At 31.5% G+C, this 72,089-nt stretch overlaps 4 protein-coding genes and 1 long non-coding RNA gene across 5 annotated transcripts; 4 read left to right on the forward strand and 1 right to left on the reverse strand.

The window, feature by feature from the left end:
- The first annotated feature begins 34,418 nt into the window (after positions 1–34,418).
- Positions 34,419–37,160, forward strand: LOC129911946 (uncharacterized). Its single transcript, XR_008771719.1, has 4 exons — positions 34,419–34,515; positions 34,596–34,688; positions 34,785–34,898; positions 35,973–37,160. It is a non-coding gene; the product is annotated as an uncharacterized LOC129911946 (long non-coding RNA).
- Positions 37,161–37,384: 224 nt separating this feature from the next.
- On the forward strand, positions 37,385–43,804 carry LOC129909740 (uncharacterized). Its single transcript, XM_055986812.1, has 2 exons — positions 37,385–37,466; positions 40,478–43,804. The coding sequence occupies exon 2, from the start codon at positions 41,315–41,317 to the stop codon at positions 43,802–43,804; it is 2,490 nt and encodes an 829-aa protein (XP_055842787.1). The 5' UTR covers positions 37,385–37,466; positions 40,478–41,314.
- LOC129909741 (uncharacterized) lies at positions 42,642–44,708 on the forward strand. The gene is made up of 2 exons (XM_055986813.1): positions 42,642–44,237; positions 44,302–44,708. Exons 1-2 carry the CDS (start codon positions 43,853–43,855, stop codon positions 44,706–44,708), a joined length of 792 nt encoding a protein of 263 aa, XP_055842788.1. The 5' UTR covers positions 42,642–43,852.
- Positions 44,709–46,225: 1,517 nt separating this feature from the next.
- On the forward strand, positions 46,226–48,495 carry LOC129910381 (uncharacterized). Its single transcript, XM_055987742.1, has 3 exons — positions 46,226–46,239; positions 46,299–46,655; positions 47,038–48,495. The coding sequence occupies exons 2-3, from the start codon at positions 46,326–46,328 to the stop codon at positions 47,236–47,238; spliced, it is 531 nt and encodes a 176-aa protein (XP_055843717.1). The 5' UTR covers positions 46,226–46,239; positions 46,299–46,325; the 3' UTR covers positions 47,239–48,495.
- A 9,330-nt stretch (positions 48,496–57,825) lies between these two features.
- On the reverse strand, positions 57,826–58,782 carry LOC129909742 (uncharacterized). The gene has a single exon (XM_055986814.1). It carries the CDS (start codon positions 58,780–58,782, stop codon positions 57,826–57,828), a length of 957 nt encoding a protein of 318 aa, XP_055842789.1.
- Positions 58,783–72,089: the final 13,307 nt, after the last annotated feature.

A 72,089-nucleotide genomic window follows, 5' to 3' on the forward strand; every position in this document is an offset into this window, starting at 1 on the left:
TCTTATTTGAATACAAAGTCGAATTTTCAAAAAGTAGAAATGAGGAGTTGTTCTTTCTTGAACAGCTAATCGACAGGCTTAATTGCTATTTCAATATTTGGGAAGATTCGTCCGTATTTTGAACACGAAAATACAGCGTTTTTTTCAAAACGCAACAAATACAGGTTTTTGTTGAGTTTTGCAAAAACGTTTATTTTTCTTTTAAATAAATAAATAGATAAATTAGTATTAAAAATCTTATTTATTAATGAAATATATACATTGCAATGAACTTATATTAATATTAACTAAAATAAATATTGAATAAAAAAAAACATTATTTTTAATCGCCATAGTGTCTTTCCATATCCTCTGTGGACTCTTTAGCGTTTGCGGAAAGAACAGTTTCATAGAAGTCCTTGGCATCATCCGGAATAATAAAAATTTCATTAGCTTCTGTACGTCAGCCATCTTTTTTTCCGAAACTTTGTTTTCTGGGGCAACTTTTTTAAATTAGCAGTTTTTGGACACGCTGGAAAACTGGCTTTTCAGGGGTGCAATCGTTACAGGAGATCCGCTGAAGGTGTCACTGACAGATAATGCTACTTTATTTTCCGTTTTTTCGTAGTATATCGCTCTCGCTGAACTTATTTGAAAAGGCAACTTTGACCTTATAAGTTTTTATTGAATCCATTCTTACGGTTCCATGATTTTGAAGAACGTTGTAATATTCTTCAGGAGAAATGATGACTTCTTTCTTCCTATATTCCTTTTCCACTCGTCCAAACACACGATCTGGTGGCATGTAGCTGTGACCTTATTGAAAAATAGTGGGTTATATTTTTGAACATTTTGCTTTTTTCCAGAAAAGAGAATAGTGCAATCATCAAAATCGTGTTTTTACTTTGAGAAGCACAAGAGTCAGAAAAAAGACGTAGTTTTTTTGGCTTTGGCCCAGATTGAGTCTTCAGGCTTCCTTCAAGCTTTTTTAAGTATAGTCCACAACGATGGATGCTACTTCGTTTCCTCCTCTTGGGCCATCCGTCTCCAGCCAAGTATAAAACGTTACGTTTTCTTTATCTTGGCTTTCCATGTGGTTGACGATTCCCATGTTGTAAAGCCACACTTGTCTTGAATAAAAGACTTCTCCAACAGAAATCTTCGTTAAGGGTTGATTCTGTTGAAGGTCGAATACTATGTCCAGTGTTCCTTTGATTTGGTTGTTCATTATTTCATGAAACTTCTTCGCTTTAAGTTGATGAAGCTTTTTATTGTTCTTGTGTTCCTCCAGTTTTGTAGGGTCTTCTTTGCACGTTGATATCTAGACATCATACTCTTTGCATGCCGAACATGGGCAGATTAAATTCCGAGTAAAAAATCTTTTTATATTTGGATAGACTGCACTTTTGTTTTTCAGTTTTCTCTTGTTCCGATACAAAAATAATTGAACATTTTTTTGAGAGTCAGCTCTGGTGGAAGATAGCTACTTTTCAATTTTTTCTGGAATAATGACTTCCGCGGCAGTAGAAAGGTGAAATGTGAGTTCTAACAGCAGTTGTTATTTCAGAATCAACGGGTTTAGCCCTGTTTCCTCCTCGTCGCTCTCTTGGGATGCCCATTTCATGCTCATATAATAATAATTGCTTTCCAACCACAGGCAAACTTTGTGGAGTTTTGCAAAAACGAGCAATTTTGTTGAGTTTTGGAAAAACCTCCAATAATTTTGTTGAGTTTTGCAAAAACCTCCAGTAATTTTGTTGAGTTTTGAAAAAACGCTCGATTTTAAATATTTTTTTAAATTAAAACTGTTCACTTTTTTAACATTTTTATTTTGTCAACTTGTGCGCCTGGTCGTGCCAAAAATTTCGATACCAATAACTCATTTTCGCAAAAAATGCGTTTGTTGAGTTTTGAAAAAACGCTCCTCAATTTGAAATCCAACTTTTTCTATACCTACACATAACGTTATAGAACAACCACAACTTAAAACCTTTTCAAGTTTTAAAAAATTACATAACATAGGTAGTTATAAAATAACATTAAATTAAAATATATTTAGTAATTAACACTTTCGGAATTGATCATTGTTGTTTGACTAAGATAACCCCCTTTAATAACAGCAAATTCTCGATCGAATTTGAATCGTTTATTTCAGAAACAGCATAAGTCCACTTTTTCCAAAAATTTTTTTTTTGGAAATTTCTCATTTATGTTTAGTTATTCATCTTCTGAAAAAAAATTAAGTATGTCAGACCCCCCAAAATACGAAAACTGAAAGAAAAGGGTTCAAAATATATGGAAAATTTTCACCCGGTGACAACATTTTTGACTGTTAAATACATGACTTTTTACCAGTTTGAAATTATTTTCGCAGCAATCTTGACACGCACCCCCTTCTGTTATATATCTATAAAAAGGTAAAGAATTACTCTATCTACTGCTATTTAATTTATTAAAATCGAAAGTAAGGTTCAAAAACTATAGCTAAATAAAAACAAAAGTTTTACCACAAAAATTTCGTTTATTTCAGAAACGACAAAAGTCCATCGACTTTAAAGGCTTAAAAACCCGCAAAGACCTAAAAAAAGTTTATATTTTAAAGGTTTCTAAATGCATCCTAGGATAGATTATGACTCGGCATACTCTAAATTTGAAGTGTTGTGGAATTTTAAGTAAAAAACAGTTTTTTGTTGCTCCTGAAAAGTTTATGCTCATGGACTTATGTCGTTTCTGAAATAAACGATTCATTTGGCACAGCAGCCTGTGATGCTTTTTTATCAAAGGCTGAGGTAAGCTCGCCGGTTCCAGGGTTTTGCCGAAGAAAGCACAGTAAAACTCGGCTATAGAAAAAACCAAAAACTCAAATTCTTTATTTCACTATAGAATCGTTCTTTATTGTTCTCTTCTTTCTTTAAATAACAATTTTAAATACAACTTATATACTACTTAAAAATAATGCCCAATACTCTAAGAGAGCAGGGGATCTCGGACGGAGATAAAAGAAATAAATCCTATGGTGACCAAAATATGCTATTATGACCAAACTCAGAGTGAGATGGTGGTTTCGGGAGTTATGACCAAACTCCAAATGAGATGGTGGCTTCGGATAGAGACGGAAATTATACCTAATGGTCGGATGTAATGCCCTTAACTCAAGGTGAGAAGGGGGACTCGGAAAGAGACGCTAAATCTACCTACCTAACGTCAAAACGGAAATTTGCCAACATTCCAAAAATTTACAACAATACGGTATATCTATTATGGCTTAAATAGGTGTATTGAGGGAGAAATCGTCTACTCGAAGTAGATTCGGAAGATCTCTGTTTTGTTTGGAATTTTTAGCTTCTACTTAGTAATATTTTTACACAAAGCAAGTGTGAACTATATAAAATTAAACGGTAAAATTAATGTTAAATTAATAATAACAATAGTTTTGAGTATAAAACAAAATGTATGTTGTCGTGTTTGTGTTGTTGCTATTGATGGCATAATCCGGGACGTTTAGTTGTTTCGGTATCGGTTTTATAGTCCGGGATGGGCGGTTGCCAAATAGTTTTAATTAATTTGATTTCTTTTTGTTGCTGTTGATGGCATAGTCCGGGATGTTTTATTACTTTGGTTTCGGGTTTATAGTCTGGGATGGTTGGTTTCCATACAGCTTTAATTAAATTGGTTTGCGGTGGAAAGGAAAGTGTGACGCTTCGTTACAAGCCTTTAAACAAAAACGATCCGAGCCTCTTAATACTTTTATACAAAGTGTATTCGGCCTGAAACAAAAGTTTTCTATAAAATGCTAAGGCATTTAAACCAAAATAGAGTCATGACCCTCACTATCTTAATATTTCATCAAATTTCAGTCAATCTTTCCTTAATATTGTTCAAAGAAGTATGCAAATAAAAGCGAATAATTCATCTTAACTATATGCACGGATATTCTTGGTTACATTATAACTTACATCCGTAAACCTTCATATACTAAAACAGTCGAATAACAACTTTTTATTCTAATCCAAGAACATAACTTCTGACCTAATGACCGGATAGCAAAAGAAAGCCTTCGTGAATTAATAATAAAATTCGCCTTTCTTGTTCTTCAAACTATTCTTATTTTTTTGTTCTTCTTCTAACTTATTCCAAACCACTAGATTGCGGTCACCATCAGGAGACTATATTTATGCTACTTTTTTTTCGTCTTTTTCTTTTCTTTTCCAAAAAACTAACTTTGTTTAAATGATCAAGATATAAAAATGTCATATTCAGTAGCATTATGAACCAAGGCAGGCACAAAAAAAAAATATGCCTTTGCTTCTACTTCATAATCTGACCCAGTCCCGGATCCTGGAGCAAGTGTATATAGTTATATTGGACAAGTGTATGTGTGTGTTAACCACACACAAGCTCATTGAAATTCATAAACGAAATTGCTCATCCTCCTTGAAACTTGGAATAAATTGTCATATAAACTCCAGCTCTTTATGGCGTCTTGAAAGGCACACAAATTTTCTTCTCGACTAGCGACGAATGGAAATCGAAAATTTATGAACCTCTTTCAAAACCGCCATCGCCATTCCTTTTTTACCGCCACCAGCTAGCAGCCCACCACAACTTGAACTATGTGATGCGGCGGACAGTCCTGGGGTTAGTTTCCATAATATAATTGCAATTTGGACGTTTAAGTTCATTGCTGAAGCTGAATAACTTCTTTTTCATTTTATTTTTCTTCGGCTTTGACTTTAGGTTCCTGTGTCTCTTCTTCTTGTTCTTGGTTGTGGTCGTCTTTTGACTATTTTCGCTGTTACTTTTGAAGTGGAATCTGGTCCATCGTCATAAAAAGTTGATATGGTTGCCAAGTAATGAAAGATGTTTCTTCAATTAGAACTAAAATATTAGTGATTAACAAATTTTTGTTTTTCTATTTTTATGATTCACACTCACTTTGATCAAGAAAGTAATCAGTCTTTCGAAGCTGAGTAATAATCACTTTCAGCTGGGACCAATTTAACTTCGATCAAAAAGAATGACGAGCTTTCTCGATTTTCAAAACTTTTATAGGAACTTTTATAGGATGTCTGAAAAAGATCCAAATATCTTAGAAACTACTAAAACCACCATGGTACTTTTTAGAAAAAGGCTCCAGAAACACTAAAATCAATATTGGATTTAATTTCGTTTTTAGAAAGTGGCAATCATATCCTCGAAGGAAGTAATTGAAGAGGCTACTTAAACTTTCGCTTTGCCTGTGGTAATTTTTTTCTTTATTTTTTTTTTGTCTTTTCTGAACGTTTACTTTCAAAAATGAGAGAAACACTATTCCAAGAACAAGAAGAAGAAGAAGAGTATTCCTTAATTGATGGTGATGCCTTCAAACGTCCACTAACCGATTTATGGATGAATGCAGGTCTTGAGTGCCAAGAAGAAGAATAACAAGAAACGAAAATCTATTACATTTACAAAACTCTTTGACCACTGAAGTATTATATTTCTCTCAAACTTCTGTGTTCAACCACAAATTGAGATTTAAAGAAGTAGGAAGAACAAAACATTCCCTCAATCCTTGCAGTTCTTCTTGAGAGAAATGATAGTGGCCCATGGGAAATATTTATGAAGCACAAAAAACAATCTTTAAACTTGAAGAGATTTTCTATTTTATTTCTACATCAGTGATGTTTTGATGAACAATTCCATCAAGTCATCATTTTGTAAGCAAAAGCAGGGTTAAGTGGGTTCATTTGTAAATAAACTATAAACATGGAAGGAAAAAAAGTGATGTAGTTTAGTTAAAATTAAGTAAAGTTTTCGATAACCGATTAGTTTGATTGGTAAATATTAAGAAGTTATTGAAGATTTTACCCCGAACATCTTGAAGGAAAGGGAAACTTTTCTCAACAAGTTAACCCCTAAAATGTGTCTATCGACTTCGTAGAAAAGTTCAACGTTCAACTAAAGAAGAGTCAAAAAAAAAGTTATTGTGGGCCAAGAAGATTTTAAAAAGTCAAACGATTTTATGTCACATGAATTTATTATTAACGACAATCGATGATGTATTTGAAGTTAAAAAGTTTGTTGTTTTAGGGAAGGCCTTTTGTGTTCTTAGCGAAATTGGAAGGAAGAAACAAATTGTTCTGTTGTTTATGTATTCAGTAGCTTTAGCTCTATTTTCTTAACATAATGTGACAGGCAGTCAATTAATTCTAATGTGTTAGGCCTTGTCAAAATGCAGACTTCCTTTCCTTACCTTTATATAGAACGAAGAACTTTTATAGCACTGTTTTAGAAAAATTGAGGCTGCTTTTAAAAAATTAAACAAATATATCAATTATTGAAGTAGGTATTGAATTTCCAGCTATACAGTCAAGGCGTCGAAAAAATTTAACGCTCAATTGTCAAAATATTTCATCGAAATGCGTTGATGGGCGTTACTTTTCATCGGAAGATTGTGTGATAAATCAATCGTAATTGATACCTCTGTAGAAAATTCTCTGTTTTGAACAAATCGAACTAGAGTTGAATTGAATTTTTCCAAGTCTTGGTCTCTTAAAACAGTTGTACCCCAAAATACTCATCACAAGGATAAGCAGTGCATAATGTATAAAATTTCAACTCACCACTAGTGATCTGGGTTGCAAAAGTCGATACGATTGTACTTTTTTCAATACACTTGGCTTTGCTAAAGTACACAAATACACTTTTACTAAATTCGACACAGTTGTTTCCGTTCACTTGAACAATGTTCCTTATAGATATTCTGCATACATGTATTAGATTCTTCTAAGATTTAGTTAAAACTACAATATTTATCAACCATACTCTTGAATTGTACAGAACATTCAAGGGTAAATTTAATGCTTTTATTAATTTTCTTCCAAGAAATTTGCAATTAATGACATTAGATTAGATTAGATTAGTGAATCTCCAAAGGAGTTTGTTTGAATATTTCTTTAAGTCGAAATCGACTTTGTGGTCGCGAATCTCCTACCTAATTTTAATCCAGGGAAGAAAAATCATTAAAAAATTAATTTTTTGAATAACTTTTCAATCAAAGTTGAAAGAATCAAAAATCTCAAGCAAAATTTATTTTTCCATCGAAGAAAAATTGATATTAATGACTATTAAATTTAAATTCCCCTGGAAATTTATGTTCCAGAGAAGTTTTTATTCACGATAGACCCCATTTTTCAAATCAATATTTATAATTTCTTACAGTGTATAAATTCACATAAAATATATAAGTAAATGTGAGATTTGTTAACAATATGATAGATTTTAGGCTTTTTCATGTTTTCTTTTTTCATTTTTTGGAAAATCTATCTTTGTTATAAGCTTTAACCGATAAATTAAATTTTTAAGTTTAATACAGCTGCAATTAAACTGCAAATTTACTGTGTTATTGACCAAGCGCCTATTGAATTTTAATAAGACATCAGTATTTTGCAGTTGTAAACGGTCTATACTCCTTTTCGCTGTTTCACGCAGGAACAAAATCAAAAATGCCTTAAAAAAAACTTTTTTTTTGTTAATCATAAAGTTATTCGTTCATTAAAAATTAATTTTGAATTATTCTTTTTATAAAAGTTGAAAGAATCAAAAAGTACAATTCGATACACTTTTTATTTCACTTTCGATACAATGCTGAAAAAACGATTTTTCATCCCTGCTAGTGATGGGAACGAACTATCAAATAAAAACTATCGAACTATCGATAGTTTTATAATATTCATTCATTCGATAGTTCAAAATCATTCATTTACTAACTGTCGAAATCATTCGAAATAAAGTTATTGAAAAAAGTCCAAGTAAAAACTGGAAAAAATAATCGAATGATAAGAATAGTACCTAATAAATAAATGAATATTTGATAGTTTTTATTTGATTGTTTTTATTGGATAGTTATTTCAATAGTTAATTCATTAGTTTTAATTTGATAGTTTTTATTTGAATGAATGATTTATTCGATAGTTCATATAATTCAGTTATACTAACTATCGATAGATCAAATCATTCGTTAGTTCCCATCACTACTCACCACTGCAAAATTGAAAAATTATTATTATTAAATATTTACAATTTACTTTGCGGTCTTAAATATTTGCTTCAATCTTTAAAATTGTAAATATACCTTATCCTTTTTATCAAAAAAAAACAAAAACAAAACCGACTTCTATATTGACCGAAACTTGGATTTATGTTTTTCTCACGGATTCTATAGTCTAAAATGAACGAAATTGAAATGGGACCACACTGCAGGCACCAGCTTTCGAATACAAGAATTATATAAATTGGTTCACCCAGTGCAAAGTTATAAGCATAAAAAAAATCATGTGTGCAATTCACACGTGGTTGAAGGGAAACCTTAAAAATCATTTTAAAAAAAAATCGAAAAAATATAACTTTTTTTTTATTCCATCACTTTTTTTTATATGACAACCTTCTATAAATTTTATACCATCTGAAAGCTTATTGTTTCAGCTCAAAATATTTATTTCGACCATGTCTATACAACATCTACAAAATGAGCTAGAATTTTTTTAAACCAATTAGTTTTCATAAAAAAAGCAAAACAATCAATCTCTTTTCTCTTCTTTTTAAAAGACAACCTATAATAAATTTTATATTATTATTATTTCACCTTTTATATGACGCTTCAATCATATTTCTACCGTGCCTACAAAAACAGTAAGAATTTTTTAAAGCCAACCATGTCGATATTTCAAACTGAGATTACGGTACTTCCTCTGCTGCTGGCTGGTCATTAGGGTGGGTCGAAATATGGCATTTTCAAAAAGGCTCAGCGATTAAAAGGTGCTAAATGGTTCAATTAGCTTATAAGTAAAATTTCATTTCATTATTTTAACCCTAAGTGCCTCCGGATTGTGGGTTCATTTTTGAAAAAGCTGATTTTTGCCTAAAACCACACATGCTTTGCTTAATTTACTATAATCTCATTTCTTATAAAAGCTTATTCAGGAGCATGTGCCAAAAAGCTTAAGCGTGTAGGTTGGGTTCGGACAAGAAAAAAATCGTATTGGAGGGGGCTAATATTCGCGTTTAGTCAGTAGGGGAAATTTTCTAAAAAAAATGATTTAATAAGGAAAAAATATTATTAAAAATCAACGGTTATACCTACAACAACATGTTAAACCTTTTTGTTAAGCCCAAAATCTCTTTTTTATTTTTCTTTCAAATAAAGCTGTTTTATAAAACAGTTTTTGAAAAATCAATTAATTTTCAAAATTAAAATTTTGAAATTTTTTTTTTTAATTTGCGAACTAATTTTTTTTTTAATTTTATGTGTTTAAGTACTATTTAAGTTTTCAAAATTCTATGTTCTTATTTGTTTGTAAGCAAAAACAGAAAACCGGATGCAAAAATGTTTCGTCGTTTTTGAGAAATTAAAAAAAAAACCAAAACTACATTTTTCTAAGATTTGTTAATTAATTTATGAAACATTATATCTTTCTTTTATTATTTTTAAGGGGATACCACGCCTCCAAGGTAGAAAATCGTAAGTTTAAATATGTTTCCCTTGCATTAACTACAATTCTACCAAATTTCAAGATTCTAGGGTATTCAGAAGTATACTTTTTAATAATTGATATTAATTCTACCAAAATGGGCGGTTACCACGCCCCCTGAATGTAAAATCTCAATTTTTCGATTTATTTCTTTGTATGTACTTCAAGATCCATGACCATAACAAGTTTCTATGAAAACTAGAAGTTCGCCATAATTTTTATCATATGTTAGTTAGTGTGTTAGTGAGTAAATCAGATACTCTGTTTGCTAGTTTTGAAGACCTTTTACTCAGAAACTACTAATCCTACGTAGCTGAAAGTTTTTGAGGAGCTTGATTTGGACTATGTTAACAAATAAAACGAGTGTGAAATGTTTGACATTATTGAAACAAAAGTTAGAATGATTCGAAAAAGACCTGAGTTTTTTCCTAAGGTTTTAGGACCAAAGTTCATAGAGAACTTGGCTGGGCAACCAAAGGCAGAAGATAAAGTCTGATTATAACCAAACTTTATATTATTGTTTTATTCACAGTTTGGCACCTTTTCATCACTGTGCCCGTAAAAAAATCAGCAAAAAAAATTTCTCCATACATTTGTGACCCAGCCTACTGGTCATCGGCAACAAATCTTCACAGGTGTTTTGAGGGTATTTTTCAAGTTTTTCAATTAAAGATTATATAACTTGTAGAGCACTTACCGTTATGTGTGATATATTAAATGAAAGTTAATATTATCAGCATGCGTATTAAAGTTAAATAAATTTGTTATGTGTTCTAGATCAAAAGATATAACGTGTTTAGAAAAAGAACATCTTTTCACTGTTATCTCAGAATTTTGAATATGAAATTAATTGAAATTTTGCACAATCATAATTTATTTATTACCTATCTACTGTATAAATTTCATTCATCTATCTATTAAAACAAAAAAGTTATGATCAATTGATTTTTCGTGTCGCTTTTTCGTTTCATCTTGTTTCAAATCACTACGATACTAAAGAAATTTTCACTTCAAAAAAATAAAAAAAAAACTATTACCTACTCGCTTAAAGGATGTCATTGCTTTTGTCAAAAGCTAGTTTTTTAAGGGCTTAAATCACCAAAAGCTGAAAAATTTATCAAAACAACTGAAATTTAATAAGAAATGTAAAGAATAGATTTCTGGATTTAATAAAGGTTGCAGCAATATTTATATGTTTTTAGCATTTAAATTCTTTTTTTTTTTGGGAAAAGTTAGAAAATTCTCAAAATGATCTATAAACGACATTGAGTTAAACCCGTATTGATTTTTTGTTTAAAATAAATCTCATTAATTAAACATTGAAACAATTTCATCAGAACAGGTTTTGATTCTTCTTGACATTATAATATCAAAATAATGACATTTAAAATTGTTTTCTTGTCTAATAACACACTTGACTTATGACCTTTCAACACAATCTGCTGCATATTATGAATTATTGATTTATTTGAATCTATACCTTTTCCAAAGTAAAAAAAAAAAAAAAATACAAACTCAAGCACGCACTTCTTGTTCAGACATCTTGTCGAATTCTCCAAATTGGAAGGATGAAAGTTCAATTAATTTCCATTAAAACTCGCTAAAATGGGATTTAATTCTTTTTTTTTTTTTTTATTTTCTTTCTCATTTCTGACATTTTAGAGATGCTTAACTTTTTCGGGTGCTTTTCAAAAGAAGAAGGTCGTTTGTCTGGAGCAAGTGTTTAGTTTTTTCCTTTATTTTTTTTTATTAGGGTATTTTAGACAAATGGTAGTTACTGATGGTTGATTGCTCTTTCTTTTGGTATTTTGCCCTAAAAAAACAAAAATTTATAAATTCAACCCCCAAGGGTTTTTTTTTCTGCAGTTTCATTTTTTTTTTCGTCTCGAACAACAAGAAAATGGTCGACAATATTAAGTACAAAAAATAAAAATGTAACAAGAACAATGTGCGTCTTTTTCGTCTGGGATAAAAATTGGAATTGATGATGGTCGTTGGGTATCGCGTGTTCTGCTACACCAGTCGAATGAACTGCAAGGGCGGTTCTTGTCCCAAAAAAAAACCTCCGGAGAAATGCTGCACAAGGCGAGTTAGTTTCTTTTCAGCTTCTTCCAGCTATTTTGTATGTGTGTTTCTAAAACAATGAATAAATTCCAAATAGGGTTCTTTTTTAGTTTTCACTGGGTGCGGGTATTTTGTTGGGGAGGTACATTGTGGGCGGCTGTCTGCAAAGACGAAGGTTAACTTTCAATATTTCATCTCATTCCTATGCAGACCAAGATGGGACAAAACCAGTAGATTGTTATAATTTACTATTCATGAGATAAGTGTATGAAGACGGTACAATACTGGGGTCTAGATGGTTTTGAAAAAGAAAAAAAAAAAAATTCTTTGAAGGGTATTTTACTCTGCGTTGCAACATCGGGTAAAGTGATAAATGATCATATTATGCAAGGAGATTTTTTTGTCCGCTTAAAGCAGTCATAAAAATTATTTTTATTCAACTTTTGATTTTGAAAATTTCATGTACTGTACTGTACACTGTAAACCATATGAGTTTTCAGGGTTTTTATGTAAAGGGTGTTTCAAAACTTGTGTTTGGCTGTAGAAATTTCTTCGCCCAAATCGAAAACTACAAGTTTAAAGTCTCGAACTTTACCTTAATTCAAACTTGGTTAGAATTTCATGAAGTTTGATGGTGGTTCGATGGTAATTCGATTGTGGTTCGATGGTGGTTTGATGGTGGTTTGATGGTGGTTCGATGGTGGTTTGATGGTGGTTTGATGGTGGTTTGATGGTGGTTCGATGGTGATTTGATGGTGGTTTGATGGTGTTTTGATGGTGGTTCGATGGTGATTTGATGGTGGTTCGATGGTGTTTTGATGGTGTTTTGATGGTGGTTCGATGGTGTTTTGATGGTGGTTCGATGGTGATTTGATGGTGGTTCGATGGTGGTTTGATGGTGTTTTGATGATAGATCGACGGTGGTTTGATGGTTGTTTGATGGTCGTTCAATGGTGGTTTGATGGTGGTTCGATGGTGTTTTGATGGTGGTTCGATGGTATTTTGATGGTGTTTTGATGGTGGTTCGATGGTGGTTTGATGGTAGTTCGATGGTGGTTTGAGAGTGGTTTATAGATGGTTCGGTGCTGGTTTGGTAGGTAAAAAAATAATATTCTCTTAAAATTATATTTATTGTGTTTAGAAAAAAGTCTTGTTTATTGCAAATTATTCCTAATAATCCTTTTTTAAGCCATTGTATAGTCCTAAAAGCTAATTTTGTTAAATTTCGAAACTGATTTATTTGACCTTGATAAAATCTCCCAAAATAAATCATTCAATTCGTATTGTGTTGAATTTTAAGCTCGCATATTTTTCACACTTGATAACCAGCTACCAGCATTTAAGTACAAAAACATCATATCCATTTGCCAACAACATCCGTCATCTCATGACTTTATAACTAGGGTCTCTGAGATGGAAAAAATATGTTGAACCAATAAAACTGTGTCACCCATAATTTATGAACGTTCTCCAAAAAAATAAAATTAAAGAAGCGACAAGAAGAAGTAAAAAAAAAAAATAAATTTCCAAAATCTGATAATAGGTTTTGCCGCGAACACCATTCACCGTATCACGCATATCAAACAGTCCCCACACTTTCAAAAAAAAAAAAAACATGCAATCAAAAACAGCACCGCGACAATTTAGATAGGTACTCGAACGACATCATAAAAGCCACCATATTACTCCTTGTACCGCATTGTAATTGACGGTAAGTACGTTCGCCAAGGCCTCCTTACGTCCCTGTCCCCTTATTCCTTCGACTCGCTGATGCGATGGAGCATTTGAGAGAAGAGATGCTTTCAGAAAATTTATCCAAAATGGGGGGGTGAAGTATCACCCCAAACCATTACCACCATCAAGCACTACATTCCTCATTATTTCGAGGGCGCTGCCAAAAATGTATATACTCGTATGTTGCTTTGCCCCCCCCCCCCCCACCATCGACCGCCACAACATCCTGCTAGATTGCTTACCAATATTGAACTCTCTAGCATATCAGGACCTCCTTTGCATATTTACATTTCACTCGAACAGCAACGCGATGGAGGATTTTGCAATAAACGAGGGCGGATGATGGCTGATGATGATGACGACAACGACGAAGGATGCCAAAGACTACTACACTACACTGCTGCCACTGCCGCCTATGACGGTGTGATGGTTTTTGGTGATGGTGGTTAACGTTCGTTTTGGGCACGGATATAGGGTTGGGGGGGCTTCGCTGACGATGACGCCTCAGCTTCAAGTGAAATTGTGCTCCTTTGTGATTCTAATGCAAAGCTACTATACCCAGCATACAGCCGAGGCATTATTGTTAAAGAATAAGATTCGAGAACGGAATAAAATAGAAGGCAACCAAAGCGAAATAATATTGGAAAAAAAGAAAGAAAAAAAAAAAAGAATATTTCACTATGAGAGAAGAAATTCAATTTTAAGCACCTCACTGGTTCTGCTGTATACACACCCATTACTTATTCCATTAAGGATCGCGAAGTATAAGTAGGTACTGAAGGACAAGAGGTGACGACGAACGACGACGCGACATCTTACATACGTTTTTAGTCAGTTTATTTTTATTTTAATGTGTGTACCTACACTTTTAGAAATAAAATTTAGCAATTAAACGAGGAAATTTTTCAAGGGAGGTAAGGTTCGAAACCGTGCCCCCGAAACACAATATGAAATAAGTGAATTATTTTGTTGGCATTTTTCTATATTTTATAATTCACATCGCATATTAACAAATTGAATAATAGAGAAATGAGAAATCTATGGGCAAACCCGGAAAATCAATCGGATGAATTTAGCAAATCAATAAGTGAATCGATCAATTCAACGAACCCGAAAAAATCAATGGATCGTAAATACACGAGCGGAGCTAGAATTTAAACGATTGACTTCGGAAAATCAACAGCCAAACTTGGCAAATCAACGAGTCGCCCCCGAGAAATCAACAAGCGAACTAAGCAAGTCCGCAGTCGAACTCGGAAAATGAAACTCGCAAATCAAGAACATACAAAACTACTGCAACTGAGTGCGAGAAGATTCTCCACACAGACAGAATACTCAGATACTTCAAAATCAATATCACCATCAATAGCTCCCTAGAACGTTGAAGTTACAGTAATTGGAGTACTCTCAACTCATTTAAATCGGAACTATTTTGCCTTCGACGTACAAGGCAATAGGCCGTAAAACCATCACACTGCGACACTCCCGAACTTTCTTTCGGTCCTGAGCAAAGCCAATATACGAAACTGCTGATTAACAAGCAGTTTCTCCGACCAGTCATTGCCGACAGTTTTCCGGTATGGTACACTTTTTTTAAGGCTGCCATAAAAACGCTTAAGATCTTTAAGAGAAAAGTCCTAAGTGTAGAACACTGGACTTTTCTTCGACTAACTTTGGCAGTTATACTACAATAACGAGCAACTCTTTTGTATTTGGTATTATAACGACATGCAATGTTGAAGACTTTGCTAATAAAATTTAGCTCAAAAGTGAGCTTTCAAAATGCGAAAAAAATGAGAAATTCAATTTTTTTTTGCAGATTGATCTGATTTTGTATAAAACTAATGGAGCTACATCTTTAAGCTTCTGCAAAAAAATTTTGAATTTCGCATTTTTTGAATTTTGAAATCTTACTTTTGAGCTAACTTTTATAAAAATGAAAAACATTTTTGCTCAAAAAACTAGCATTTACTTTTCTGCAAATTCTGCGATTAGTTTTTTTTTTTATTTCACTAAATATGTCCGCTAAAGTAAAAAACGTTAAAATTTTGCTTCTAGTTTTTCTGAGATCATCACAGCATGCTTTCTTTTTTTACCTTTCCGGTTACCACAGGACAACTGAAGGATCATTTCCAAGCCAAAAAATTAAACAAATATCTCAGAACATCTAGGCATCTAGAGGACAGGAACAGTTTGACCTATCAATTATTTTATCCATAAAAGCAGAACAGTTTGAAAAACTAAGATCCTGTTCAGCTTGATTTGATCATCAAATTTGCCTTAATGCAAGGATAGTTCTATAACTTGATAAGAAGTCTTAATACAAAGATACTTATTAAAGTAAGTGTTCTTAGAGATGGAGGGGCCCCCAAAAAGCAAACTACGCCACTGCTTCGGGGTAAGGCATCATGAAGATGTTTAAAAATTATGCTCCTAGTTTCAATACTTAGGCAACTCTGGCTATTATAATATGACCTTGGTTATTGATTGGCCAGCATTTCATTTGGACGTAAAAGTGGAATAAAGGAAGTTTAAAAACTATTTCGATAAGATTACCAAAAAATGGAAGTTGGAAGAGCTTAAGAATCAGTTTTTAATAAACCCTTTTCGATGTCAAGATAAATCCAATATTAACCCTCTGTATAGGCACACCTCTTTTTTGCGAATTTGGTTTATACTTTTTCATGGCGCTTGAACTTTTTTCGGTCTCACTATTTTATGGAGAATCATATATGAAATTGATGTAGAATTTTCCGAGGAATTCGAATACTGTATTCACTATTCCAAAAAAATGTATTTTCACGCTTATAAAGATACTTTTCTGTGCCCACTTTTCATTTTTGTCCTGCCAAATTCGCACCCGTGTGCCGACAAAGGGGTTAACGTGGCCTTTCCCAGAATTCAAACTTCATAGGTATCAGAATGTCATTGACCGTCAGCTATCGGTCCGATAGTATCGGAGTTGAAGTTTTTCAAATTTTTTGTAGGGACGTCGTCGATGTGATTGTTCTTCTATTTAAATTAGCCAATTTTCGCAGTTTCCATTTATAGTGAATAGCAGCTGATGAGCAGTAATGCCAGAAAAATCATCACCAACTGGTGTAAAAATTTGAGATTTGCACACATGTAGTGGTTACTTCGTTAACACGCGTTGTGTTAATAATACGATAATAGAGAATGCCAAAAAAGTGGGTCCCGGAAGTCCGTCTGTCTGTCTGTCTTTCTGTCTGTATAAGGAATTAGAGCCTAAACGGATGGACCGATTGACTCCAAACTTGCTATGTAGCAGTTTTTGGGGACTCTCCAGAGGGGTTTTTGGAATTAATTTTTTTTGGACCAAAAATAACGGTACCTGTCATACAAAAATTTCGGAAAAGTTTAATTTCACGAAAACGGCTCCATAGATTTTGTAAAAAAAATTCAAATGTTAGTTTTTAAACAAGGTCTATTTTTGAAGAAAAAAAGTTTTTTTTTTGAAAATCATTATTAACGGTACCTGCCATATAGGACCGCTTTTTTCAAATCTGTTAAGCTATTTATTGTATTTCAACGAAATTTTTTATACAAAAGCATTTATATACTTTAAATATAAGCCAAAAATAAAATTTTTAAAAAAAATAGTTTTTGGATTTTTAAAAAAATTTGAAAACAAGACATTGAATTTTTTTGAAATTTTGTTTTTAATGTTTATTAGTGATTTCTACAAAATGGCATACCAATTTTATTTTAAAACTTTTTTTCAAAAAATTATTTACAAAAAAATTGTTTTTTAAAAAACGGCTTTAACGATTTTGAAAATTTTTTTTTCTAAAAATGCACCTTAATATATCAAATAAAACTGCGTACTTGTTTTGTGGGGCGATTTGATTTCAGATATTGTTTTATTTTTTTGAAAAATGAATTTTATTTTTTTTTTACCTATTTGTTTTTTTTTATATACCTACATTTCCCAAATTTCTATATAAAAAGTCTTAAAAACTTTAGCAACATGAACTCTAAGAGCAAGTTCGTGTGACCCAGTCGTGCATTTTATTTATTTTCGATCACATCACATGAACAATATTTTCGAGCCAACATCAGCGATATCGCATGATTTTCAATTTCGATTGCGAAGGAAGTAGCTCCTGGCATAGGTCATATTTTTTGCCTTAAAAAAGTAACAACCGGTATTTTTTCTAAGTGTAACCTCAATCAAGATATTTAGGTCTTTTCATTTTAAAATTGATTCCAGCTGAGTGATGCGACGACTATGACGTTGACGATGATGATGATAAGGATAAAATACACACACATTTTCACGAAAAAAATGAATCGTTTGCTCCTTAAATTCGCTATTGTCCTCAATGTAATTGAATCCTTGCGGTATTGTGCGAAACTGCTGCTGTGCAATTGACAGGTTCATATAAAGAACCTCACTTTATAAGGTTGAATGGTAAATTCGCAGTGTCGTCAAGCAGCAGTAATAACAACAGCGGCGGCGCCTTTAGTAATATCAGTTAAATGACCCGCATGAGGTTTAAGGGAGGCCAATTAATTACAATCACTATTTTCTTCATTCAATTCTCTTAAGCGCATGAAAGAGGGGTCAGTAAAGTAATTCAGTACACACATAATGCAATCAATGTAGACAAAAGGATCAATAAAATTAAATGCAAGAAAGTGTCGCATCCTTATAGAATTGAATAATTACATATATTGTATGTGGCAACGCGAAGAAAAGGGGGAAGGGGCTTAAGCAGCATGTTTGAAAGCATGAAACACAAAACATTTGGTCAATTAAATGACAAAACGTGGTCATGGAGAAAATTGAATTTGTCCAAGGAGTTTGTGTACATGTTTTTCTTTTATCTTAAGGATTTTTCGTGAAAATATATAGCAGATTGCATTCAATTACGAAATTGTGTGGTGTGGTGTCACCCCTCAGGGGATGTATTTAATGCATCATGCGGGTGGTTTTATGACCCTAACACACGTCTTTGTTTCAGAATAGTTACTTAAGTATTGGATGGTCATTCTTTTGTTGTTTGCAGATGCTTGGTTACTTGATTGGTCTTTTCAAGTTCAAAGGTCTGGAAAAAATTACCCATGCAAGGACTAATTCCAAGACAAAAGAGTTTTCTTAGGGATTTGGTTGAAAATGTCAATATAATTTATAACAAGATTGGAATTTTAAGGCCTTTGGGTTCCAAATTTTCAATTTTCTTCAAAAGGTCAAAAATAATAAAACTTTAGGTAAGTCCGAAATTTCTCCAACTTTTTGTATGAAATTTCCAACAATTAAATTATTTGACCTCCTTTTTCTTAGAAGTACCGCAAATTCGTGACTTGCAATCGTGCCTAAGTGTTGATTTGCACTAAATTGAACCTAATGAAGTCTCAATTTTATACTCTAAAAAAAAAACATAACTTGCTTTAACACAAACTTTAGAAGACTTTTAAAATATCCTTTGGGGAAAATTAAGCCATTTCGTATATAAAGTTATGGATCGCGCTAAAACTGTAATCATCGTCACGCGATTAATACCAAATATTATATCATTACACGTCGCGGAAGTTATGTTACTCAAAGTGATTTCTTCCAGCAAAGCTTCCGGTCTCACCTTCCTGTATAGAATGCGCTTATATAGCGGCGTCATAACTGTTCCATGGTCTCTTCTTGGATGTCGAATAAATGTGTGCAAAAAGTTAAAAGCATAGTTTTAGAAGTGAGTCTCATGCTCAGTGCGCTTATATGTACGTTACAGGTAATGACTTTATTAACAAATCACTCACTCAAGTGGCCAATCAAAGTTTGTTGAGAAAGAACAAAAAAGAAAAAAACTAAAATCACAACACTTTCTTGATATGGCAGGTATGAGGAAGTTGCTCAGACAGTAGACGTCAAAGTGAATTGCACGTTAGGTTACAAAACAAGTAGTTACTTCGTTGTGTTGTATACACCTATATTTTGCTCCATTTACCCACATTGTAAGAGTACCTATACAGTGACTTCGGTTTCATATGAGTTTTTTTATTTTTCCTGCGAATATAAACAACAATTATTAGGTATTTATCCGCATGCCTTGAAGTTGAAGCCTTTTAAGGCAAAACAAAAATATTAGTGAAACATAAATCTGGTTTAGGTGGAAGTAAAAGGCTTTGAATTATGTATGTAGGATGCTTAGAGCATAGCAGACAAGGGCTTAAACACGCAATTTTTATGCTAAAATATTCGTAAAAGTGGGAAAATATTGTTTTTTGGAACAACCAGGTAAAAAGTAAAAGTAAAACCCATACATTAGTTGGTCTTGGTCGTCGGTTTAATAAAACATAACCTGCTTAAAATTTTAAATGTATGTTACTTTTTTTCATTGTTTGTTCACTTTATACGATATAGACTCAATGAAATTGATGAGAAGCTTGATTTTTCAAATTTGTTAAAGTTCTTTCGAAGATTAGAGTTTAACCCTCTGTAGGCACACCTCTTTTTTGTGACGTGATAGGCACACGGGTACGAATTTGGTTTATACTTTTTCATGTCGCTAGAACTTTTTTCGGTCTCAATATTTTATATAGAATCGTATATGAAATTGATGTAGAATTTTGCGAGGAATTCGAATATTGTATTCACAATTCCGAAAAAAAATATTTTCACCCTTATAAAGAAACTTTTTTGTGACCACTTTTTTGAAAAATTGTATTTTTTTTTATTTTTTTCCTGCCAAATTCGCACCCGTGTGCCGACAGAGGGTTAATCATGTGATTGACAAAATCTATACATATATACAGGGTGTCCCACAGTCACTGCCCCAAATAAAAACCATGGATTCCTGAGATCATTTTAAGTCGAAAAACTTAAGGGGTAATTTTCTCGTTTTCTTCCCGTTTTCGAGTTATGACGGTTTTTATGATTTTTGCACTCCATTTCCTTAACTGGCTTTATCTTTGCCAAAATACGTCTGATTTGAAAGATTTTTTTTAACAACCAATCAAGAATTTGTTACAGTTTAAGTTTGGATTTGTTCTAAAACTTTTTTTTTCTGCATACAACCGTTTCTCCGTTTCAATATTTTCAAATTAGCAAGATGTTTTCTTGTAGGGACTTAAACGTTCTATAAAAAGTTCCCTGGCAGCAAATTAATTGCTTTAACCGTTAAGAAGATATTCGTATCAAAACCAATGCCCACTGATTTCAATAGTTTTCTTATGACAAGTATGCATTGCGATTTGAATACGAATATCTTCTAAACGGTTAAAGCAATTAATTTGCTGCCAAGGAACTTTTTATAGAACGTTTAAGTCCCTACAAGAAAACATCTTGCTAATTTGAAAATATTGAATTTTCAGTGAATTAGAAAATTTTGAAATTGAAAATTGATTTTTTAATTTTTTCTCCATTTAAATCGTGAATAACTTCTTTAGAACTCAATTTAGGGAAAATTACTACAAGACCTTTTTTGTAGAGAATTAAATTTCCTATAAGAATCTATCGTGGTTTTATTTTTCTATTCAGTTATTTGCTTATCACAAAATTCCAAAGTGAAACAGTCAAATTGAAAAAACACTTCGATTTAAAAAGCTTAATTACTCGAATACGGCTCGTCTGACGAAAATTTTCAATAAGATCTTTTTTGTAGGAAATTTAATTTTATATAAGAAAAAATGAACAGAATTTTTTTTTACTTTGATCGTCTAGCAGTTCTGTTGTAAAACATCATATCATGTATAAAAATAAAAAACACCGATGATAGACCTCTTAAAATTTTTTTTAACGGCTCAAATTTTCACCAAATTTTTTTTTCATCATCCTGAACAAAATTTTCGAAGTAGCTTTCAAAAAAAAAAAATTTTTTTTTTTTTTTGGCCCAGTCTAATGAGTATTAATTTTTTTCACTAATTATAATTTTGTATAAAAAATTACATTTTTTTTTTGTTCACTCAGTTTGTTTATTTTTTTTTTTTTAAATTACTTTCAGTAGTCTTTTTTATGAATAAAAAGAGATATTTTTTTCAAGAAAATAAACTGGTCTTTAATAATAAGTGAAAGAAATTAATAATCATTTACGTGTTTTTTTGTTTGAAAGACCGAAGTTATGAAAAACCAGAGCTATGAACCCAAAGCTATGAATCGATATTTTTGGGTTGGCAACCATTGAGATGAACGATATACGGGAGGAACATACCAAAAAGCTAGAGCGTATAGGTTGAGTCAAGGCAAGAACAAAATTGTATGGGACGGGGTGTCTATTACCCTCCGTTTAGACGGGAGGGGGGATTTTCTAAAAAAAAATGACTTAATTAGGAAAAAAAATTATTAAAAATCAACGGTTACATCATTAATATCGTACTGTACTTTTTTGTAAAGCCAAAGACTTGTTCTTGTATATTATTTTTAAGTAAATCTGTTTAATGGAACAGTTTTTGAAACATTAATTTTCCAAAAAAATATATGGCTTTTTTGAAAAAAAAGTAGTTTTGTTTTTTTTTTTTATTTATCGAAAACGACAAGACGTTTTTGGATTCAATTTTTATAGTTTTCGTTTAAAAACAAAAAAAAAAAAACATTAAACTATGTAATTTAAATTAGCACTTAATTACATAAAATTTTGAAAGAAATAATTTCGAAATTTATGTTTTCACTTTTTTTTTTCAAAATTTTGAATTTGAAAACTAATTTTTCAAAAACTAGTCAATTAAACAGCTATATTTAAAACATATTAAAAGGAATAGTTTTTAGCTTTACAAAAAAGTACAGTACGTTACTTTATGTGTAACCGTTGATTTTAAATAATTTTTTATCCAAATTAAGTCATTTTTTTTTAGAAAATCCCCCCTCCCGGCTAAACGGAGGGGAATAGACACCCCGTCTTATACAATTTTTTTTTCTTGCCTTGACTCAAAGTATACGCTCTAGCTTTTTGGTAGGTTCCTCCCGTATATCGTTCGGTTTTTCGTAACTTCGGTTTTGCGTAATTTTGACGTGCATAACTCTGGTATTCATAACTTCGTCGGTTTCCCCATTAAAAATGGTTGCTAGCGCTTTTTGAGCTGTCGGTGGCAGGGGTATTTGTGCCGTTGGTTTTACGCACCGTTAAGTATTTATAAATCAACTTTAAATAACCCCCAAGATTAAACTCCCGCTTGGTCCTCAGAAAAGCTAACTATATAGTATTTCTATGGCCTACAACAACCTTGAGTAATTCTACAAGGAAGGCAAATAGGAGAAGCCTTTGTCCACTATTAACAGGCAGAAATTTATTCAGAACCTTAGAATAGTTCAGGTAGGTAGGTACTCCTTAAAAAATTTCAACCGACTTTCTCTCCCAATTCATACCATTATCTACTTGAACTACGTCACCTTAACCAATTTTTCGCACATTTCACCATTTAAAAACGAGGAATATTCCTTGCAATCGCCCCCAATACAAGAATAACAAGTACAACGTTTACATTGTTATTAATTTTTAATTTTCGATTTCGCAATTCACTATTACTTCCACCATCAACACATCTCCCTCCCAGTTTTAAAAAGCATATCCTTTTAGCCAACAGAGTATCTGTAGGTACCTACTCTGTAAATTTCCCAGAAACTCGAATGGAATCCTTTTTTTCCAATTCGATTGGAGTGTGAGGATGTGGAGTCTCTCTCTTCTATATTATTTGCTTCGACCAATAAACGAAACATAATAATTTATTGACTACTTGGCAAATATTTGGTTAAATTCAATTTGTTCTCCCCGAAAACATAACTTAAATACTAATTTTGGGTTGCGGGGTTTGTTTAAGTACACCTACACCAACAAGAGCATTGGTCCTCTATCTCTCTCTCTGTTTTGATAAAGCTTCACGTTCCCGATTCGATCGCATAAATAATTTAAATTGTCTACTCAAGTGCCATCCCTGTAAATGGAGGAGATGACTTCCTCCTTCCTTCCCATATTACCTCGACTAAAAGGTTCAAAAGTGTGCACAACGATATTGCTAGATATGGGCCAAATAAAACCACCGAAATAATTGCATGTGGATGTGATGCCAATAGCGATAGGTCGAACAGAACAACCGTCGGTCGTCTGCCATACGGCCTATATAAGCGCATAAATTTATGCAACTAAATTAATGGAACAATGAACATTTTAAAACCACATTAGAATACACAACAGATTCGAGGCGGTAAATACTTGAGTTACATTCACCTCGAACTCACCACATCCACACTCCACATGTAGATTGTAGATGTATTTATAGAGTTTTAAAGGCCTAGCCCATGTTAGGATAGTTATGTTATTCTAAACCCTCTCTCGCCCTTCCTCCATTTGGGATCCAACAACTATCGTCAATAATTGAATAAAGGATTCTAGGTTTTGGGCAAACATTTAATCGTCCGATTTAAATAATCCACTCCTCTGCCAGACTCTGGTTGGGGTAAATGGGGTAGGTACCTCATTTCCCTCTTACTCCTATTTTGGAAACCAGAACCAACACGAACACAAAACAGGTATCTGGAAATTTATTGATATAGGCGGTGGCACGGCCGTTGGACTATGGCGGTAGGCTCTATCGATATCTACAGACCGGCTTCATCTGTCGAACCGAAGACCGGCAAGCTTTGCCAGCAGCTAGCGGCTGTTACAAAAGTATGGTTCCTGGTTCTGGCCAACAGCCATGGGCCACATTAATGTGTTCAGGTGTTGTATTTACAAAATTGATATTTTATGCATTAAATCACACCCCAATAGTTCAATACTTGGGCAGGAGGTAGGAAGAAAGGTGAACAATGAAAAATCAATCACAGTAGAATGTTACTATGTGTAGCGAAAAATGGGAACCACACTGCACTTCCGGTTCAAGGAAGGATGCACAAAATTTGTCACAATTTTACTATATCAAAATGCATCGTGTCATGGCTGATGGAGGCAAGTTGCACAGAGAGATTTCGCTCATAATTACACAGCCAACTAGCCTCGAGGGGTGCAGTCCGATTCAGAGGGTAGGTTAGTGCCGAAAGTCATGTTCATAGAGTCGTTTTTTGCTATAATAGTCAATGCCTGCGCATTATTTCACAACAGCAGTATTCAAATGTGGCAGCTAATTACACTCAGAGAAAAAAGTGCAACTTTTTAAAATAGCGAGTGGAAGGACCAGATGGTGGCATTTCGTGACTAAGTAACAGCTGGCTAAAAATTTCTCTAAGGTTCTAAGAAGACAAAGTACCTAAACTAAAAAAATTGTCCCTCTAAAACGATTGGTTCTAATTCAAATGCCTTGCAACTGATTTGCAACCTGGAAACCGATCTGAAGCAACCAAATAGAGAACCATTTCCATGCCCTCCAATTCAGTACTGTGGAAATGTAAGACCCATTTATATTAAAGCTATAAGAAATTTGCTGCAAATATCGTCTTAAGTGGTTTTAAATTGGTTGCGTATTAGTTCAAATAAATAAATAAGTTGCAAACCAGTTTATTATTCTGAAATTAGGTTTTTTGACAGTTAAATTCACCTTTATAGAAACCAGGCAAATTTCCGTGATTAATTTATTGTGTTATCTGAGTTTAAAGACGTTGCGTGTATATTGGAAAGGAAGTTGCAAGCCAGTTTTAGTGCCAAGAAAGATCACTAGAAATTGCAACCGAGTTTACTATGATTTTAGTCAGTTTTATTTGCAATTCACCTATTGATTTTGATTATTTTGCCCGGTTTGAAAAAAGTTGCAAGCAAATTTCCAGAAAAAAGTAAGTTGCAAATCAGTTTATTTGAAACTGAACTGGTTTTAAAGAAACCAAAATGTTGCAAACCAGTTTCAGTTGAATTGCATTTGATTTCGGAAAAAGATATTAAAATCTAGTAAAATTTTTATTTTTAAGATTTTTTTCAGTGTATCTACTCGACATTTTGATTATTCCGGTTATCGGAATTGTAACAAGGAAAAACTTTCAAAACAACAATGTCGAGAACAATGTTGAAAATTTTTGCAGTTGTATACTATGTCTACATATACTCGCACCATTTGAACGCACAATTTTGCGATTACAATAGCGAAGCGTCACTGCCAACCGATTAAACTTTCAATTTATGAACAATGTGTAATTTTTGGAGGCTATTGGTGCACACACGATATAAAAAGCTATTGTTTTGGGTAGCATATGACTTCGTACTCGACGTCCGTGTCGGGTGTTGGGTCGAATTCGTTACGCGTTTGCCGAAATGGCAAGACCTATTTGACAGCTCGGTTGAGAATGAATGATGGTATTTTACGGATTTTGATATGTAGTAACGCGAATTTATATGGTAATCGATGGCATTTTAAAGTGAAAAATAAACTCGATATTTTGTGTAAATTCTTGTGTACATTTTGAGTTGGTTAAATTACAGAAGTAAAAAGAACAACAAAACAGAGAGGAACAATAAAATTACTACTGAAGGGAGTTTTGATTTAAAATTGTTTAAGATTGTAAACCTTTAAAGATTTTTAATGAACCATGTTATTTTTTAATCACATGGTGATTGATTTGTTTTTGCAACTTTCACACGAAGACACAAGAAGACGTCAATCGTAGTTCGTAGATAATACACATTTAAAAATAAAATGCACGACTGGATAGCATGAACCTGCTCTTATTTTCAAAGAGCATAACGTATTAGTAAACCATTAAACATTTTACCCATTTAACTCACAGAAGAGGTTTTTTTTTATCGTTTTCCGTTATCCGAATTTTTTGACGTCTTATAAATCGATGAACTATGGCAGCCACCACAAAACAGTGACGTCATTTTCTCATGTTACACTCTCGCAATTTCGCAGTGCGCGCAAAAATTTCAATTAAAAATTAAAAATAAACTATTAGAGATACAAAAATCTTCTATAGCTTATTTGAAAGATAATAACCTAAAGCTTAATTCAAATGAAGGATTTTTAAAAATTCCGTCATTTAATAGGGTAAACAGGGGTAAAACCGAAAGATGAAATTTTGCTAAAATCTAAACGCGAAGTCGTAGAGAATTGATTTTTTTTGCAATAGATAGACGAGATTAATTTAAGAATAACTGCATTTAAGGAAAAATTCTAAAAAATTTTGGAACTAAGTTACAACGTTTTTTTTTTTTTGACAATTCTAAAGATGTCAGGTGAAAGATGAGGGAAAAAAAATTAAGCGTCTGATACGGATTTTTTTCCAACACTCTGCTTTTCTAAATATGAATTTTTGAAAAAACACCTTGTTTTTTAGGGGTATTTTTGGGTAATTTTTGACCGTTTTTAGCCGATTTTCATCGTTTTTTATTTTTATCTTTTTTTCTTTAATAGATACAGGAACAAAATATATGGAGTAATGATAGACCATGACCACGACTAAATATGTGCGAAGTTTCAATCATTTTTGTAAACACAATTTTGAGATAACAGTAAAATAAATTTTTAGAATTCAACAGGTTATAACTTTTGACCAAGAGCAGATAGAAATTATTAAACTTTTATGAGCATCCTGATACAATTACCTTTAATTTGGTATATCGCACATAACGGAAAACGAACTACAAGCTACACAATGTTAAATCAAGAAAGTTGCGAAAAACCTCAAAACACCAGTGGAGATCTGTTGCCACCCGAACAGCCACCAGTGTGGGAAGTATCGTAATCTCAGTCTGGAAATTCGACATGGTTGACTTTAAAAAATTCTAACTTCTCTTGTAGGCATCTTTGAAATGAGATTGATACTTCATATGAAAGGTGAAATAATAAGCTTTCATATGATATATATTTTTTTATAGGTTGTCAAACAAAAAAATTGATTCAATAGCCTGAGAACATGAAAATAAATGTTTTTTTTTTGCTTTTTTTAATGAAATTTGATCGAGTTCAAAAAATTCTAGCTCTTTTTGTAGATGCCTCATAGACCTGATCGATGTATATATTTTGAGCTAAGACAATAAGCTTTCAGATGGTATAAATATATTTTGTAATGACGTTAGAAGATAAAAATTCATGTTTTTTTTGCTTTTTTTTGGTGAAAATGATTGTTTTCAATAAATTATTTTTATACTTTTCGCGCATTGTAAAAATTTAAAAGTGTTTTTTTTTTTAGCTTTTTCTTGTAAATTATGATTGTTTGAAAAAAGTAAACGCTTCAATTGACTCATTTTAAACAAAAGCACACAACCTGTTTTCTGACGACGTTATTACGTAAAATCATCGTCCGTAAATCGGCCTTACAGACAACCTCTTTTTAAAAGAACTGAAAAACACAGAAATCATACACAAGAAACTTGCACCGCACGATCGGTTACATTTATCAATCAATTCTAATTTTGCTTCTATAAAGCCTTTCAGAAGTAATAAAAGAACTTTATAGAAGCAAAATTGCTTAAAGGGTTATCTGTGTTTTTAATAGTGTTGAAAACATTTCTTCTCTAAAATTTGTCATTTTTCGAATTTAAACATTTCTTTTTAGTTCCCTAGTTCATTTTTAATTCATAAGATTTCTTGTAAATGCGACATGTCTTACAAAATTTCCTTCTATCCCGAAGCTTGTTCTAACGTAAAAACATTCTTTCTAATCATTTTTGCTTCCCAAACCGGAAAGTCATTAAAGAAAAACTTCTTTGACCCTTTAATCCAGGCCATTGATGGGCCTCTTTAAAAAGTTAACTTTCATAAAATTTAATGACATCATCATTAACCCATCACGTATCTACCTATATCCCTACATCTGACAGCCCTAAGTAGCCAAACACAATTAAAACTTAAAGCATCCAATGATCCGAGCTGTCATCTCCAACTCGGTCATCATCATCATCATCATTTTCTCTCTCGCTCTTATCGGTATAAGTTCTGTATAGCAGAGTGCAGTCCAGCACACAAACCACTTTAAAAGTTGATCAACTTTGCAACGATTACACAGTTGTTGCACACACAGTTCAATGAAAGTTTCAAGTCTCGATATTATGATGATGCTCGTCGCTCTTCATCCCTCTCGAAGAAAATCCTATTATCATTCTCCGCAGGCTCCCATCACCTAAAGTTACACATAAATATAAATCGATTCCCATCTAGAGTTAGAGAAGTATATACCACACCCAAGGATATAGTCATAGTTAACCCAACAGGAGGTATAATATGCGAATGCCTCATTTGCCATGGAGATGTTGACCACAAACACTGACCCGGTTTCGCTTCAACACCGCAAAAGACTTATCTTCGTCACACGAGATGACCACACAAACCGCAAAGTTACGCATTCAAATGCGATTTTCAAGTCCACATTATTCACATCCCTGTTTCATTTTCATACACTCAAAAAATTTTCCTGGTAGGCAAAATCTGGTAGAAAATACCAGGCAAAAAACTGGTACAATAGTCCAGATTTCGTGGTAAATAGCTCCAGATTTCCTGGTAAAAATCAAAAAACCAGAAATCTGGTAGAATCTACCAAGAACCAGGAGAAATTTTTTTTAACCAGATTTCCTGGTAGAAAAAAACCAGGAAAAAACATGGTAAAATACTCCAGATTTCGTGGTAAATAACTCCAGATTTCCTGGTAAAATGAAATCTGGTTTTATTTACCAGAAATCTGGTTTCCTGGTACCTTTTTTGACAGATAATTTCCTGGTAAATGCTACCAGCGTCCTGGTAGAATGTATTTTTTTTCCTGGTAAACTGAAGATTATCTGGAATCTGGTAAATAGAACCAGGAAACTTATTTTCTGGTATATTTTTTCCCGGTAGATAAAACCAGTCTTCTGGTACATATTACCAGAAATACTGGGAGATCAAAAATTATCTTTTTTCTGGTAAATAAAACCAGGATTTTTTTTTTCTGGTCTATTTTTTTCCTGGTAGATAAAACCAGTCTTCTGGAACATATTACCAGAAATACTGGGAGATCAAAAATTATCTTTTTTCTGGTAAATAAAACCAGGATTTTTTTTTCTGGTCTATTTTTTTCCTGGTAGATAAAACCAGTCTTCTGGAACATATTACCAGAAATACTGGGAGATCAAAAATTATCTTTTTTCTGGTAAATAAAACCAGGAAATTTTTTTTTCTGGTATATTTTTTCCTGATATATAAAACCAGACTTCTGGAACATATTACCAGAAACACTGGGAGATCAAAAATTATTTTTTTTCTGGTAAATAAAACCAAGAATTTTTTTTTTTTTGTATATTTTTGCCTGGTAGATAAAACCAGTCTTCTGGAACATATTATCAGAAACACTGGGGGATCAAAAATTATCTTTTTTCTGGTAAATAAAACCAGGAATTTTTTTGTCTGGCATATTTTTTCCTGGTAGATAAAACCAGTCTTCTGGTACTTAGTAGCAGAAATTCTGGGAGTAAAAAAAATTATTTTTTTCTGGTAAATAAAACCAGGAATTTTTTTGTCTGGTATATTTTTTCCTGGTAGATAAAACCAGTCTTCTGGTACTTAGTACCAGAAATTCTGGGAGTAAAAAAAATTATTTTTTTCTGGTAAATAAAACCAGGAATTTTTTTGTCTGGTATATTTTTTCCTGGTAGATAAAACCAGTCTTCTGGTACTTAGTAGCAGAAATTCTGGGAGTAAAAAAATTATTATTTTCTGGTAAATAAAACCAGGAATTTTTTTGTCTGGTATATTTTTTCCTGGTAGATAAAACCAGTCTTCTGGTACTTAGTACCAGAAATTCTGGGAGTAAAAAAATTATTTTTTTCTGGTAAATAAAACCAGGAATTTTTTTGTCTGGTATATTTTTTCCTGGTAGATAAAACCAGTCTTCTGGTACTTAGTACCAGAAATTCTGGGAGTAAAAAAATTATTTTTTTCTGGTAAATAAAACCAGGAATTTTTTTGTCTGGTATATTTTTTCCTGGTAGATAAAACCAGTCTTCTGGTACTTAGTACCAGAAATTCTGAGAGTAAAAAAATAATTATTTTTTGGTAAATAAAACCAGGAATTTTATGGGCTAGTATATATTTTGCTCTTAGATAAAATCCAGACTTCTGAAACATTTCACGAGCAAATTTTAGTAAAGAAAAAAAAATATGCCTGGTACACCTATCAAGCCCTTCCTGTCAAATTATCGTAAACTACATGGCGCTTCCGATAATTTCGTTTTTGAGAAAAATCCTTATTTTTTTTTCATTATTTCATGAGGCGCTAACCATATGAAATTGGCGGGAAGAGCTTAATATTCTACCAGAATTCAGCTACATTTTGGGTACAAAAAATTTCCCGGTGTATTCTACCAGAATTCTGGTACATTTTTACCAGGAAAAAAAACCTGGTATATTCTGGTATATAGTACCAGAAAATCTGGTACATAGTTCCATACGCAAGTTTATCTGCTTACTAATAGAAAAAAAAATTATTTTACCCGCCAAAACTATTAAGAGTCAACACCATCTTAATATTATGATTAAGAAATCAAATTTTACGAATTCCTGAGGCGCAGCATAATAAATAAATAATACAGTCATCGTACATAAAGAGATTGATAGACACAAACAAAAAAACACCTTTCGTTTGTTTGTTGGTAGTATTCATCATTCCCGCCGTAAATAGGTACCTACAACAAAATATCCATCCAATAACGGCACATGCATATGCATGTCTATACATGCACGAGTAATGAAATTGTGGATCCAGAGATGTTGAATGTGCTCTATGCAAGCACGAGTAATGAAATTGTTGAAACAGAGATGTAAAATGTAACATTTTTATTGGTAGTTTTTTTTCAGGTTTTATAAAATAAATGAAAAAGTTTGCTTATTCATCTCCAAAGGTAATTATTTCTGTATAGCTTAAGGTATTTCATTGCTAAATTTGTTTGCCACACAAATTTCGTTGATATTATGCGAGTTACTATTTTTCTTTGTGTTTTTATTTATCAATGAAACCCTTACAAAATTCAGATATATAAAAAAAAGGCAAATCTTGTTTTGGTTTTTTTTTTTCGATTTTGTTTTTTTTTTCGAATAGTCTAAGTTGATCGAATTTCCAACTCGAATTAACCATGCAAACTTTCATGAAAACTGCATATTTTTGTATGAAAACGAAAACTAATTAGGTGTCATTCAAATCATTGCAAAAAAGCGTTTTTAAATTTAACTTTCTTGCATAAAACACAAAAACAGATATTTTGACTAACATTACATGATTATCATTACATGATAAGGCCCAAATATTATAATAAGCAAAAGCCTCATCAAAAAAACCTCAAATTGTTCAGACAACCTGAAACGAAAAACGTTTTTGAGGCTATCTCAAAAATCTGACTCGATGGGCTCAAATGAACTTCGGATTCAGTTTCAGCGAACCGGAAAATATATATTTAATACTATCACACCCCTAGATCAAAAAATTTTTTGTCAAAATGACATTTTTTGAGGTTATCTCAAAAACCTGACTCGATGGGTTAAAATGAACTTCGGATTCAGTTTCAGCGACCCGAAAAACATATATTTTATACTATCACACCCCTAGATCAGAAAATTTTTTGTCACAATGACATTTTTTGAGGTTATCTCAAAAACCTGACTCGATGGGTTAAAATGAACTTCGGATTCAGTTTTAGCGACCCGAAAAACATATATTTTATACTATCACACCCCTAGATCAGAAAATTTTTTGTCACAATGACATTTTTTGAGGTTATCTCAAAAACCTGACTCGATGGGTTAAAATGAACTTTGGATTCAGTTTCAGCGACCCGAAAAACATATATTTAATACTATCACACCCCTAGATCAAAAATTTTTTTGTCAAAATGACATTTTTTGAGGTTATCTCAAAAACCTGACTCGATGGGTTAAAAGAACTTCGGATTCAGTTTCAGCGACCGAAAAACTTTTATTAATACTAATATGCCTAGTATATTTGAGCCTTTAAGTAATTTGTTTGTCGGGGTGAAAGAAAAACTAGTGCATAGAAGGGTTAAAATACAATATTTTAACCATTCTACTCTTTTATGTAAACATAAGTTTTTCAACATTTAACTAAATCATAAATAAATCTATTCCCAAAATTGCACCTAAAATATTTTTTTAAATGGATCGATAGCTGGTTTTAGAAATCAGTTCCTCAACTAACAACCCTGTTTAAATGCTTTTTTTCTTTTATAATACAACGAAAATTTCGCAGACAGTGTACATATTCGCTGAGCATCTTGAAATAAAGAAGTTGATTAGGGTGCGCATTAAAATCGAACTTTCACAAATCGCTGGCTGAGAATTATATAGGGTTGTATGTTTGCAGCAGTTTCTATATAATATACAACCTTATAATTCTCAGCCATCGAATGTGATGTTTCAATATGGGTATTCTCTAATTGATGCAAATGGTCTTGTATCGTTTCAAAAGTATAACATTTTCTTATACAATAAAACAACCAAATAAACAGACTAAAAATTCTTTACACTTTTGCACTTCTGCTATACCCTAACCCTACTGCAATAGAAAAATACAATGTTGTAAAATTTGTCTGTTGTAGTTGTAATAGAAAAATAAAATTTAGAAATTTTAATTAATTGTGTTCTTTTAACTTAAAAAAAATGGTAAACTTATAAATACCGTCGCTGTGGCAATTTAAACCTTACGGATCTTCTAAAATGCACATGCGATAACTAGATTTTAATTAATTCCAAAGCAAACAATATAGAGATAAGCACACCCTAATGACTACACAAAGTGTCAGTCGTCATCGTAAAAAAAATAAGGAGATTCGTAGACACAAACAAAAAACCAGGTCTGGCTGGTTTGCTGGTAGTATTCATCATTCCCGCCATTATACATACTATAAAATATCCATCCAATAACGGAACATGAATATGCATGTCTACCTCTGCTTCTACACGAAAACGTAGATGCAAAAGATACACATGAGAACAAATGAGAGAGAAAGATCGATTTCTCCTTTTCTCTTATCGCGTCTACGTTTTCGTATAGAAGCAGACATAGACATGCATATTCATGTCCCGTTATTGGATGGATATTTTATAACAAGGGTAAAGAAATTGTTGGTTCAGGGATGTTATATGTAACTTTTTTACTGGTATGTTTTTTAGGTTTTATAAAATTAATAAAAGAGTTGGCTGGACTCGTCTCAAAATGTAATTATTCCTGTATTGCATAACATATTTCATTGCTAAATTTGTTTGCCGCACAAATTTAGATGATATTATGTGAGTTACCTACTATTTTTCTTCATATTTTTATTTATCAAGGACACTCATACAAAATTGACAAAATTATTTGCCATATAAGCATAAGTAAAATTGACTTCACATTACGATGTATTAAAAGTCAAACCTTTAACGCACTAATTGATAGTTGATCGCTTTTCCAACCCGAAGTAATAAAAAAATGACAACTAATTGGGTGTCACTTTAAATTTCGAAAAAAAGCGTTTTTAAATTTAACTATGAAAACAAATGAAGGTTTTTTAACTATTAAATTATATGATTCCACCCCAGTTTTCATTGATGTTAAGGCCAAAATATAATAAGCATAAGCAAACATAAGCTAATTTCAAGCACATCACAAATTTTCACTTATATTTGCAAAAATAAGGCGCATATCCATAACCTGATTCGTGGATATTTGAGCAAACCTGTCAGATATTGATTAAACTTATCGGAGCTTTGAATTTTATTTTTGGGTACCGTTTACTATCAATTTTTTTTACCATCAAAAACGAAATTTATTAAATTTTCTAATTTTCAGTTAAAACATACTCGGTAAGTTGTATTACTTTCTCAATTTTCTTTTTTTATTTTTCGTTCTGTCAAATATTTATTCTCTGAACATAAAAATTTAACCGGCTCCCAAAGCAGAGTAAATTTTTGATAACTGAAAATGTATCTTTTTATTTTAACAGTGTCGTAAAAGCATTCTAAGCTAAATAAATTAACCCAATTCTCACAAGCCTAAATATCAAATACATATTTCAATATTTTTTATAAATTTTGTTTGTGAAAAGTCCATAAAAATATTCCAATAAAAAAAAAACAAACAAAAATCTTCATAATATTATGTACCTACTAAATCTTTTACGCATCTCTGTTTTCTGTCCAATGTGCAGAGAGCTTTTACAATATAACAACCCTGCCCTGCCCATTGAACAATGTGCTTGGTATTGGAAGAAAGAAAATTGAAACTCGTGTGTTAGTTCTGTGCAAACATCGAGGAAAGCAACACGCGTTTTTTATTTGCGGTAATGTATTCGTGGTTTTCCAATAAATTTGTTGGGAAAAATTTATTTAATTATTTAGCGTAAGTAAAATTAATGAAAATATTACAATATAAGGTACTTTATAAAAACAAAGTAATATTGTAATATTTTCTTCGTGTAGAATTGTTTTTTTTTATCAACCCCCATTTTGAAACTCACAAGAAGGCACGCGCTTTTCATTTCATCTTCTTCGTTTGGCGTCTGCATTCACCAGGTTAGTACATATCTACAGAATATTTTTTTTTTCAATACCCATTTTAAAACATTTATAACTATTTTCATATTTTAATTATCTTCAACAATGAACAAGCTACAAATCTAATTGTGTGAAAACCAAGATAATATTCTACTTTGTCGGGCGTTTACCAGCAATAACTGCTACATATACATAAATTTACATCAGCAAGACCAGGCATAATTAAAAGTAAGTAATACACTTTTATTAGATTTTTTTTCTTATATCGTTTTAAATTAAATCAATCTGACTTCGTGTAGATTTTAATTTTCGTTCAGTTTGAAATATATGTATGCATAATCAAACTAATATTAATTCACGTTCGCAATATTCATCTAAATATAAAAAAAAAACTCAAATAATATCTGTTGGCAACATAAAAAAAAAGAGCGCGTTTTTTTTTTGCAAAGCCTAACGTAATTTTGCATTAAACTTGTTGGTAATATGTATGTATCTACAAATTGTTTATTTCCATCCGCATTTTTAATTCTAAAGTAATATTTTCCAATTGCAAACATTGCACGCGTTTTATTATGTAGATCATGTTGGTACATACATGCCTACGGAATTGTTTTTTTTTTTCAACCCCCATTTTGAAACTTACATTTTTTATTTTGCCCAACTCCAAAGAGGCACATGATTTTCGTCTACTTCATCAGGCGTCTGGATTAACCAGGTTGGTACACATCTACAGAATATTTTTTTCAATTCCCATTTTGAAACATATTTGTTTAATTATCTACAACAGTGGCGAGCACGCTCCAATTGCAAATAAAAAAAGACGCGGGCATTTGCATTAACCACGTTGGTACATATGTGTGTACATCATTGAATTTTATCTCCAATCCCAATTTTAAATTAACATTTTCATATTACCTACCTAATTGCAAAAAAAAGATGCGCTTTTCTTATGGAGCGTGCTTGTCAACAAAATGTCACTGTTTTAGATGATTAAATATTAGTTTTATTTCTCCACCCCAAGTCATTCCAAGATAATTAAATCATCTTAAAACAAAAACCTGCTGGTGATTTAGACCAGACACGTTCAACAGGGAGCTACATCCATTTTGTTAGAATTTCGTTGTTGTATCGTTTAACAGCAAAATTCTAAACGTAATATTTCATTTGTATAGCTTATTTTATTTTCATTAATCTTGAGATGAGCAATCAAATTTACTTTCATCTCTCATTTGTAAAGCTTATTTTATATTAATTAAGTTTGAGATGGAAAACAAAACTAATATAAATTCTCCCACCCAACAGATTCCAAGAAAATTACAAAAATCGGCTTAACATTTGGAAAACTACAAATTTAAACAATCATCGGCTAGACATCTGAAAACCAGCTTCTACAATCATCAGCCAAACCAAACTAATTTATATTTTAAGCAGATAAAAACTGTAAGTAACACCTTTTTGATAGATACGAAAATAAACTTTATATTACTAGATCTAGCCAAAATTTAATTTTATGAAAATAATCCTTTTATTCGAAATTCTTTCTGGTATCGTTTTAAAGTAATATTTAAAGTGATAGATCTGTATAGCTTATTTTAATTTTAAAAGATACAGGTAATCAAACTAACATTAATTCTTCTACCTAAAAGATTCCAAAATATTTAAATCATTTGAAAAAAAACACCAACTACAACAATCATTAGCCACATCAGGCTTAATAATTTCCAGCAGATGAAGGCACGAAGAAACATCCGTTTGTTAGAATTTTGTTTTTGTATCGTTTAAAAGCAAAATTCTAAACATTAACTTTGACTTTGAATAAGTAACTTTTCATTTTGGTAATGAAACTGATTGCTACTTGAGCAAAACTTGTTGCACATAACACATTCTTGTCGATTTAACCTTAATTAATTAAAAAAAAATTATTTAAAAGCATAAAGTTGAGCTTAACTTCTTGTTGAATTCGGTCTTGATTAATTTAAAATTCATTTTGCTAAAGTAGCTTTCTTTTTTCGATTTTGTACATTTTAAATACTTAAAATTCAAAGTGATAGATCTGTCTTTGTATAGCTTTTTTGATTTTCATTAATTTTGAGATGGAAAATCAAACTTAAATTAAATCTCCTACCCAGCAGAAAATTACAAAAATTTAACAATCATCGGTTAGACATCTGAAAAACTACCAGCTACTACAATCATCAGCCAGAAAAACAAATTATTTTTAAAACAGATAAAAATAGTAAGTAACACCCTTCTAAAAGATACGAAAATAAACTTCGTACTACTCGAACTAGCCAAAACTGATTTAATAAAAAGAAGTAGCATCCGCTTGTTAGAATTTTGTTTTTAAAGCAAAATTCTAAACATTAACTTTGACTTAAAATAGTTAACTTTTTATTTTGATAATGAAACTGATTGCTACTTGAGCAAAACTTGTAACACATAACACATTAATCTTAATTTTAATAAAAAATAATCATTTAAAAGCATATAGTTGAGCCTAACTTTTAACATTCCTTTTGGATTCGCTCTTAATTAATAAAAAAATCTTTTCTATTATCTAAAGTTTTGCTAAAGTATCGTTTAACATCAAAATTCTACAGTAAGATCTAATATGTATAGCATTTTTTAATTTTCATTAATTTTGAGCTAAAAAATTAAGCTAACATTTATTCCCCTAATCAACAGGTTCCAAGAAATAATAAAATTTTGACAATCATCGGCTACATCTGAAAACCTACCAGCTAATACAATCATCAGCCAGACCAAACTTTATTATATTTTAAACAGATAAAAATAGTGAGTAACACCTTTTTAAAACATATACTAAAATAAACTATATATTACAAGAACTAGCCAAAACTTAAATTTATAAAAAAGAGTAACATCCGTTTGTTAGAATTTCGTTTTTGTATCGTTTAAAAACAAAATTCTAAACATTAACTTTGACTAAGAATAAGTAACTTTTTATTTTGTTAATGAAACTGAATGCTACTTGAGCAAAACTTGTTGCACATAACACATTCTTGTCGACTTAACCTTAATTAACTAAAAAATTATCCTTTTAAAGCAAATAGTTGAGCTTAACTTCTAACATTCCTTTTAGATTCAGTCTTAATTAACTAAAAAATCATTTCAGTCTATCTAGAGTTTTGCTAAAGTAGCTTTCTTTTTCGATTTTGTACATTTCAAATACTCAATATACATTTTTGATAACAAAACAAAATTCAAATGCACCAATTAACACTAGATCTCAAAAAAAGATTACTAGAACTAGCCAAAACTTAAATTTATAACAAGAAATAGTATCCTTTTATTTGAAATTCGTTCTGGTATCGTTTTAAAGCAACATTCTAAACTTTATTCTTGACTTGGAATAAGTAACTTTTTATTTTGTTAATGAAACTGAATGCTACTTGAGCAAAACTTGTTGCACATAACACATTCTTGTCGACTTAACCTTAATTAACTAAAAAATTATCCTTTTAAAGCAAATAGTTGAGCTTAACTTCTAACATTCCTTTTAGATTCGGTCTTAATTAACTAAAAAATCATTTCAGTCTATCTAGAGTTTTGCTAAAGTAGCTTTCTTTTTCGATTTTGTACATTTCAAATACTCAATATACATTTTTGATAACAAAACAAAATTCAAATGCACCAATTAACACTAGATCTCAAAAAAAGATTACTAGAACTAGCCAAAACTTAAATTTATAACAAGAAATAGTATCCTTTTATTTGAAATTCGTTCTGGTATCGTTTTAAAGCAACATTCTAAACTTTATTCTTGACTTGGAATAAGTAACTTTTTATTTTGTTAATGAAACTGAATGCTACTTGAGCAAAACTTGTTGCACATAACACATTCTTGTCGACTTAATCTTAATTAACTAAAAAATTATCGTTTTAAAGCATATAGTTAAGCTTAACTTCTAACATTCTTGTTGGATTCGGTCTTGATTAATTAAAAATTCATTTCTGTCTATCTAAAGTTTTGCTAAAGTAGCTTTCTTTTTCGATTTTGTACATTTCAAATACTCAATATACATTTTTGATAACAAAACAAAATTCAAATGCACCAATTAACACTAGATCTCAAAAAAAGATTACTAGAACTAGCCAAAACTTAAATTTATAACAAGAAATAGTATCCTTTTATTTGAAATTCGTTCTGGTATCGTTTTAAAGCAACATTCTAAACTTTATTCTTGACTTGGAATAAGTAACTTTTTATTTTGTTAATGAAACTGAATGCTACTTGAGCAAAACTTGTTGCACATAACACATTCTTGTCGACTTAACCTTAATTAACTAAAAAATTATCCTTTTAAAGCAAATAGTTGAGCTTAACTTCTAACATTCCTTTTAGATTCGGTCTTAATTAACTAAAAAATCATTTCAGTCTATCTAGAGTTTTGCTAAAGTAGCTTTCTTTTTCGATTTTGTACATTTCAAATACTCAATATACATTTTTGATAACAAAACAAAATTCAAATGCACCAATTAACACTAGATCTCAAAAAAAGATTACTAGAACTAGCCAAAACTTAAATTTATAACAAGAAATAGTATCCTTTTATTTGAAATTCGTTCTGGTATCGTTTTAAAGCAACATTCTAAACTTTATTCTTGACTTGGAATAAGTAACTTTTTATTTTGTTAATGAAACTGAATGCTACTTGAGCAAAACTTGTTGCACATAACACATTCTTGTCGACTTAATCTTAATTAACTAAAAAATTATCGTTTTAAAGCATATAGTTAAGCTTAACTTCTAACATTCTTGTTGGATTCGGTCTTGATTAATTAAAAATTCATTTCTGTCTATCTAAAGTTTTGCTAAAGTAGCTTTCTTTTTCGATTTTGTACATTTCAAATACTCAATATACATTTTTGATAACAAAACAAAATTCAAATGCACCAATTAACACTAGATCTCAAAAAAAGATTACTAGAACTAGCCAAAACTTAAATTTATAACAAGAAATAGTATCCTTTTATTTGAAATTCGTTCTGGTATCGTTTTAAAGCAACATTCTAAACTTTATTCTTGACTTGGAATAAGTAACTTTTTATTTTGTTAATGAAACTGAATGCTACTTGAGCAAAACTTGTTGCACATAACACATTCTTGTCGACTTAATCTTAATTAACTAAAAAATTATCGTTTTAAAGCATATAGTTAAGCTTAACTTCTAACATTCTTGTTGGATTCGGTCTTGATTAATTAAAAATTCATTTCTGTCTATCTAAAGTTTTGCTAAAGTAGCTTTCTTTTTCGATTTTGTACATTTCAAATACTCAATATACATTTTTGATAACAAAACAAAATTCAAATGCACCAATTAACACTAGATCTCAAAAAAAGATTACTAGAACTAGCCAAAACTTAAATTTATAACAAGAAATAGTATCCTTTTATTTGAAATTCGTTCTGGTATCGTTTTAAAGCAACATTCTAAACTTTATTCTTGACTTGGAATAAGTAACTTTTTATTTTGTTAATGAAACTGAATGCTACTTGAGCAAAACTTGTTGCACATAACACATTCTTGTCGACTTAACCTTAATTAACTAAAAAATTATCCTTTTAAAGCAAATAGTTGAGCTTAACTTCTAACATTCCTTTTAGATTCGGTCTTAATTAACTAAAAAATCATTTCAATCTATCTAAAGTTTTGCTAAAGTATCGTTTAAATGCAAAATTCTAAACGTAAAGGTCTTATTTGTATAGCATATTTTAATTTTCATTAATTTTGAGCTGCAAAAATTAATTAAATAATTAATTAATTTATTCCCCTGATCAACAGGTTCAACAGACATCTGAATACTACCAGCTACTACAATCATCGGCTACATCTGAAAACCAACCAGCTACTACAATCATCAGCCAGACCAAACTAAATTATATTTTAAACATATAAAAATAGTGAGTAACACCTTTTTAATAGATATACTAAAATAAACTATATATCACTAGAACTAGCCATAATTAAATTTTATAAAAAAAAGTATTATCCTTTTATTTCGTGTTGGTATCGTTTTAAAGCAAAATTTAAAGTGATAGATCTGACTTTGTATAGCTTGTTGTAAAACATACAGATAGATATAGGTAATCAAACTAACATTAATTCTTCTTTTTAAAAGATTCCAAAATATCAAATCATTAAAAAAAAAACCAATTAAAACAATTATTAGCCAGATCAGTCTTAATCATTTTCAGCAGATAAAGGCACGAAGTTACATCAGTTTGTTAGAATTTTGTTTTGGTATCGTTTTAAAGCAAAATTGTTAACATTAACTTTGACTTGAGTCAATTTTGCAATAGCTAGATAAAACCCAGTTAAGGCTTATTCCTGGGAATAAGTTTTTCTATATTGACATTTCTTCTTCTGATAGTCTAACTAATAACTAATAACTGCTTAGAATAGTTAACCTTTTATCTTGGTAACGAAACTGAGTGCTACTTGAGCAAAACTTGTAACACATAATACCTTCTTGTTGACTTAAGTCTAAATTAATTAAAAAAAATTTTCTGTCGATCTAAAAGATCCTGCTTTAAGATAACTTACACCAGCTTTTACGAAATTTAGTTTAATATAACCTACAACAACTTTTACGAACCCTCTTTTTAGATTAACCAACAAATGGATTGCTTTATTTGTAATCAAAGATTTGATACCTTGAAAAGTATATCGACTCACTTCAAAGTAGTTCACCGATTAGATGGAGTAGGTGTTTACCGGTGTACTTTTAATAACTGTACGTCAATTACTTCCACTTTTTCAAATTTTTCGCGGCATTGTAAAACTCACATTAAGGATGGATTGACACTATTTTGGTCATCCTCGAATATTGTTGAGAGTTCAGATTTGCCTTCTTATTCTGAATTTGTATCAGATTCTTATCGTATTTCTCCTCCAACTGCAGTTTCTTCTGACACAAATCATTTTAATCAAGTGAACACTGATATAGATATGGACAGAGATAATGATAATAATCATGATAATTATATTAATATTGATAAAATTGGAATAAAGTTTGCTATGAAATTATACAGTATGGACAATTTGTCACGCAAGGATGCGACTACAATAATAGGAATGATTAAGCAATCAATTCACGAGCCCATGATAGAGTTCTTTAAAATATTTGCTAATAAAAGTAACCGACCGATCGAAGATCGCTTACAGATCTCATCGTTAATTGCAGCGGTTGAAAAGCCATTCGAACTATGCAGCACTGATCACAATCTTATGCAATGGCTGACATTGAATGATTATTTATGTGCAGCTACAGAGTTCACTATTAATGACGAGTTACAAAATGTTTATCGTAATGGAATTAATTGCCATGAAGATTATACAACTACGGGGGTCCTCCTCCCACTTGAATTTCAATTCAGAAAAACTTTTGAAAAAAATGATCTATTAATTAAAACTATCACAGAAATCAAAAAAATTTCAAGTGATGAATCGAATATCTCACATTTCATTAAAGGAAAAGCTTGGCAAAAAAAACTTGAATTGTTTTCATCTAGTGAAACTGTCATACCTTATTTCTTATACATGGATGATGCGGAAATAAATAACCCGTTAGGCTCACACGCCGATCCTATTTCATTTATTTATTATTCATTTCCCGTCATCCCGGGGAAATCTGATGTTAATTTAGCTGCACTTTTCAAAGCTCGCGACTACAAATCGTTCGGAAATAAAAAATGCCTTTACGCACTTATTGAAAAAATTAAATTTTTGGAAGAAACCGGAATTAATATAGCTACATCTGAAGGAATAAAAAATGTTCACTTTGTAATGGCTTTATTGATTGGTGATAATTTGGGTTTAAATGCTATCTTAGGGTTTTCTTCGTGCAGTAGTACATTTTTTTGTCGACTTTGCAAGCTTCCAAAAAAAAAAACTTCTGAAATGCCTATTGAAGTGAAAATTATGCTGCGTAATAGGGAGAATTATGAACAAGACGTCGCTGTTAACGATTACAAACAAACGGGCATACACGAGAATTCAGTTTTCAATTCTATTAAATCATTTCACGTGACATCCAACTATTCAGTTGATGTGATGCATGATATTTTTGAGGGCGTATGCCACTATAACATGTGTCACATCATTCGACATATTATTGAAAAGAAGTTTTTCTCAAATTTGGAGACTTTCAACGACCGAATTAACTCGTTTAATTACGGAGAAATTGAGATCGGAAACATTTCACAGTCACCAATTACGAATGACAATTTAAAAAATATGCATTTAAAGAAAACCGCGCGTGAAATGATGACTTTTGTTTATCATTTTCCCCTAATTGTAGCCGATCGTATTCCTGAAAAAGACGAAATCTGGATTTTCTTCTTAAATTTCGTAGAAATCATAGATATTCTTTTGGATTTCAATATTTCGAATGACATGATTGATCACCTTGCTGAACTTATAAGACAACACCATCTTGACTATGTAAAGTTGTTCAAGGATACTCTTAAACCAAAACATCATTTTATGGTGCATTACCCATTGGTATTTCGTATGTCGGGCGTGCCGCGAAATTTTTGGTGTTTCCAATTCGAAGCCAAACATAAGGAATTCAAGAAATATGCGCGAGTCATTAACTGTCGAAAGAACATTCCACTCACATTATCAATTAAATTTCAATTAAAATTTGCACAATCGATATTAAATGAGACTTCTTCTGATCTTGTGACTTTCTCTGATTGTCACATGCTTGATACTTCCCACTTTGAATTGATAAATGATTACAAAGTACGTCAGGGAATCCACTCAGATTTCTCAAGTTTCTCACAATGCGTCTATTACGGCAAACTATTCAAAAAAGGTTACTTCATTTCACAATGTCTCGATAATGCAATAGAAAATGCGTATATATTTCGTATAAAAGAGGTAGTTAAGTTTTCCGAGCCAACTTTTCCGTATTTAGTATGCGAACGTGTTCAAATAATTGCTTATCGAAAACACTACGCTGCAATCGAAATTGGCAATGCCACTACACCAATTCAATACTTATCTCATCATTTACTACGAATAGATAATTGCAAAAGTCCTCCAATAAATGTTTATAAAATATCTCGTGGTTTAATGATGATAAGACCAAAAATAATATATTAATTATTAAGAAATTCCCATTGCTTCCAGTTCCAACAAAATTTAAAAAAAATGGACGAATCACAATCACGTTCAACGTCACCTGTGGAGAAAAATACGATAAGTGAATTAAAACAAACAGAAACACCGGTCAATATTATCCCACAAACAGAAACACCGGTCAACATTATCCCATCTAGTCAAGTACTTCTATCGACTACAAATTACGTTTTGGTTCGAGATGACAGTAAATTATTACTAAATGATTTGTCATCGCCAGATAACAAATCAATAAGTATTCAAGAGCAATCAGATGATCAATCAGGTGTGGAAAACGTTTCATTCACAGAATTGATAAGTTCTTATTGCTCCAATGATGATGACAATGAGGTGGAAGCTCTCAAAACTCTTTTGAATGAATGGAAAATCCCAAATATGTTTCACCAACTTTTTATTGGTAACTATAGAATTCTGATTTGAAGTCGAAATATTTCAATAAAAACCAAAAACTGCTTTTTCAGATGAAAATCTTTTTGTACCGGTGTTGCAAGTGGCAAACGAATTTTTCATGAAGAGGTTTTTACAAACTTTAAATATAACAACCGCGAGTAGGATTGTTTTCTTTGATAAGTGGTTTCAATGGAAAACCGAACGGTATACATCTTTATCTAATACTCCGTCTTTAGTTTCTACACCAACGACTAGTGTAGCGTCACCTTCATCTACCACAGCATCAGTGAGCAAAAGTTTGATAGATATTTTAAACTGTAAAGATGGACAAACAATTAAAGATTATTATGACGAAAATAAAAACATAGACAATAAATCTGTTCGTAAGTTGCTCACCGACACAATTTTGAGTTACGCCAGAATAAATAACGTACATTTCTCGTCGAACGATTTGATAAAGCTTTCAGATGAAATATAATCCAGTCAAATAAGGGTTTAACCTCGGAATGAATGTTAGTAGAAATTTTTTTTGTTCAATATCTTCCTTTTGCCATTATATAACATATCTCAAAAGTCTAGAAAAATCTCATGTCCGCTTGTCGCGATTTCAAGGTCAAATCGCGAAATGGAGATTTTCAAAATTAGCAAAAATAGGCTATGGTATTATATACACATATGATACATGATTTCAAGGTATTTTTTAATGCTGATTCCAAAAAATCTAAAATCAAGACAATCTGACGTCTATGGAAGAAGTTATACCTGTTTTTCATCTGTCAACTCATATTATTATAACAGTTGCAAACTTACTGCCGAAAAAACCTTAAAAGTTATGGTAGAGGAACCAAATTTTGCATGAAGATTTTATAATCCATCATTATTAAAAATCAAAACAATCCATTACAAAAAATATATATACCTACGAAATAATGGTATTTTTTGATAGAGGGGCAAATTTTAGGATATGCACTAAAAAGATTCTTATTCATCTTAGGAATAAGTGCTAATAGGCTAATTTTTTTCATTTTAATCTTTGTTTGGATATTCTTTAACTACCCTCAAAAATCTAAAAAAAAATCTCATGTCCGCAAGTTCTGATTTTGGAGGTTAAACTAAGTTAGGTGCAGACTTAAAAGAATTAGCAAGAAAAGTTTAAATTTGTATATGTATACCAACATAAGCGACATGATAAGGGTATTTTTTAACACTTATTCCAAAAAAACTCACAATAAGTCAACCTGACCATCCCTAAAAAGTAATGCACCTTATTCATGTTGATCTGACACAAATATCTGAAGTGTTGTTTTTCAATTTTTTAAAATCTGCACCTTATCTTCAAACCAGGAAAATTAAGACTTGCGGACATGAGATTTTTTTTAGATTTTTGACATAAGATATAGAATATCCAAACAAAGATAGAAACAAAAAAATTAGCCTATTGGCACTCATTCCAAGATTGTACCAGGATGTTTTTTAGTGCATATCCCAAAATGTCCCCTTTTTTTGAAAAATACCAATTTTTCATAGATATGAATGTTTTTTTCATTGCATTTTTTTTGATTCATAATAATAATGGATATGAAAACCTTCATGCAAAATTTGGTTCCTCTACCATAACTTTTAAGGGTTTTTCGGTAGTAAGTTTGCAACTTGTATAATAATATGGGTTGACAGATGAAAAACAGGTATAACTTTTTCCAGAGACGTCAGATTGTTTTGATTTTAGATTTTTTGGAATCAGCATTAAAAAATACCTTGAAATCATGTATCATATGTGTATATAATACCATAGCCTATTTTTGCTAATTTTGAAAATCTCCATTTCGCGATTTGACCTTGAAATCGCGACAAGCGGAGATGAGATTTTTCTAGACTTTTGAGATATGTTATATAATGGCAAAAGGAAGATATTGAGCAAAAAAAATTTCTACTAACATTCATTCCGAGATTTACCCCTTTTTTCTCCTTATTTTACTGTATTAATACAGTTGGTGTTCAATGAGGATCCAGTAAGAAATTAGAAACTGTTACCCTTTTATTTTTTTTTTTATATTTCATTAATTCATAGTTGGATTACTACTGCACAAAAAAAGGCATGAAAAATCCTAAAGGAATGCTTGCAAACAAATTTCATAATTATCGAGGAAAAAGTCGTTCAATAAATCGTTTGTTTGCGGACCACAATAATAAAAAAAAGAAAATCGATGATTTGCCGGTGGAACCAAATACTTTTGAACAAGAAAAGCTGCTTCTAAAAATGAAGCACGATCATCATACAATGAACGCTCAGGAAAAAAGTGATGCATGGGCAAAAACTTTCAATATTCGCCAATTAGATCTCAAAAAGGCTAACGATAAGACAATTAAATGGGAAAAATTCTATGAAAAATGGCACTTCATGAACTTTCCGAATGGCTATGAATATGTAAGAAAATAATTGGTCCTAATTTATTTTTTGATACCACACAATTTTAGTTTTATAATTTTTTTCATAACTAAATAATGCTTTCTTAATTTAATATGTAGTTTATCAATATTATTTCAATGAAATGATTTCCATTAATTTTAACTTCCGAATTTGATTTTTTTCTTTCTTTTCGGTTTTAATGAAAACCATAATTCAAAAATCAGATTTTAGAATACATTGATAACGTATCTAAGGTTTCTTTTCTTGCATGACCCTTCCTCCAATTTGTTATCCATTTACTTTTCTATTATTATTAGTTGTCAACTAGCCACTTTAACAAAAATTTAGTTAAAAAATAGCTTTTTTCTAATTTAACTTTAAAAATAAACTTTCTTTTTAGATCGAATCGGACTTCAACAGAATGTTTGCAAATAAAGATGATGTTCTGGTGGGTACCAAAATAGCCCATTTTTGCAATTTAATGCTGCAATACGCGTTCCCAAAATTAATAACCAACATCGAGTTAAAAAATATGTTGCACGATTTCAATCAACAATGTCAAGCAGATGTGTGCGAAGTCACTCAGAGTAACTATAATTAACATTAGCTATATATATTACAAACGGAGCCTTATTGCCAAATAATCTTCTTTTTTTTAAGTTTTTTGACTATGCCACTTACGATTATATGGCGATAAGGCCCAGATATATATAACAGGTTCTTATTTTTTTAATTATTGTAAAACGTAGAATTGTTGAGCAATTTAAACGCTAAACAATTCCTTAGTTTTGTATTTTGTTCAAACATTTGAATAAATCTTAAATTCATTATTAACAAAACTCAAAAATAATTAATTTTTCTATTTCCTTCAAAAAATATTTTCTTTTTTTTTCAAATATAAAAGGAAATATGTAAGCAGTTAACAAGTTGGTTTTTTTCTAGGTCTTTTGAGCATCGTCCTTTGCCTTTGGGGCATCATCTTCTAATTCTTGAGTTGTGTCTTTATGATTGAATAAACCAAGCACACAAATTGAATGCTTGGTTTACTTCATTGAAATTTGAAGCTTTGTTTTAAAATATCTGTTTATGTTTCAGTTAACATCTTGAGGACCTAATAAACAGAAAAAGAAAACAAAAAATCTATTAAAAAAAAAAAATAATTTAACTGGTCATGATTTTGATTAAAACATTATTATTAGCTACTTTGAAAAATTATTATTCTTTTCATAAATTTGACAATTTTTCATTTCATACAGCATAAAACATAAATCAAAATTACCTATTTTCTAATAACAAAATTCTCAATTCTTGAACAGATACTATGATTGCGATGGTGTTCATGCACTTGCACTATCTACTGCCACCAACTGCACGTGATAACAATAAGCGCTACACTGTGAAAGATAGTCAAGAAGCGTCGATAAGATTGTTTGCGCTCCCTCAAGATTACAAGGAATATCAAAATGCTTTAGCTGCAAACAGTTCAAATTCACAGCCACCGGTAATATCAATTATTGGTTCATTGACGAAAATTGAAGAAGTTCACGTAGATTTCGACAACACACATTTTAAGATGTTAACTATTGAACGTGCCATTGATATTTGCCTGAAAACATTTTTCACCTTTAACATGGCGTATCCGAAGCCATGTGAAAACTTTTGGCAGTTCATAGATATTTATTTCTACCAAATCGAAAAATCAGCCACAAATGCCAAAGCACGCAGCCTTTTGCGATTCCTCAACTCAACTGAATGTCAAAATTCGTAAGATGTCAGAGTGAGATAACTTTTATTATTCTATAACTTCTATTATTCTGTAAATATTGTATCTAAGCTAACATATTTTATGTTATTTAATTTAAGCTAACTATTTAACTTATTTAATTTAAGTTAACTATCTTATGTTATTTAGTTTAAGTTATCTTTTTTATGTTATTTAATTTATTTGAATAAAATAAGTTATTGTTTATTTAAATTATAAAAAGGCTTATGTTTTCTTTAATTTTATGGATTGGTTTTTGGATTTTTAGATTGCGATTTTATGGACATTTTTGTAATAGTTTTTTCAGAGTTTCTTGAATCTAATGGTAAGCAAAACAGAAAAATTCTAAATAAATAACCATTCTCCCCCTAGGAAGTACCAAAGTTTTGGTGGATTTTACCAAGAAAATATTCCTGGTATATTCTACCAAAGTTCTGGTCGATTCTACCAGGAAAAAAATAATTTCCTGGTATATGCTACCAGAATTTTGGTAAATTTTTACCAGGAAAAAAAATATTCCTGGTATATTCTACCAGAATTCTGGTAAATTTTTACCAGGAAAAAAAAAATATTCCTGGTATATTCTACCAGAATTCTGGTAAAATTTTACCAGGAAAAAAAGTATTCCTGGTATATTCTACCAGAATTCTGGTAAAATTTTACCAGGAAAAAAAATATTCCTGGTATATTCTACCAGAATTCTGGTAAAATTTTACCAGGAAAAAAAATATTCCTGGTATATTCTACCAGAATTCTGGTAAAATTTTACCAGGAAAAAAAATATTCCTGGTATATTCTACCAGAATTCTGGTAAAATTTTACCAGGAAAAAAATATTCCTGGTATATTCTACCAGAATTCTGGTAAAATTTTACCAGGAAAAAAAAATATTCCTGGTATATTCTACCAGAATTCTGGTAAAATTTTACCAGGAAAAAAATATTCCTGGTATATTCTACCAGAATTCTGGTAAAATTTTACCAGGAAAAAAAAATATTCCTGGTATATTCTACCAGAATTCTGGTAAAATTTTACCAGGAAAAAAAAATATTCCTGGTATATTCTACCAGAATTCTGGTAAATTTTTACCAGGAAAAAAAAATATTCCTGGTATATTTTACCAGAATTCTGGTAAAATTTTACCAGGAAAAAAAATATTCCTGGTATATTCTACCAGAATTCTGGTAAATTTTTACCAGGAAAAAAAAATATTCCTGGTATATTTTACCAGAATTCTGGTAAAATTTTACCAGGAAAAAAAATATTCCTGGTATATTCTACCAGAATTCTGTTAAATTTTTACCAGGAAAAAAAAATATTCCTGGTATATTCTACCAGAATTCTGGTAAAATTTTACCAGGAAAAAAAAATATTCCTGGTATATTCTACCAGAATTCTGGTTCCTTTTTACCAGGAGAAAAAAAAATATTCCTGGTATATTCTACCAGAATTCTGGTAAAATTTTACCAGGAGAAAAAAAAAATATTCCTGGTATATTCTACCAGAATTCTGGTTCCTTTTTACCAGGAGAAAAAAAAATATTCCTGGTATATTCTACCAGAATTCTGGTCCATTTTTACCAGGAATACTGGGGAAAATTCTACCAGGAAAAAAAAATATTCCTGGTATATTCTACCAGAATACTGGGATTCTTCCCGGTATAATTTTTACCAGGAAAAAAAACTTTCCTGGTATATTCTACCAGAAATCTGGTGTATATGACCAGGAATTCTTCGAAAAATCTCCTGGTATAATTTACCAGGCTTTTCTGGTAAATTTTACCAAGACGCCTGGTAGGAATCTAAAAACCACTTTTTCTGGATAAATTAAGCGGGAAATCTGGTCACCGGTACCAGTTTTTTTTTTTGAGTGTATAGATTCCATATATCCTCTTTTGCAAAAGAGAAGAACTACGATGACGTGTATGTCCAGGATAAGGCAATAAGCATATGGAAAGGACACCATTTTTTTCTTCTTTGTTTTTGTTTTTAATATTCGAAAAAGAATGAGAAAACTTGAGTGTTTCACAAACACTTTATTTATGTCGAGCACTTTACTTTCTCTCAATTCAAAGCATTGGTTAGCAGCAAGCTTCTGAAGATACTCATATACAGTTGATGTTGAAAGTTTGCAAACACAAAGATACAATAGCAATTGAATGAAGAAAAGCAGAACGAAAAATACAAAACTTCTAATACTAGCGCTATTATCTCAAGAACCCTCGACACACCTATTAAATAACTCATTTGTATGGAAGGAGTGCTATAAACTCAGGGACGGAATTGGTATATTTTTCTTTTTGAAAACTAGGCGACTCTTATATTATGTGCCTCAGGGCTACGCTTTTAATATATTTGAGTTCTATTTTGGATATTTATTTACCATCACATGAACCCAGGTTATATTTTGGTATTTTTAGCTCATGTTTAACCATTTGGTAGTTGTTTATTGGTTGCACATTAACCAATTTAAACCTTAGTTTTGAAATTTGTTTTTCAATGACAGTTTTTTTTTCGAATTTAGATTTTTTGGTTACAAATTATCAAAATTTTGTTAAAAATTTAAAGTAAGTATTTAAGTTACCTTTTTTTAAACAAAAAATTATTAATGGGTTAAAATTAACTGGATTTATGAGCTTTAATCTACTTATTTTTTACAATGAAAGTTGTTTTCTGATTACAAATTAACCAAATTTTCTTAAAAGAGTTAAAAGCAAGTCATAAAATAACTTTTTATGAAACACAATATTATTTGGGGTTAATTAACCACATAATCTAAATTTTGAAGTGAGTTCTATTGGCTAGAAAGTAAATTTTTAAAATTAATCTGTATTTTGGATACCTATCTATTTACTCACATTACATTTTGAAAGTTATTTATAAATCAATTGGTTTCATATTTATCTGTTGAAAACTAAGTTTGAAATTAGGTTTTAAATAACGTTTTTGTTAGAATTGTGTTTTGTTTGGTTACATTTTGTTAAAAGTTTAAAGTAAGTATTTTTATAACTTTTTTTGGAAACAGAAAGTTAGTTACGGTTTTTAACCAAATTTATTCTAAAATTTGAATTATTTTTATTTTACGTATTTTTTTTTGATGAAAATTTTTATAAAATAACCAAATTTAATCTAAAGTTTAAAGTGAGTTTTTAAATAACTCATTCTGTTACGATGCAAATTATTGTGTATTGGTTACATATTCATTCCAATACCAATCCCGTTTCGATTAGGTTATCTTTTAACCAAAATTCAAATGAGGTAATTAAGTTACTGACCATTTTTGGAGACGTCTCTAAAGCGTTTAAAAGAAGCTATTTTAACCAATTTATAATCGTTTTTGATCCGAGGTTGATATCCGGTTAAAATGTAACTTGGTACTAAGTAAACTAAGTATTTTTAAGCAAGTACTGGCGATCGTCTTAATCGAGTGTTTGGTTTTGCTTTAACTATATTCAAAACTTGACCAAATACGGCTCTGGATTTTTCTTTACTAAATTACGACATGGCTCATAGTAAAGAGAAAAGAAAATCACATCGTCAAGTACACAATACAGCGGGTGGTGTTGGCACAAAGATGATGTTGGTGAGGACGATTATCATCTTCATTGTCGCGCCCTCATCGAAGACACACATCCCTACCCTCTACCCTACTCCAAAGGGATAATGAATACAACATGCGGCGCGGTTGGCGGCAGCAACAACAACGACGACGGATATGTGCGAAAAGCGACAGAACTCATTGTAACCGTTTCCTTTGACAAATGCGAGGAAATAATCAAGTGAATGGAAATAATTCCAGGATGGTGTTTATTGTGCGAATGTGCTGGTGTTAGGGTATATAGGTACTGGTACTGGATGTTACTTGGAACGACATTTAAGAGTCCTTTATGGCAACATTGTGACAAATTAAAGAAAAGATATAGACAAGAAAATAAAACGAAAAAAAAAAACTGAATTGAAATGAAAAGGGCTTTTCCTTTTGTCTTCCTGTTTTTCTCTCTGTCAGGACTTAGTCCACATACACATAGCAACAATATCTTTGTGCTGGAATAGAAAGTCACTCAAGTGTTGATACTTCAAAATGGTAGTGAAAACGGGAGAGATGGGCGATTAATTCAACTGGAAATGATTTAGGAACAAAAAATAAAGAGTTTAAACAAATAATTTACAGAAAAAAAGGACACTCGTCATCAGAGTGCTCATTTTTCTAAACGCACATTTTTATGTGTGAGTGTGGGTGGCTTTTGTGTGGTGTGCCTAATGAAGGACAATGAAAAGAATAGCAAGTGATTGCTCTTAAAGGGGAGATGACAAAATTGGAAAAAAAAAATTCACAACACGCATAATATGACAGGACGAACAAAATAAAAATGCATTCAATGAAGCGAAAGATATTCCCCACAATCATCCTCTTAAAAAGGATCAATTTATTCAATGAACACCCTCCCCACAGATGTCTCATCCCAACCCGTATACACGACACATAGCTTCTGCTTTTTTTATTCACATCCGCATATTATATTGCTTCATTTGTTTTTGTTTTGCTCTGACGTGCGTTATGGAAATTTGCTGCTTCACTGAGTGACAGACAAATGATGTTTTCATTTGCAATTTACCGTTGAGAAAGTAGAAGTACCTTGCTTCAAAACAGAGAGTGACACTTCTGCTTCATATCTACAGATGTGTAGTGTGTGTGTGGTATGTATATTTTTTGTGTTGCTGACATCTATTAACTGCATTCATGGTGTTGTTGTTGTGATAGAACACATCAGCTTTGCTCACCCAATTTCGCGGAAATGAGGTTGAAAATTAAATTTTCCACCATCCAACACCCTCTCTATACGTCGAAAAAAATACTGTGGAAAAAACTTGAAAAACACATTGCATATTGCAAGGAGTTTCACACACTGGATGGAAAATGTGTAGAGGGAATTCTTGTTTTTTTTATGTGCGAACTCTGATAACTTTTTGACAAATGCAAAATCATATTTTAGAGGAGCCTTTTTTTTTTGTTTTTATTTTCATTTATTTTTTTGCTGTTGTTACTCTGCGCTACTCCAGCTGTGAAGTTTTTGATCACAGTTTTTGAATTAGGAAATTTATATGCACAGCTTGATAGAGACTTTATGGTGACAAGGTTTTCTCGAGTATATGGGAATGGGATGGTGTGGAAACATGATTAAGTTTGGTCTAATACAAAAAATGGTTCTGAGTCAGGTTTAGTTTGAGTTGAGATTTAAGCTAACTCTTTGTTATAATGAGGCTTATTTATAATGATGACTGTACTTTTAACTGGACAATACCAGTGCAAACATGAAAATATCATTTAAACCTGCTAAATGCTGCTGAAATTTGAATTTCTCTGCAGAAACTGATTGAGTAAAGATTAAACTGTTTAATTTGAGGTAAAATTGTCAAAACTTGAGACAAAAATGACCAAAAACATTGAAATAAATTCGTCAAAAAGGAAAAAAAGCAAATTAATGCGTATATTTTTAAAAATTCGAAAAAGCTCTGTATACAATACACATGATTAAATTTTGTCCGCCAATTTTGAAAATAGTATTTTAATAAGAAAACTATCAAGAAAACGGTCCAATGACATAAATAACATATGTCAAAATCATGGAGGTGGGAACTTACGAGGATTGAATTATAAAAAAACTCAACTTTGTTTTATGATAAAAAATGCATGCTCAAATGTGCACATAAACGGGTGGAGCGCAACACATTTTATTTTACAATTTACTGGCAAACATCAAAAAAGTAGGTAGGCACCTACCAGGCGAAAGTTAACCAAAATGTTGGCGATGTCTGCAAAATGATTGTAGCCATCCAAAAATAATATCAATTTCTATAACGTAAGAACCGTTTTGGGAATGTCAGTTTTCTGGTAAGTTTTGATTTTCTATACTGTTAAAGTTTTTACCCTACCCATTAGGGTGGGTCAAAAAAAAAAAATCGAAATTCGTTTTTTCGATTTTGTACTCCGAAAAATCGATTGCTAGACACCTCTACAATATACATATCAAATATGAGCTCTTTATATTAAAGGGAAGGTCCTCCGCTTCGCAATTTTCCATTTTTACATCAAGCTTCTACTAAAAAAAATCATTATTTTATTAATTGACTTTTTAGCAAATTTTTTTACATATTCTTGTAGAAAATTGAAGGCTCTAAAAAAAGGCCTAAATACTTTTTTCAATTATCTAACCGTTTAGTAGATAATTGAGGTCCAAAAGTCGAGAAAATCTATTTTCAAATTAACAAGATGTATTCTTGTAAACAAAATTCCTTCACATCAAATTGATTGCTTTAACCGTTTAGAAGATAGCAATGCACACGGGTCATAAGAAAACTATTGAAATCAGTGGGCATTGGTTTGGATACGAATATCTTCTAAACGGTTAAAGCAATCAATTTGATGTGAAGGAATTTTTTGTAGAACGTTTAAGCCCCTACAAGAATACATCTTGTTAATTTGAAAATAATTACGGCTTGGTTAGCTACAAATATTTAGATTTTCGTAAATTCAATCTGTAATAAAGTGCCAGACACTTAATTTTAATAAAGATGCACCTTAAATAAAATGTCTTCACATATTAACCTATTATAAGAAGATTTGTCCATTTATTTTAATTCGGAAATCTTATCGGAAAAAACATGCAGAAATCTATAAAATTTAATACGAAATTATATATGTTTTTTTAGCATGTTTTTATCTGTCAACCTTTTAGCTCGTGAAAAGAGCTTTCAAGTAGGTACACTACAGCTGTTTCCACAAAATATTGCTCAGGTCTAATATGGAGCAGTTTAATACTTCATTATAAAATTTCGTTGATCTAAATCTAAAAGAAAACAATTTTTATACTGGCCAATGCTTAGGTGAGCTGCGGTGAACCTACTTTAGCATTGTTGAAACTTGTTTGCTTTGTTTTCTTGCAAACCTTCATTTTGACGTGTTCATTAGTAGTATAAATATCGGACTTGAGGAATAAAATGCTCCTCCCTAGTGTAAAAAATGTGCTCCGAGCATCAAAATTGCTCCTAAAGGAGGACAGCTATGACACTGGCTCGTTGGTGTAGTATCATGGGCAGTATGCATTGAGTGTCATGTGTGTGCTTGTGTGTGGAAAAAAAAAAGGTGGATGAAATTTGTGGGGATTGAAAATGTGATAGGAAATTTCGAATTGATAATGAATGAAAATGTAAGGAAAATGTAAGGAAAAAAAAAAAGTGTTGGTAGAAAACTATTGTTGGGACTGTAAGAATATACTTTTTGGGCATGGGAATAGGGATGGGAAAATTTCATGCATGTTAATTACAACAACTATACAGTAGTATAAATATCGGACTTGAGGAATAGAGCATTTGGGTAAAATGTATTTTGTTGTTGTAAATTGTGAATTTTGGTGTGAATTTAGTTTTCGTGACTGTGAATTGCGGTTAGTGATGTACCTACAAAATTTTTTTATGTTTTTAGCTTGAATATTGACGTGGAGGATGCGGTGTATGTACACTGTACAGTAGGATGCTAGAAAAAAGGGATTCTTGTATGGTTTGTAGGTAGATTTCATTAGAGTATGGGTATATGAGTTTTGTATGGTAATGAGATCATATTACATCAGTGGGAGTTCATTGACTTTAAGATGCATTGGTTGTTTGAAGGTTGATAGTAATTTATGAAAAACAATTTAAGAAATAATAGAAAGGAAACAAATATTTTATGTCGTTTATAATAATTGTGATTTATTAATCCATGAATTGTTAGTCGGTGGGAAGCCGAGCCATTTAACATATACATTGTCTCCATTACTTTTAAGTACTTTTTCCACGAGATAAATATGAGGGTATTTAGTCTTTTGTAATTCTTTTTCGTAAAAACATCCACTAATAGGTTGACCATTAAAATCTTCAAGGAGATATGTTGGCGGGTTGGTTAGGTTTACTTTTCTTATCATAAAAATTTCCGTTGTCCAATTTGGTGTGTAACCTTTCTCGAAAACGTGTTTGAACTTGCTTATTCTAACATTGTCGCCAACTCTATATTTACCCTGTGGAGCGATTTTAATTCTATTATAAGCTGTAGATATGAGTTTTTTAGAGTTTTCCTGATTCACATCGATTGGGCGCATTTTTATAGTTCTATGCATAGAGTGATTGTATTCTTTCAACAAATCATTAATAATGCACGTCCATTTGTAATTACCATTAAAACTAAATTCCTTCCACATTTTTTCCTTGATTGTGCGATTAAAGCGTTCAACAATTGATGCCTTAAGTGAGCTAAACGTAGAATAATGATTAATTTTATGTAATTTCATTAAATCATGAAATATCTTATTAAAAAATTCCTTTCCATCATCCGTTTGTAGGTTTTTAGGCTGTCGCGATGATTTATTGAAAATTAACTTCATTGCTTCTGCAACAGATGAAGCTGTCTTATTTTTTAAAGCAATTGCCCATGCATACTTCGAGAAAGTGTCAATGACCGTAATTAAATATTTGTAGCCATTATTTTCTTTGTGATAGGGTATCATTTCAACCAAATCAGCTTGCCAAAGGTCATCAAACCCCTTGATAATAACTCTTCGTCGGTTGAAATTCTTTCTTGCTGACCTATGAAGCTCTTCAACAACTTGTCGTTTACTCATTTTTCAAAAGAATGAAAGAAAACTCAATTTTTATGGTTTTATATGCGCACTTATATGTGGGCTTAATAACATTTATTTTAATCTATGGTACAGTAACATTAGTTTTCTTAATCTTATTAAACGGGTTTCAATCAAACAACATCCACAAGTATCTGGTCCCACCTTACATGTATTTGAAGACCACGAACAGTTTGTAAAGTGACACCCAAACTTAGATTTTACTCGATCAACATTTTTATAATTACTAAAAAATGAAATATTTCTCAGAAACTCTTCATGATGTTCTTCAAGCAAATATTGTTTATGAAGCCTTAAAAAAGTCAAAATTTCATCTAAAATTAATGATATATTGATATTAGACATGATTATGGTATCGCTTTGGTTTACAAATAAAAACTGAATGTATAATTTGTTAGTTATTCTGTCTTATATGAATAATAATTTGATTCCGCTTCTTGATTCCCTTTAATTTTTCCTATCTCAAGTAGAAAATACTCTCGAAGATCATTCAATAGACGGATTGTATTGAAAATATGTAGATCAATGTACTCTTTTAATATTTGTTCCTTATTTTTTATTTCATCATCTATGTATGCTTTGTTTGCTGCTTGATGAGGCATTGTTGGACTTCCGATATTATGCAGACATTTTCCTTCAATATCAAAATCACCATTCTCAGTTTGCTTAAATCCATCACCAGGAGGACCTTGAGGACCAACGATTGTTCTTTGAAATTTGCTGGAGCTTCTTCCGAACTTGTCAACACTCATTTTGCTAATAAATTATATTTTGTTCTCGCAACTCTTCCACGATTGAATTTATTTCATTTTTATGATTGTTATGCCCCGAAGTTTCAGATGCGATTAAAAGTCTCAACCTATCTACAAGCTCATTTGGGTTATCCCAATATACATAATCAATAGGATTAGCTGAATAGATCATTGTAGGAGAACTATCCATATCCATGTATGCATTTCCAACTTTTGTTTGTTTACTTTTTGTTATACTCTGAATCAAAGGTTTAATAATTTTTTTATATTTTTGTCCTCTATTACCTTTAACCTGTGAATTTATATCATGATTTCTCAAATGAGCGCATGTTTTTTGTAATATTTTTTGATACTGCTTTAAATCTTCAGTATTATAAATACTCTTTCGGGGATTTTTGCTCAATACTAGTTCAAGAAGACCCTCAGTTCCATAGAAAATTTCTTCATCAATTATAATATTGTTTTCATCGTTTATTTTAAAGTTTGATCTTCCCAATTTGTTTGAATTCGATTCAGCATCAAAGTACGGACCATAGATTTTATCATGAAGTGAATTTGAAATCAACGATCTGTTGATCGGAGTACTTTCATTAAAGCTATTTGAAGGTGTTTTAAATGATGTGTCTTCATCAACTGTCATCGAATTCGATAAAGGTAAATTCAAATCTCCTTCTGAAGAATTATTTTCATATTCAATTGCTTCAGCTTCTTCTGTTGGGGGACTTTTAAATTGAAGACGACGCTTAACAGCGGATGATTTTATTTCTTTTAACTCGCGATTCTTGGTTTCACTATTTTCAAAATTTTTAACGATTTTACGTAAGGGTTCAACAATTGGTTTATACGTGTTTTCAGTTTCTAAGTCCTTTATGTATTTTCCAGTTTTGAGAAGCATATACTTTTTCTTCAAAGCCTCCTTTGTTTTTATAAGATTTTTCAGTGTTTTTATATTCATATCCATAGCTATTTAGAGTGTTAGATTACTTCTAATAGGATCTGAAGAATAGGTAGTCCAATACAGGGCGGTTCAATACAGGTCTGTTCAATACAGGGCTATTCAATACAGGGCTGTTCAATACAGGGCTGTTCAATACAGGGCTGTTCAATACAGGGGCTGTTCAATACAAGGCAGTATAATACAGGGCTGTTCAATACAGGGGCTGTTCAATACAAGGCAGTATAATACAGGTAATATTAAGATAGGTGTATTAATATGAAAAGCAGTTTCATGACTGTATCAATTTATAAAATAACTGTTTCTTTAAAAGATTTTTTATACCGTCCATTTTTAACGCAACTATCTTTATCAATAACTAAAAACCCATACAATTCTTTCCAGCATTCTGAACACAACTCTTTAAACTGTTTGAACGTCATATCTGAATTAATATGATCATTAAAAATATGTTTCAAATTAAGATCATCTTGCTTGAAAAGAATTATATAGTTAGCGTTATCTCGAATCAAATGTTTTGGAATGTGTGTATATGATTGGCATAAGTAGAAGCTATCTACACCGCTATGTCGACCCATACAAAAGTAGTCTCTTATGGTATTTTGTTTTTCACAAGCTACATCGTCAAATATGAAAACTGAATTGGGTTTAGCCTTAGAAGGCAACATAACTTCACAATTATTTGAAAATTCATAATACTGCATTTCTTTTATTGATTTTATAACCTTTTTTAGATATGCATATTTTGGTTGATGCAATGATTTTGAATAAAGGTATATATTTTCAAACTTTAAACCATTGACATCTAAAAGAATGCTTAGCATAACATTAGTTTTTCCACAATTAGATGGACCTACAATTATTCCTCGAATACTATTAGGAAATAATTTTCCATGCTTCTTTTTTTGTTTTATATTTCCGTCAAAATTTTGAATGCTAATGGATTCTTGCTGCCTTACGAACTTCATTTTATTGAATGAAGCTTTTCATATAAGTCTTCGTGTTTTATGATCATTGTTTCATAATCACTCCCCACGTCTTAAGCATTAGTTATATAATGATTGATTTTAGAACATCAACTTTTAGTTCTACTAACTCAGTTCAGGGAAACGGATTGATTAACTCATTAATAAACAAACTTCCATTTGAATTACATCTCCCATCTTATAATTTTTGTGGACCCGGAACCAAACTTGAAAAGCGTCTTGCTAGAGGAGATCGGGGGATCAATCAATTAGATGAAGCTTGTCGTGAACACGATATAGCATATAGTAAAAGTAATAATTTAAATTACAGACATTCAGCCGATAAAATTTTATCTGAGAAATCCTGGCAGAGGTTCAAAGCTAAGGATTCAACATTATCAGAGAAACTAAATAGTCTTTTAGTTACTAACATGATGAAGGCTAAATCTACTCTTGGAATGGGTATATCATCAAAAACTAAGACAAAGAAAGACCGTCGTCAATGCCCCAGGAAAAAGAAAATTAATTTCTTCAAAAATGCAGTCAAAGAAGCTAAAGTGGCAATCAAAAATTCGAAAACTGAAAACATAAATAAATTAGCATCGACTGCTTTAACTGCAGCTAGACAAGTTATTAAGAACAAACGGAGGAATATAACATTACCTAGAGTAATACCGATTCCAAAAGTTGGAGGATTTTTACCATTGCTTCCTATCTTAGCAGGATTATCTGCTGTAGGTTCTCTAACTGGTGGCGTTGCAGGAATGGCGAAAGCTATAAACGATTCAAAGATTGGAAGAAAACAATTGGAGGAAAATAAACGTCACAATAAAGTTATGGAAACTATAAAACTTAAGCAAGGAAAGGGTCTTTATCTTAAGCCATATAAAACTGGTTTGGGGTTATTTTTAAGTTCACTAGAATCAAAAAACTATTAAAAATGCTACCCAACCGTCCACTTACTAACGTAGATATACTTAATTTTGGTAAAACTTATATTCCGAATTTCAGAGGTGTTTTTATGAGGGATACATTGCCGAATAAACCATTTAGAATAGAAAATGGAATCATAAATTTAGATAATAATAACGGAAGTGGTACACATTGGGTAGCATATAACAAAAACAAAAATAATGTAAAATATTTTGATAGCTTCGGTAATCTAAGACCTCCCCAGGAATTAGTAAGATACTTGCATGAATGTAATATTTACTACAATCATAAATGTTTACAGAGTTTTAATACTTTTAATTGCGGTCACTTATGCTTAGAGTTTCTGTTAAATCAAAATAAATAAGCTTTACAATACATTATTTGTTTCATTTCTATTACACCGATAATGTCGATAACACTTACGTTGAGCGGAAACAAGTCTTCTCTGACAACAGAGTATTTCCCCCCGATAATATTAGACTCAAATTATGTGTGTGGATTAGTGGATTTCCAGACATACAACTCTATACCTAACGTAGATGTAATGAATAATTTATTTCATATTGGTACTGATGTAATAGTTCTTCCAATTGGCTCTTACGAAATTGAAGATATAAATAATTATATTCAAGAAGGTCTTAAAGAGAAAAATAAAACAACTATTGTAAAAATCAGAGCAAATAACAACACTTTGAAATGTGAAATATACTGCAATGAAGATATAGATTTTTCACATTCTTATTCGATTGGCTCACTTTTAGGGTTCAGTAAAAGAAAACTGTTGGCAAAACAAATGCATGAATCAGATCTATACGTTGATATCAATCGTGTCAATACAGTGAGAATTGAATGCAACTTAATTGATGGGACATTCATAAATAGTCAACCTGCGCATATACTTCATCAATTTTCAATCAAAGTCAGTCCGGGGTATAAAATAATTGAGGTGCCTAAAAATGTTATTTATTTACCAGTGAACGTGAAGAAGATAAGTTCAATTACAATAAATTTATTAGATCAAGAAGGAAACCTTATTAATTTCCGAGGTGAATTAGTAACCATTCGATTACACCTTAATCATCAAAAATGATAGTTTATAATACTGCCCCAGATTCCAGTAATTTCTATAAAAGACCAGGTTTACCGAGATCTATAATCAATACTTCGATAACTCCTAAAGAGAAAGTACAATCACTATCAAAAGAAAACAAATCATTCTTAGTATCATTAGGATTCACATTGAAGAAAAGAAAATAATAAATTCAATTCAACAAAGTAAGATATGCTGAATATTTTTCAAGAACCAACATTTGATGATAGTATTTCAAAATACGAATATCATTCCTATTCCCCGTATTTAAACAACTTCGGCAAAAATGACATCATCCACATCTGCGTGCAACATCAAAATCTCAATATATTACCTTCGGAAAGTTACATTTATGTTGAGGGGACTGTATCGAAAAATGATGGATCGGAAGTCAAAAAGACACAACTTGTAAACAATTGTATAGCATTTCTATTTGATGAGATCCGATATGAACTGAATGGTATTGAAATAGATAGTAATCGTAATGTTGGAATCACAACTTCTATAAAAAATTATATTTCTTTGAATCAAAATGAAAGTGTTATGTTGTATAATGCAGGTTGGTGTCCAAATTCTTCATTAAACTTAGATGGATTATATTTTAATTTTTGTTTGCCGCTAAACAAACTTTTGGGTTTTGCAGAGGATTTCAAAAAAATAATACCTAATGCTCGACATGACTTAATTCTAACCCGTTCTCGTACTGATGAAAATTCACTAATAGCTGATGCAGATGAACAAGCGAGGATAACGTTACTCAAAGTTCAATGGAAAGTTCCGCATGTTCACCTTACTGATTCTTTGAAATTGAACCTATTCAAGTCTATAAATGATAATGACACTATGAAAATTGCATTTCGTAATTGGGATTTATATGAATATCCTGCCCTACCTACAAGTGACCATCATATCTGGAATGTTAAGACCACTTCACAAGTTGAAAAACCTAGATACATTATTGTTGCGTTACAAACTAACAAGAGAAATCAACTGAAAGAGAATCCTACCTATTTTGATCATTGTAACGTTACCAACGTAAAGGCATATTTAAATTCTGACGTTTACCCTTATGAAGATCAAAATATATCATTTGAGAAAAACAACTTAAGCATTCCTTACCAAATGTACAGTGAGTTTAAAAGAAAATATTATAACAGCTTAGTATCTGAACCACTGCTAACAAGAGAGCTCTTTAAGTTGCAAGCTCCTATTTTTGTGATTGATTGCAGACATCAGAGTGAAATAATTAAAACTGGCCCTGTTGACATTCGTTTAGAAATTAAAACAACCAAAGTATTACCTCCTAATACTTCAGCATATTGTTTGATGCTGCATGATCGAATTATAAATTACAATCCTCTTAGTCAAATAGTATCCCGTAATATTTAGCTGATTTAGTTCAATACAACTTTTAAACAAGAACACATCAAAATCAACAATGGTATTCATAATTGATATTCAAGGGTTTAGAGGACCTCATAACAAGTTAATTGTTAAGGAAATAGCTATTCTTCATGACGGCAATCATCATCACTTTATAACGACGCCCCCTTTTGATTTTAAGCACTTACCAACATCATTGCAAAGACAAGCAAAATGGCTATATCAAAACCATCATGGATTGTATTGGAATGGCGGCTTCACAAAATATAATGAAGTAAAGAAATTTCTTAAAGAAAAAATTATAAATCGTGTCGTTTGTGTTAAGGGCAACGAAAAATTTCAATTGATAAAAGAGATGTTAAATGAAAACGTAGACGTTATAAATATCGAAGATTACAATTGTCCTAGTTTTGAAGACTTGAAACTTCTTTTTACAAACGAGAGAAGATGTTTATCACATAACAAGTGTTGTGCACTCCAAAATGTATTTTTAATTAATAATTTTGTATGCAGCCAGAATCTAAAGTTTTCCTAAAAATGTAATGTGAAATAAAAAGCAACAATTTTTTTTTTTTTTTTTTTAATGTTCTTTATTTTAAAAATTCCTTAAGCTTAACATTTTTTTGTTTTGTTTTTTCTTATATAAATAGGTTAATAAATAAAAATAATTTACTTAAAATTAACAATATTTCTTTTTTGTTTTTAATGTGTATTCATTTGATAATGACCCCATGCGTAGGTGCTTACTCCATCTTCCCTTATATATCTCTTATCATCAAGATGACTTAAAACAATCTTATTTAGCTGTTGTGTATAGATTTGGTGAGCAAAAGATCGAAAAACAAACATTTCACCATGAAAAATTCGTTTGTTATACAAACAATCCTTATAGCTGGCTAAATTTATATCATTCAATGCTATTTTCTTGACGCCTTTAGCTTTTTTTACTTCCGTTTCTTCAACAGAATAAGAATACATTTTCGATCTTAACCCAATAAATTCCTTCATTATCTTCCCAGAATTTTCATCTTTCATCATACCCAAGACTTTTTTATTTTTTATTGGAATATTATAGGGATTATCAACTGAGTATGCAGAAGTATCGAAATATGAATCAATATCATGTTGAATATCATTATAAAAATCGTGAGTTTTTATTGTATATATAAATGAATCTGTATCCATATAGTTTAATTTTAAACAATTACCATATTTGGGTTGCATATAGCTATAATGGAAGTCATACATTTTCCATTTAGAAAACTCTAACACACAAAATCCCAAGTACAACGGCTTATCGTAATAAGTATTAACTCTTTTCATTTGAATTGCCGTCATTTCATCAGTGAATTTAGTTAAACTATGGAAATTCGGTTTTGCTATTAAAGCTCTAGCTCCTAGACGTTTTTTGTGACTCCCCCAAGAGGTTACAATCTTAACATCTTTTCTTTTATCTACGTTTTCCATAGTTTTCCCAAAAACACTATTGTTCATTAACTTAAAGAAATTTTTCTCAAAATCGCTCGTAGCTAAGGTGCGATGTTGATTATTCAAATCAATATATTTTTGAAGCCACCTAGATTGTTTAAACTGTAAAACTCTATGTATACGAATGAGTTTTAACCCATTTTTAATACATTGTTGTAGATTTTTATAATGTATAACATAATTTTGTTTTGGAGTTAAATCTGCTATTAATTTCGAAAACTTTGATTGATTTACTTTTTTGTTTTGCACACAAAATGGTAAATCATTATGACATTCATGCAAGGAATCTGGGTATTCTAAGTCTACTTCATATATATACCCGACTTCCGAGTCATCTGAAATATTCATTAAATCAATGTTTTGAATATTATTAACCCATTTAATAGATGAATAAGGTAGAGGACAAGACATTGCCCACCCATATAAATTGTTGGCATCAACATACATCAAATACTGTGAATCTTTTGTTTCATCATAGTTTTGCATATATTTATTGTTGGCAACTGAGTGGCGATGTGAACATTGAAAGATGCCTCCTCTAATACCCTTCTTTATGAAATTATATATTTCAATGTCTTGAATAAGATCCAGCTTTATATGGGTTTTTCTAAGCATTGCATCCCAAGATAACCCTGGTGCTGTGTAATAATGACAGGGATCAAGTTCGTAAATACTTTTACAAATAATTTTAAAATTTTCAAATATGTCAGCTAGTAGAAGAACGTCAGTTTTTAAATATAACTCCATATAATCTGAAAGAGTCTGACATTTAAAAACTGTCCATACTTTTTTAGCATGATTGTATTCGCTATCGGAGCAAGCTTCACCAGTCAATTTATTTTTAAAACACTCTTGAGGAGGAAGGGTTTTTTCCTCTAAACTCTCCCATGTTTTTACATGATCATAGGGAAATACACCTTTCCTTGTCAGAAGCTTAAACTCTTCTTCAATTGGAAAATTAGATCTTATTAATTTAAAATCACTTGGTGTTAAGTCTTTTGTAAGGGAATCAATGCTAGAAGGCATAAAACGTAGAGAATCCAAAAATCTCAGTTCTATAGTTCTGTTATCAAACGTATGTAATGTCTTTGAAACAGAAATATAGCGCTCCTTATTAAGAGGAATGCAAGAAATATTTCCGTTGTATGAAGCAAGTTCTTTGATAAGTAAATGCGAATCATACCCGGTGAAATTATGGAACAATATTGGGAAAAATTTAGGTTTTTGGTAAATCAAATTACATTTATTATGCGCTGGGCCATTATATTTGCCTGTATAATGACAATGATCTGCAACTCGATCTGTTCCTAACTCTTTGTTGCAGATATGACATAATGGACAATTTCTTTGATATTCTAAATCAATTTCTGATAAAAGTAGCATGGGTTTAGAATTTCTTTTATGTAATTCATAGCAATCTTTTATCAGAGAACTAACAAAATCTTTTACACAATTGCTGCCTTTAAACATTTTAAATCTATTGAGAGAACTATCACAAGATTTTATAAAGTAAGCACCTGCGCATGGGATATGTTTTTGAATATTTAAACTACTACTAATACTACTACTACTACTAGCATTACCTGGGGATCCTACTTCCTCGAGGATGCATTCGAAATCTGCATATATTGTGAAAGGCACGTCCATCTTCCGCTCAAAATGTTCAAACGATACAGTCTTTTTATCGTCGTTGGGCATTTTTGTCACCATTTTACAGCAGTTGTCCTTGTGCGTCATCAGTTTTTCTTCAGATATAAATCTTAGCAAGCACGTGTTGCAAAACCAAGATTTTCCTCTGTAGTTTTTCGCCTGCGTTGAAACAAGTCTAAAAATAAAAAATTTTAAAGAAATTAGAAAAATGTATATGTTTTAATAATAGGTAATAATCAGATCTATAATTGCAATAAAGCTTACCTTGATATGCTTTTAATCCAGACAAAGTGCGAAATTCCCTCGTTTTGCAAGAGAATTAGATTGATGTGATTTCTCTTCTCCTGTGGTGTAATGTAATAGGGTCCTACTACTATCTTCTTCTCATCGTCAAATCCAAACACATTGATGCTTAAAGTAGGGTTTAGTGTTTCAAACTTAGAAATATCGCTAAGTCTTAAAGGAAATTGCAGATCAGCGAAATCAATTCTGATGTTATTTTTATAAATCGTTCGTGAACTGATATCTCGTATCTTGTATGTTTCAGGTTTATGGGTATTGTTCTTTCCTTTGCTAAAAAGTGCTGAGATGATGGCCCATTTGAAACAATACTCATCAGTGTTGTGAACGTTTATACAGGCTCTTTTTCTAGAAAGAAAACTAGGCAACGGTATATGTCTTGAACCTTTGATTGGTGTGTATTGATTTATGTTTATTTCCACGTGACATATCCGCAGCAAGGCCCATCCACTGTCTTTTTCTTGAAATTCTTGCATTTTCGTGTCAATTTCATCTATCATATTCCTATATGAAGAAATTATATCACTGCCTTCAAGTGCAATTTCCATTTTTGTGTTGAAACTTTTAAGACTTAGCTCCATTTCATCCTCCGACGTAAATTTAATATACTCAGCAAACAATTCTAAGTTGAACTTAACACTTTGCAACTTTTCCAGGTGATCTTTCAATTTTCCTAGAATTGCTGACTCTGCTTCATTGAGAAACTCAGGGGGACTTAGGTTTTCTTCACTCTTGTTTTTATAAATGAGAGTTTCTACTCTCCCATTGAAACAACTTTTCAGCACCAGGAAGTCATCAGAAAGGAGTTCTGCAACAAGTCGCTTATGGACATTTCGCCGTACATGGTTTGTCCAATCTCTTGCATTGATGTTCAGCTCACACACATCACAATATTTTATTGCAGACTTCTGAGTTTCTTCTGCGTTCGAAAACATGGCCTCTATCAAACTGATGTGTTCAATACTTTTTAAGTGATTATCCCACTGACAAAATATAACATCTTTTTCGCAGATTTCGCAACGCGTTTTCGCTGGTCCAGCTTGAGTCGAGCAATCACCGTTTTGGAAGATTTCATGATCCAAAGAACTGTCTTCAAATAAAAGTTCTTGTTGCATTTTTAAATGTGCCTTGCTCTTCAAATGGTTATTCCATTGACATGGGATCACATTTTTATCACACACCACACATAATCTTTTTGCAGGGGCAGCTTCTTTCGAGCCATCCATTTTCTCAAATAATTGCTTAACCAATTCCGAATGAGTATTGGTTTTAGCATGATCAATCCACTGCCCCTTTTTAACACTTTTTTCACACACGTAGCAAAAGTTTTTATTTTCACCGTTAACCGATTCCCTTAAAGACGTATGAATTTTCATATGTCTTTTCAAATTAAAATTTTTGGAAAACGATTTTCCGCAAACTTCACATAAAAACGACTTCATGATTGAATTGATTTTTGGGTTTTTTTTTTAAAAAGTAAACAAAATTGAACACTTGGTCGTACCGGGGCGAGGTATTCTTTAAGAATAAGAATATTTTGAATATATCAGCTAGGTTTGTATATAGCTCAAACATCTTGAATATCAAAACCGAGTTAGTAGATAATCAGACTCCCTTTAGTAAGTAATCTACACCTCATAAATTTAGTATTTTATTATTTTCTAATGAATCTCTGACTATGTACTGTAGATAAGTATACATCATAATTTATTCATCTAGGATTTTCTGATGTTCATCATGCTTTAAAAATTGACACATATTACTTTTGGTAAAATATTTATATTTCTGATTTTCTAGTGGCCTCATAACTTAAAAAGTAAGTTTACATGATGATGGTATACGTGAAGATAGTTTATAATTTATTCTTTTTAAATTTACTGACCATCCTTTGACCCAATAAATTTAGTATCTATGATTTTTTAAGAAAAAATGCTATTAAGTTTGTATTTTATGGTTTTCTAGCTAGCAAACAGATTTTGAAACTGTAATATGCTTTTCTCGCCTTAATAACTTGTTACATGCCCAATATAAAAACCTTAAAAGTATATTTAAATACTATTGATTTTGTATGAATTCAGTTTAATTTATTTTCGCTGATTAACCAGAGGTAAACATGTTGAAACCTGTCAAACTCTTCCCCTCATAAAGTAAACACTTTTACGCAAATGAAATGAAAAGAGGCAATTAAAAACAAAATATGTATGCTCAGAACATGTAAGGTTTATTTAATAATTTACAGTTCTTCTTCAATTTTAATACTAGCAGTTCGTCCTAACGGACATAAATAGGTAAAGTTGAATGAACCTCGATTGATTTCGGTTATTGCAGCGTCTGACAATTTGTTGTATCGCATTGGGAAGAAAGTCTGAAAGAAAAAAGTCTTTAGTATTTACGTTTTTAAACGTTTTAAGAAATAAAAATGGAAAATTACCTGAAATTCGCCCAAATCAGCAACAATTCGTTCTCCAAATTTCGTAACACAACGTTTCAGTTTACCAATACGATATTTTTCATTTTGTTTTAATTCAATAACCTTTTTACAAGGCTTGAACAAAACTTCCTCTTCAACTTGTAAAAGTTCTTCTCTGAGATTCATCGTCGACGGTATGAGATACATCCTAAACTGAAACAGCTATTTATACAGAAATTTCTGGCTGCATTTAACAATATGTAGGCATATGTATTTGCATCTAACTTTACTTTGAATAAGCATGAACGATCATGTTTAAGAAAAGATTCAGTGATGTAAAATTGAAGGCTATCATTTTGAAGCAATAAGAAACTTAAATTTAAGTTCGAACAAAAGGCTACACACCTATGTAATTGGACAATGGAAATTTCAATATAAGAAAAGTAAAACCTAATAAATCCTCCTTTAAAGTTTTATTAAAATTCAGTTCCTTATCAAAATTTGTATTATTATTCGTTCGATGTCAGAGATTCGTTAGAAAATCATAAAATACTAAATTTATGAGCTATGGATCCTATATACATAAAAAAAAAAAAAAAAAAAAAAAAAAATGTGGAAGGAATTTAGTTTTAATGGTAATTACAAATGGACGTGCATTATTAATGATTTGTTGAAAGAATACAATCACTCTATGCATAGAACTATAAAAATGCGCCCAATCGATGTGAATCAGGAAAACTCTAAAAAACTCATATCTACAGCTTATAATAGAATTAAAATCGCTCCACAGGGTAAATATAGAGTTGGCGACAATGTTAGAATAAGCAAGTTCAAACACGTTTTCGAGAAAGGTTACACACCAAATTGGACAACGGAAATTTTTATGATAAGAAAAGTAAACCTAACCAACCCGCCAACATATCTCCTTGAAGATTTTAATGGTCAACCTATTAGTGGATGTTTTTACGAAAAAGAATTACAAAAGACTAAATACCCTCATATTTATCTCGTGGAAAAAGTACTTAAAAGTAATGGAGACAATGTATATGTTAAATGGCTCGGCTTCCCACCGACTAACAATTCATGGATTAATAAATCACAATTATTATAAACGACATAAAATATTTGTTTCCTTTCTATTATTTCTTAAATTGTTTTTCATAAATTACTATCAACCTTCAAACAACCAATGCATCTTAAAGTCAATGAACTCCCACTGATGTAATATGATCTCATTACCATACAAAACTCATATACCCATACTCTAATGAAATCTACCTACAAACCATACAAGAATCCCTTTTTTCTAGCATCCTACTGTACAGTGTACATACACCGCATCCTCCACGTCAATATTCAAGCTAAAAACATAAAAAAATTTTGTAGGTACATCACTAACCGCAATTCACAGTCACGAAAACTAAATTCACACCAAAATTCACAATTTACAACAACAAAATACATTTTACCCAAATGCTCTATTCCTCAAGTCCGATATTTATACTACTGTATAGTTGTTGTAATTAACATGCATGAAATTTTCCCATCCCTATTCCCATGCCCAAAAAGTATATTCTTACAGTCCCAACAATAGTTTTCTACCAACACTTTTTTTTTTTCCTTACATTTTCCTTACATTTTCATTCATTATCAATTCGAAATTTCCTATCACATTTTCAATCCCCACAAATTTCATCCACCTTTTTTTTCCACACACAAGCACACACATGACACTCAATGCATACTGCCCATGATACTACACCAACGAGCCAGTGTCATAGCTGTCCTCCTTTAGGAGCAATTTTGATGCTCGGAGCACATTTTTTACACTAGGGAGGAGCATTTTATTCCTCAAGTCCGATATTTATACTACTTTCATTGTTTTCTGTCAATTTGAAGTAATGAGATCTCATATCAACATATCGCTGTTATAAAGCCTTGGGATTACTGAGGAAAACCGAAAAAAGTTCAAACAAGCTAGAAAGGCCAGCAACTCCCATATTCGACGAACCAAATTTTTGTATGATCAAGAATTAAGGCAACAAATCTTACAATGTCCCAAAGGTAGTAAAAATGTTTGGTCATTTGTAAAAAATATTCGCAACACTACCTCGTCGTCGGTTCCAACGCTCGTCTTCAACGACACTCCATTTGTTAGCTGTGTCGACAAAGCTAACCTACTTGCGAGGCAGTTCGCTGCCAACTCAACACTGCCTGATAGTGTCATGACTCCGCCAGTACTTGAGCGCGTAAACGGATTCATGGGACAAATCTTCTTTCGCACTCGTACAATAGCAAGAGTTCTTAAAGATCTTGACATACACAAATTAGCTGGTCCGGATAGTATCCCCCCCCCATCGTTCTGAAGAGGTGTTCCTCCACGCTGGAAAACCACTGCGTAAGCTTTTTCATCTGTCCTATTCTACTGGTCTCTTCCCGAGTAGATGGACGTTGATTAGCTTTCAACTTAAGAAATATATTGATAAACGGAAGCTTCTTAATGACCGGCAGTACGGCTTTCGTAGCAACAAGTCCACTGGTGATCTGATAGTTTATCTCACCGAGCAGTGGAACAAATCTTTACATCGTTTTGGAGAAAGTAAGATTGTTGCACTTGATATTTCAAAGGCATTTGATAAAGTTTGGCATCAAGCTGTTCTTTCGAAAATGCGTGCTTTTGGCGTCGATGAATCTCTTCTTCGTTGGATTAGAAATTACCTTTCGAACAGTTTAATATACAAGTCGTATTGGATGGATTCAAGTCTGAAACCCACAAAATAAATGCTGGTGTACCACAGGGCTCCGTTCTGTCTCCGACTCTCTTTCTCATTTTTACAAATTATCTCCTGTCTGAAACTTCTAATCCACTCAACTGTTTTGCCGATGATAGTACCCTCAGTTTTTCATATTCGATCCCTGATTCTCACCCATGCTCTTTGGATGTGGATCTTGAACGCCTTAATATGATTAGCTCATTTAATTCTGATCTTGATAGCATTGTCCAATGGGGAATAAAAAATCGCGTAGAATTTAATACTTCAAAAAACCAATGCTGTTTACTTTCATTAAAGTGAAACCTTCCTCCCATGCCACT

This window comes from Episyrphus balteatus, chromosome 2 (assembly GCF_945859705.1).
Source record: "Episyrphus balteatus chromosome 2, idEpiBalt1.1, whole genome shotgun sequence".
In the NCBI taxonomy this organism is placed as follows: Eukaryota; Metazoa; Arthropoda; class Insecta; order Diptera; family Syrphidae; genus Episyrphus; species Episyrphus balteatus.

Excerpts from the sequence above, each read along its gene's own strand:
- LOC129909740 (XM_055986812.1), top strand. The coding sequence starts at position 41,315 with ATGGATTGCTTTATTTGTAATCAAAGATTTGATACCTTGAAAAGTATA.
- LOC129909741 (XM_055986813.1), top strand. The coding sequence starts at position 43,853 with ATGGACGAATCACAATCACGTTCAACGTCACCTGTGGAGAAAAATACG. Across the intron at positions 44,238-44,301 it reads GTTTCACCAACTTTTTATTG|ATGAAAATCTTTTTGTACCG; the intron begins GTAACTATAGAA and ends CTGCTTTTTCAG.
- LOC129910381 (XM_055987742.1), top strand. The coding sequence starts at position 46,326 with ATGAAAAATCCTAAAGGAATGCTTGCAAACAAATTTCATAATTATCGA. Across the intron at positions 46,656-47,037 it reads TTCCGAATGGCTATGAATAT|ATCGAATCGGACTTCAACAG; the intron begins GTAAGAAAATAA and ends CTTTCTTTTTAG.
- LOC129909742 (XM_055986814.1), bottom strand. The coding sequence starts at position 58,782 with ATGGATATGAATATAAAAACACTGAAAAATCTTATAAAAACAAAGGAG.